The sequence below is a fragment of the Moschus berezovskii genome, chromosome 12 (assembly GCF_049115385.1).
Source record: "Moschus berezovskii isolate FMDL1 chromosome 12, NW_MosBer_1.0, whole genome shotgun sequence".
Lineage (NCBI taxonomy): Eukaryota > Metazoa > Chordata > Mammalia > Artiodactyla > Moschidae > Moschus > Moschus berezovskii.
Window position 1 is genome coordinate 61,683,625 of NC_142471.1, and position 68,674 is coordinate 61,752,298.

The 68,674-nt window shown below is 38.0% G+C and overlaps 1 protein-coding gene across 2 annotated transcripts; it reads left to right on the plus strand.

Moving 5' to 3' along the window:
* The first annotated feature begins 3,112 nt into the window (after positions 1-3,112).
* On the plus strand, positions 3,113-43,065 carry HELLS (helicase, lymphoid specific). 2 transcript variants are annotated; one of them, XM_055425040.2, is made up of 22 exons: positions 3,113-3,284; positions 3,723-3,844; positions 8,532-8,654; positions 11,716-11,772; positions 14,143-14,179; positions 14,269-14,333; positions 18,215-18,256; positions 20,499-20,723; positions 21,098-21,280; positions 21,864-22,007; positions 22,717-22,913; positions 25,075-25,171; positions 26,449-26,610; positions 27,666-27,805; positions 27,910-28,048; positions 29,340-29,423; positions 29,508-29,627; positions 30,194-30,310; positions 30,619-30,778; positions 33,452-33,548; positions 33,629-33,705; positions 40,314-43,065. In XM_055425040.2, the coding sequence occupies exons 1-22, from the start codon at positions 3,254-3,256 to the stop codon at positions 40,406-40,408; spliced, it is 2,514 nt and encodes an 837-aa protein (XP_055281015.1). In that variant the 5' UTR covers positions 3,113-3,253; the 3' UTR covers positions 40,409-43,065. The 2 variants fall into 2 exon arrangements, with proteins under 2 accessions (XP_055281015.1, XP_055281016.1); XM_055425041.2 differs by having other exon boundaries at positions 22,846-22,913.
* Positions 43,066-68,674: the final 25,609 nt, after the last annotated feature.

A 68,674-nucleotide genomic window follows, 5' to 3' on the forward strand; every position in this document is an offset into this window, starting at 1 on the left:
GGAATCTAAAAGATGATGCAAATGAACTTACCTAAAAACAAATAGAATCAGACATAGAAGGCAAACTTAAGGTTACCAGAGGGACAAGAGGAATTTGAGATTAACAGATAAACACTACTAATAATCTCAAATTCCTCTTGTCCCTCTGATAACCTTAAGTTTGCTTTCTATGTCTGATTCTATTTGTTTTTAGGTAAGTTCATTTGCATCATTTTAGATTCCACGTATAAGCGGTATCATGTATTTGTCTTCTGACCTACTTCACGTAGTACGATAATCTCTAGGTCCATCCATCTTGGTGCTGTCAACTACAAATTGGCACCTTCCATGGGTGCTTGCCATGTACCTCGTGGAAGGAAAGTTATGACCAGCCTAGATAGCATATTAAAAAGCAGAGACATTACTTTGCCAACCAAGGTCCGTCTAGTCAAGGCTATGGTTTTTCCCGTGGTCATGTATGGAGGTGAGAGTTGGACTGTGAAGAAAGCTGATCACCGAAGAATTGATGCTTTTGAACTGTGGTGCTGGAGAAGACTCTTGAGAGTCCCTTGGACTGCAAGGAGATCCAACCAGTCCATTCTAAAGGAGATCAGTCCTGGGTGTTCATTGGAAGGACCAATGCTAAAGCTGAAACTCCAATACTTTGGCCACCTCATGCGATGAGTTGACTCACTGGAAAAGACTCTGATGCTGGGAAAGGTTGGGGGCAGGAGGAGAAGGGGACGACAGAGAATGAGATGGCTGGATGGCTTCACCGACTTGATGGACATGAGTTTGAGTGAACTCCGGGAGTTGGTGATGGACAGGGAGGCCTGGCCTGCTGTGGTTCATGGGGTCGCTGAGTCGGACACGACTGAGCGACTGAACTGAACTGATGTATAAAATAGAAAACCCACACAATTTCATTGCTGCAGTCACCGTCTGCAGTGATTTTGGAGCCCAAGAAAAGAAAATCTGTCACTGCTTCCACTTTTTCCTCATCTATTTCCCATGAAATGATGGGACTGGATGTCATGATCTTAGTTTTTTGAATGCTGAGTTTTAAGCCAGAATGGGACTGGATGTCATGATCTTAGTTTTTTGAATGCTGAGTTTTAAGCCAGATTTTTCACTCTCCTCCTTCACCCTCATCAAGAGGCTCTTTAGTTCCTTTTCACTTTCTGCCATTAGAGTGGTTCCACCTGAGGTTGTTGATATTTCTCCCGACAATCTTGATTCCAGCTTGTGATTCATCCAGCTGGGCATTTCACAAGATATACTCTGCACAGAAGTTAAATAAGCAGTGTGCCAATATACAGCCTTGTACTCCTTTCCCAATTTTGAACCAGTCGATTGTTCCATGTAAGGTTCTAACTGTTGCTTCTTGACCTGCATACAAGTTTCGTAAGAGACAGGTAAGGTGGACTGGTATTTCCGTCTCTTTAAGAATTTTCCACAGTTTTTTGTGATCCACACAGTCAAAGGCTTTAGCACAGACAATGAAGTAGAAGATGTTTTTCTGGAATCCCCTTGCTTTCTCTATGATCCACTGAATGTTGGCAATTTGATCTCTGGTTCCTCTATGTTTTCTAAACCCAGCTTGTACATCTGGAAGTTCACAGCACAGTGGCAAACGTGTCAGGAGATATACCAGTGAAAATGGTGTCAGGTGTGGGACGGGATATTAGATGAGATTTCTGGCTTTTGAGAATCAGATGAAATTGTTTGAATTCCATCCTATTTGTGTTTGGATAAATCATCCCCATTTGATCTCTGAGGAATTAGAAGGGAAGTTATTTGCCTTGAACTGATCATTGAAGCTTGCAGAGCAGACACTACAAGGAACAAAGTAGAGAAGGGCAACAGATGGAGGAAAGTTTTGGGTAGGCTGGCCACAACTGAGTTCAAAAGAGAGAACAGAAAAGATTCTCAGTACATCAGGGGAAAACCCTGTAAAAAGTAGTGTTTCAAAAGTCAGGAAAAGAAATTTTGGAATTGATTTTAGGTTAAAAATCTTAGTAATGTGAGACTGACTGATAGCTATTGTCCTTGATTAGAAAGAGGTAGCATTTAAGAGTAATTATTAATGGAGGTTATAATTTATCTTAATGCAAACTGAATTAGCTTTCAAAAGACCTGGGTTTGGCTACTATTTTATCACAAAATGACTGTAGGCCTCTGGCTAAATTAATTTATTCTCTGAGCATCAGTTTTCTCACCTATAATGTAGGAATAAAAACAATCTTCTCTGCTAATCTCAGTGTTACAAAGGTTGCTGGAGATGGTTATGGTACATTGTAGACCCCTCAGTTTTGTACAATTAAAATTAGTAAAGCAGTTGGGAGTCAGAAATGGAGGAAACAGATGGTTACATGGCAGGTGTACCGTAAATTCTGGGGCTGGGGCGGGGGTGGCACAAGAACTTGTTAAAAGGGACTGCAGGCAAGAAAGTGTGGGACTGAAGACTGAAGTGAAAACCAGGGGCCAGAAGAGCCCAGCTCCTCCCTTCAGGCACTTTCTCTAATTACCGAACCTCTATTGAGTTCCTGAACCTTACGCCTTTTCTACTGGCCACTCCGCTAGGTTTATCACTGCATTAAATTCTCCCTTATCCTGAAACAACGTTTTAAAAAGAACCCTACCTTAATATTCTCTCTCCTATTCCAGCCACAAAAGAGCCCTCTTCTGGGTCACTTCGGGGAATTTTCACTCAAAATGTTAACTGCGGATGGTGGCCAAAGTTGGCAATATGTATTTCTCACATCTTCACCTGGATAGTCGGTACCTCTTTCCACCTAAAGGATCATCCGTGGTCGGGGTTTAAATAACATCAGCCAGTGTGTGAAGGTGCCTTTCAAACTGTTCAGAGTGTTGCTTAATCCTGCATAGTGAGGCATTGTCATCAGTTACAGAAGGAAACAGGGCCGTACGCTAGGCAAACTCGCCCAGCATCACAGAGCTAAAGGCTGACTTCTGCAGCAGAATCCACCTGCCTCAAGCCCGAGGTCCCCATAAAGCGCCTACCGTCGCCGAAGTGGATTCTGACGAAAACCAAACTCGGCCAAATCTCGCGCCTCTGGAACCCGGGGGGCGGGGTGGGGAGCACGAAGCATCGCGAGATGACGGAGTTTTCCCGCGAAGGAGAAGCGCGCGGTTTTTTCTGGCTGGACGCTTGGCGGGCAGACTGGGACCGGGGAGCGGCGAGTGAGGATTTCGGGTGCGGCATTGCAGGCACTCTGAGGAGGGCACCCGGTTCCGGAGTGTGTGTCCAGCCATGCCGGCGCAACGCCCCGCGAACAGCGGCGGTGAGTGAGGAGAACCTGCCTCCCAGCGCGGGCTGCGGCGTCCAGGGCGGGGGTGGGGGAGCAGCATGGAGACTGCTGCGGAGCTTTTGCCGGGAGAGCCGACCCCCGGCAGAGATTGAGGAGGAAAGGTTTCCCCTTTCTGTGGGGAGTGGGTAGGGGACACCCGAAATTGCGTGTATTTGTATAGTACAGGAGATTTTACACAGGAGACCTGCGTTTTCCTGAACATCCCCAGTTGTAAACTGGCGTCCGGGCTACTACTAGTTGACATAGTGAGGACTTAGGAGGTCTCTGAGAGGTGATGCTGGCGTCCCCCCTGGGTCTTCAACTTTTGCGTCAGATGCATCTGTAAGACGACAAGGGTTGTTTAATTCGGACGTCGAGTAATTGGTCATTTTTTAAAACTGCAATTTAAAAGCCCTGTCCCTTCCCCGCCAGGGCCCCTAGCTCCAGATGTGGTTGAACAGCCGGAGACTGCCGTGATTACCCCAGCCATGCTAGAGGAGGAAGAACAGCTTGAGGCTGCTGGGCTAGAGAGAGAGCGGAAGATGCTAGAAAAGGTAATTTAGGCATCAAGTTCATCGTCGTTAAGTAGTAATCTGATGCGTTCTCGGGGGTGTGATTTGTGTGCTTAAGTTTACTAGTCTGTTTTTTTTTTTTTTAATCAACTTTTAAATGGGCTGCCTTATTTTTCTATCTTTACCGCTGCTACTTTTGGGACAGCTTTGCACGAGCTTAGAATGATGATTCTATCAGTTATAGTCTTAGTCTGGAAAGTGGCCTCATCTCTCTTAAGGTAGCATTTCAGATTACTTGTTCAGCCATTATAATAATTCTGCCAAAGTCGGTAGTGAATTTTTTCAGTATTCTTTTTCCACCTAAGTAATCAACTTGCTTTTTGCTTTCTTTTCCATTGTACTTTTTCAATGACGTTGTCCTTGAGGTTTTCTTATTTCGAAGACTACTAAAAGTAGTTTTTAACCTCTTGAAAAGCTTCAGTTTTTAAATATATTTAACTACAGTACTGTCCCACCCCGTTGCTTACCTGCCAACTCTTAATATGCTCCCTACTAAGTGATTTCTTGTAATAATTTATTTAGCTCTCCCAGTAATTACGATTATATCGATACTTTTGATATCTCCAGTTACATATGATGAAACTGAGGCAACTGGGGGTCGTGTCACACACTAATGAACTCAAATTTGACTGCTTCCAGAGTTTTTTTTTAATATTATACCTCTCTAAGGTATATTATACCCACTGCAGTGTTCTTGCCTGGAGAACCCAGGGACGGGGGAGCCTGGTGGGCAGCCGTCTCTGGGGTCGCAGAGTCGGACACGACTGAAGCGACTTAGCAGCAGCAGCAGCAAGGACATTCATACTGAATTAACATCCTGTAATTATAAAACTACTTAAATTGGGGAGTAATGTACCCCAAAGTCAAGTAATACATTAGTTGGTTCCCTCCTGTTTTATATCAGTAATGATTCTTTTGTTAGCCTTGTTAACACCTCATTGTCATTTACTGTCAGTCACTGTTCTAAATGCTGTCCATGTGTTTTACTCACTGAATTCTCAACTATTCTATCATGTAGATACTACTATTAACTCATTATTACTATTATTAAACTTAATAGTTTAATAGTATAAATTATTTTATTGAAGTATTCTATAAAGTAGGTTCTGTTTTCCTTCTGTGTTACAGATAAGTAAACTGAGGCACCTAGGGGTTGCCTGGGGTCCCACAGCTAGTATATGGCAGAGCACAGATGGTAATGTAGGCCCTGTGGTTTCAGAATTCACAGTTTTTAACCACGTTGCTATACTTTCACTCCAGTAAATTCTAGTTCCGTTGTTACTGATCATCTGAAGTTGACCATAATTGGTTAAGGTAATAAGTTAATAAATTTTAATAGAACTGGGAGGTCAACCGTAAACCACTTTTACTCATTCTGTGAATTCCCATAGTACTCTGTTACACAGTATTATCATTACTTACTTTCTCACTTTGTTTCTTGAGGGCACATCATATTTTTTTTTTTTTTGTAGACTGTGCACTTGGCAGATAGTTGGCAGATAATAGGATAATAAATGTCTGTTGAATTTCTAACTAAAGTAAAAGAATATTTTATAATATATTACATAACATATATGACTATATAAATACAATATACTTTGTGGCCATTGTAACAAGGTGAATTGTAAAGGATGAATCCTGGAGCACAGTCCAGAGTAGAATCAAATTCAGAGATTGTAAGAACGATAAACCCTTAATTTTGAGTAGTGTAGTTCAGTTTTATAACCCATGAAGGTTGTTGGATAAGGAAATGCTATTCAAAGAAAGACAGATATAATAACAATACATTTCAAAAATGCTTTAATAGGGACTTCCCTGGTGGTCCAGTGATTAAGAGTCACACTTTCAATGTAGGGGGCGTAGGTTCAATCCCAAATTGAGAACTAAATTTCCACAGGCCCTGCAGTGTGGCCAAAATTTTTTAAAAAATAAACAATTTTAAAAAGATTTGTCAAAATTTATAGAACCATAAGTATTTGCTGATTAAACTGGGAGTAAATTTCTCCTTTTAGTGAAAAATTTAAGCTTTTGAACAAACACTTTGTCATTCTAAGATTTTTTTGGAATTGTTAGCACTTTGGGGATAAGTATGGTACAACTAGCTTTTCTTTAGCAGTTATTCGTCATAGAACTTAAAATAGCAATTTTTAATTCATTTTTCAGATTTTCCATGAATAAAGCTCTTTTCAATCCTGTTGGTACAAGGGTGAAATACTGGTTCATTGTTATTACATGTCTTTTTATTAACAGGTATTGAAAGAATTCTGTTACTTTTTGTCCTTGACATAAATTATTCTTATTTCAGTGACTATGGAGAAAATTCCAGTAAGCCTCTTATAGGTCTTTGGAGCTAAAAAAAATTCAGCATACAAAAGTAGTGATTCCTTTTAGGAGAATACAGTATTTATGGGCATATATTTAGGAGTACTTAAGAGAGGAAGAGCTAGCTTAAGCTCTTAATGAGAAGCATTTGCTTTGGTTTAGGAGATGGGAAGGTTTGTGAAGAGCCTGGAGAATGATTTTGACATTCATTTGCTACAGTTATTTTCTTTGACTTTTCACCTGCATTTCCTTGTGAAATTTCCTTGTGAAAGAAGTCATTGTTAGTCTCGAAATCTTTAGAGTAGCCTTAATGTCTGTGTAGTGGGGGGAAGGGAAAGGTAAGAGTTGTGAGGGTTCTTGGTAAGGTAAAAGGAAAACAGCTCATATTGTGTAGACTGAAATAGAACCCCCTCTACAAAAAGAAAAGGAAAAAAAAAATTCTGGGCTTGGAAGAGATGTTGGGATAGACAGTGAAGAATTTATGCTCATGGTATCCATTGGCATACTCTTACCCATCAAGAGAAACTTAACCATCAGGCACTCAGTACTTTCCACAGATGAAGTTATGATTTACTTTAGTATAACAAATAACAAAATTAAGAAAGAGGAATGATAGATGAGAAGATTTACTACAAAATTATTTTGAAATATGGAAGACTGGGTTTAAAGGTTAACCATTGGCATAGTCTATTATAAATTATTGTTCCATGATGGCATGTTAAAGGTTTAATTACTTTTAAAATGTATGCTGATTTATTCTGAACAAGACTTAAAGCAGCAGATAAATTAAGCACAAAGGATTTTAACTAAAATATAAAGTTAAATATAGTTATTTTTGTAAAAGTCAAGTAATTTCATTTCGTTTATAATATCCATTGCATTCAGTGACTGACTGTTGGAATCATAGTAGTATATTGGTAATAGTAAAAGAAAGGCCATCCTACAATAACTGAAAATAGTTTTATGAGATACTAACAGGTTATTAGCACGTAGAAGTTTATGGATGATTTTAAAAGAATTTTAATTTTCTTATAATCCACATACATTACTTTCATTAGATTTATTCTTTGATGTCTTATTGTCACTGCTTTTGTAATAGAAAATAAATAATTTGTTTTGAAAGAAAAGTTAGATGATGTAACATCTGAGAAATACAAGCCAGTGTATAATGGTGTCTGGTTTATAAGGTCAAGCCTTAACCACTGAATTAAATTTATTTAACACACACACACATGCAGGAGTGGGATTGCTGGTTAGTAAGATTTGCACATATTCAACTCTTTCTTGATTTCAGCCCACTTAATGCTTTTTTTTTGAGTTCAGATTACAGTATTTAGTTAGCCACTTATAAACTGGATTTGGCCTCTGCCTGTTTATATAAATAAGGTTTTATTGGAACACAACTTTGGTTTATATATTTATTGTCTAACTGTTCAAAGGCAGATTTAAGTATTCGCAGTACAAACCATATCATGCTCAAATATTTAAATATTTTCCTTTTTACAAAAAAAAGTTTGTGGACCATTGAACTATGCTATTTATTTGTTGCTTTTGTTTCTCTCTTGTGCCTTCTGTGTACTTTTATTGTGACTTGAGAGATCCTCTTTAGCCACTAGAATGTTGCATCCTTTTATAAATGAACAAATAGATAGTGTGTGACAGTAATATGAAACGCAGAGGTTTATAGATAGAAGCTGTACAGGGGTCAAAGATAAAGCTAAGAGTATGAGAGTAAAAGGAACCTAAAAGGTAAGGGCAAATCTTGGGTAACACAATACTGAGGAGAAAAGAAGCTTATAAGAAATTAGCAGTAGATTTAGCTTGTTGAAGTATTTTAACACTATCGTATTTAAATTCTAAAACTAGATGTTCTAGTCCCTAGCCAATGAGGTTATCTTACTTCCAGTGCTCTTTCAAATAAAACTGGTATATAAAAATTTTCTTTTTCTGAAATCATTTAGTGTTTTTAAAAACTTAATTTCAACTTGAATTAAATATTTACTTTGTAATTTCAGATATTTTGAAAATGGGCGTTCAGTTTTGTAGATGCCAACAACCATATTTTCAGTGTCTGAAATTTCAATATTTTGGTAGCCAAGCTATTAATATATTTTACCAGATTGCCTGTTGAACCCCAGAATCATATTTTGTTTAGCTATTCTAGTTTTTGTTTGAGGATAGGCATTTTTACTAAGTGAATTTAATATTATAAAAGTATTTTTTATTAATTATAAGAAATGTATTAAACCTAAAGTGCAGTTGTTTAGTCATCTTTGTTACACATTATGCAGAAAGATCAATGTATGTCAGCAAACTTAATAATTATGGAAACTTTCTCTTTGGATAGGCTCGCATGTCTTGGGATAGAGAGTCCACGGACATTCGATATCGTAGACTTCAACATTTGCTTGAAAAAAGCAATATTTACTCCAAATTTTTATTGACTAAAATGGAACAGCAGCAGTTAGAGGTATGTCCATGTGATTGATTATAGTTAACAGCTTAATTTTTTTAAATAAAGCTTTATTGAGATATAAATTTATAAAATATAATGCACACATTTTAAAATTTAGAGTTAGGTGAGTTTTGACCTGTGTAACCATCAGTACAGTCAAGATAAAGAACATTTCCATTACCCACAAAAGTTCTCTTCTCTCAGTGATCTCTGCTTCTGGCCCTGGACAACCACTGATTTCTGTTTGCTGTAATTATAAATTGGTATTGATTTTTCTAGAATATTATATAAATGGAATCATAGGAAAAGCATTCTTTTGGTGTCTCGCTTCTTTAGCTCAGCATATTTTTAATGTTCCCTTATATGTATTTATTTAATAGATCATTTTTATTCCTAAGAAGCATTCCATTGTATGAATATACTAACATTTTTTAAATTCGCCTTTTTGACTGATTTTTATTCTGTCCAGTGATATTTTTTTGGATGCTAGAAATTTTGTGTTTTATTTTGCTCAGTCCTTTTTTTTAATGCTTTATTGAAATGTAATTGATACACACAAAACTGTACATATTTAAAATATATACCCATGAAGCCACCACAACTGTGATAATGAACATAACCATTAATTCCCCAAAATTCTTTGTCTCCTTTTTAATGAGACATAATTTTAATGAGATATAATTGACATAGAGCATTATTTTAGTTTCGGGTGTACAGTGTAATGATTCAATATTGCTGTATATTTCAAAATGACCACCACAGTAAGTCTAGTTGATGTCACCATACCTAGTTTAAAAAGATTTTTTTCCTTACGATGCACACTTAAGATTGACTCTCTTAGCGACTTCCAAATATGCAGTAAGTGTGGTGGCACACTGGTGAAGAACCTGCCTGCCAGGGCAGAGATGCAGTAGATGCAGGCTTATGACTGGGTTGGGAAGATCCCCTGGTAGGAAATGGCAGCCCACTCCAGTATTCTTGCCTGGAAAATTCCATGAACAGAGGAGTCTGTCTGGTGGGCTATATTCCATGGAATCGCAGAGAGTCGAACACGACCGAGCATGCAGCACACACATTATTCACTGTGGTCACCATGCTGTATAGTACTTATTTTATAACTGGAAATTTCTACCTTTTGACTCGCCCGACCCTCCGACATTAATGTGTTCTCTGTATCTGAGCTTTTTTTTTTTTTAAAGATTCCACATGTGAGATTGTATAATATTTATCTTTCTCTTTTATTTTACTTAGTATAAGGCCCTCAGATCCATCCATATTGTCACAAATAGCAAGATTAGATTCTTTCTTAATGGCTGAATTCTGCCCCCTTTTTAATTCTCTGCCATCCCTCACTTCTTATCTTTCCTCATTTCCTATCTTCTGATCTGCTTTCTGTAATTATAGGTTTGTCTGCATTTTCTGTTGCTGACAGGTTCTTTTAGCTTTTATGTTGGAAAAAGTCTTCATTTACCTTCAGTTTTTAAAGATTCTCTATGGGATGAAGAGTGTGTTTTTCTTTAGTGCTTCCCCCACCCTCCTCATGCAGTATTTTAATTATATTTCACTGCTTTCCAGAAGACCATAAGCAGTCTGGTTGCCTCTCAACACCATTACCTTTCAGACCTTGTTCCAGTGTGTTTCCTGCTTGGAACTCTCTTCTCAATAGATTCCTGCCTGGCTTACTTCATTATCAGCTTCAAGCTTTGGCTTAAATATTTTTCCAATGAGACCTGCCCTGACAACCTTAAATAAAGTTACCTGGCACCTCTTCCCTCATCTCATTTACCTTGTTTTGTTCTTCCCATTGCATTTATCATCTAAGACACTGTATAATTAATTTCTAAGTCTACTGTAATATATGAAGATTTTAAAACTTGGACTAATGTTAACACTACAATAAATTCTTTTGTCCCCATCATTCACAGTTAATGATTATCAATGAAGATTTTGCTACCTTTGCTAAATTTTCTTTTTTCCTTGTTGAAGCCCTTTTCAAAACTCTTTGATAAAATGGAACAGAAAAACAAATACAAAGCTTAATGACTCCTAAGGCAAATACCCTTAACCACCTCTTGGAAATAATTTGAGTCGTTTTATGTCCTGCTTTTAAAACTTTGTTAGGGGGCTTTGGAACAGCTTCTAGTCTAAGAATAACTTGGTCCCTCTTCAGAAAGTTTTTCTTGATGCCCTCCCTGTGTGTTAAGAGGTCTTTCAGCTTTGGCTGACAGGAATATGAACTGTTCCTGATCCCTTATGAGCACAGAGATCATTCTGCCTGCTTTCTAGTTGCTCTTTTCCTGGCCCTCATTTTCTATACTCACACACTGATCAGTACTCAGCCTGAGTGTGCCACTACAGATCTTCAGAGCTTCTTTTGTATGTTGCTTTTTCCCCTCTGGTACTTTGACTCTGGGTTTGCCAGCTCCTCTGAGGTTTGCACTCTGTCTGCTCAACTCAGACTGCTGAGCTCTACTTGGATTGCTAAGCTTCTAAGTCACTTCAGTCGTGTCCGACTCTGTGTGACCCCGTAGACAGCAGCCCACCAGGCTCCGCCTTCCCTGGGATTCTCCAGGCAAGAACACTGGAGTGGGTTGCCATTTCCTTCTCCAATGCGTGAAAGTGAGAAGTGAAAGTGAAGTCGCTCAGTTGTGTCTGACTCTTCGCGACCCCATGGACTTCAGCCTACCAGGCTCCTCTGTCCATGGGATTTTCCAGGCAAGAGTACTGGGGTGGGGTGCCATTGCCTTCTCCCTCCATTATTTGCACTTGGATGTTGCCTCTAGGCAGTAAGCTTAGTAGTCAGAAGATTCACCTTGTTTGTTTCCCTTTTGTCAGTGTTCACTGTCCTTTGCTGTGTGATGAAAAGTTGCTGAAAACCATTGGTATGTTTTATCTGGATTTTAGTTGCTTGAGGCAGGAGGGTAAATCCCTATTACTTCGTAAAGGCTTGAAGCTCAAGATTTTGTTTTTTTAATTTTTGTATACAGTTTCTTCATGATGAGCTCAAGTTATTTGAGAGATGTATTTCATACTTTGCATTTTCCACTTTTGACACTAAGAAAAAATTATCTTGTAGGAGCAGAAGAAGAAAGAGAAATTGGAGAGAAAAAAGGAATCTTTGAAAGTTATGAAGGTAATAAATAATAAGCTAGAATATTTTATGTACATTACCTTAGATATTGAAGACATCCTCTTGTATTCTTTTGACTCTTGATCATCTTTTCAATTTTAACCTTCTTTATCTGATAGCCTTTCTTTGATGGTTGCATAGAAACATGTAAAATCTGTTTCTCAGTATCTTAGATATGGAAGGAGAGCTAAACTGTGACCTTTAGTTTCTTATCCTGTGGACTGTATTTCATAGTAGCAAAATTTCACTTTATAATTTCAGGAAAAGTCTACAAATATTTTATACCTCACAACGTTTTATAAGCGGCCAACTCTTGGAGCCTGTAATGATTGCTCTTCTTCATGCCTTTAACCTCATTATGTCAACTTGGAACCGTACCAGTAATCTAAATTTGTATCTTGTACATAACTGTAGCAGTGGAACCAAAACTGGAGTAGATAGCATGTGTGGTAATAGTGTTTCAGATAGAGCATCCATTTAGGGTTAGCCTGAGTTTTAGATGTGATCTTTTGGAGGAATGTTTTAATTTTTTTTAACATGAGGCTTTTTATGCCATATTGATAGGAATTGTACAAACAACACTTGTGGTAGTCAAAAGAGAAATAATATGGGTAACAATTATTGAGTACTTACTATGTGCCAGGTGTTGTTCTAAACTTGACATATCTTTACTTAATTCTCAAAGTTGCTCTTTTAGGTAGAGATACCGTTACCCACATTTTATGTATAAAGAAGCTGATGCAAGGAGATGGAGTACAGTCCATCCTCATTATTCACAGATTCCATATTTTCCAGTTAGCCTACTTGCTATAATTTGTTACCCTAGAATCAGTACCCATGTTTTTGTGGCCATTCACAGACATGTGCATGTGTGAAATGGCAAAAAATTTGAGTCTTTCGATAAGTAACGTTCCCAGCTGAAGTCAAAGCTATCTGCCTTATTTAAGCTGTCACAGTGTGAACAAGTGTCCTTTTTGTGTCTATATAACGCCATGATTTTTGTATTTTTGTGGGTTTGGTGATTTTGCTGTTTAAAAGACTGTCAGTTACATTGTGCTGAAGTGCTGTGTAGTGTTTGTTATGCAAGAAGACTGTGATGTGCCTTATGGAGAAAATAATATCTGTTAGATAAGCTTCCTTCATGTGTGAGTTTAATTGCTCTTGGCTTATGAGCTGTTTTTAAACAGTACTGTATATTTATATACATAAACAGGGTTATGTATTGATCAGTTAATAAAGATGTGCTTGCAGGAACCTAAACTTGTGTTTCTTCTAGATGCACTGATTCGGTGTTCACTAATTCAGTATTCATGATGACTTTATAGAACTTAGCTATTGTGAATGAGAACTGACTAAGTTTGAAGATCACATAGCTAATAAATAGTAAGCTAGGATTTGATCCTAGGATTAATTTCAGACTCCACACTTAGTTTCTACCCCAAACTGCCTTTGGTAGAAAATATCAAAATGCCAATAGGAAAAATAGGGAGAGTATCTAAGTCCAGTTACTTGATTGTTAGTGTAGTTAGTGATGATGTTAAATAAGCAGGTAACTGTACAACAAAAGCAATTGTGGAAAACTGATACTTGACTCAGTTGCTAATTCCACAGACTTATTTTGGGTTTTTGAGGAATGTACGTATAATTTTACTGGCTTAACCAGCCATTTACTCTGTACTTTTCAATCTGTTGCTTTAAAACAGTCTTTACTTTCACCCACCTAACTTTTTATACCAGGTTTTGGGGTTTTTTCCTTTTATTCTAAAGGTGTCAGCCATCAGTCTGTCTATTCCATTTCACTATTCTCTTGGTATTTTCTTTTTTAATCCTTTAAAGTTTTTACTTCATTTTTACATTTACCTTCTTTGTCAGTTTTACTTTTCATGCATGTTGTCTACCTATGCTTTTCCAGCTCTCATTTTGAGACTGTTTTTGAATGTCTCCTCCTTTCTTTTACCTTCTTTCAGTAGTGCTTTTTCCATTGATTTTCTCTTTGATAATCTACTCTCAGTTGTATTTAGCTTACAAATTATACTGAAATGAGTACTCCTTCCATACCATACCCATTGAGTATCTTCGTCATAAACAGAAGAGATGTACATGGTAATTACAAAATAAAAATGCCTCTGTTTAATTTTGAAATTTGTCTTACATGGAAGAAAATGGGGGAAAGTAGAGTCTTTGGGGAAAAGTAGAGAGTTACAAACAAGTTATAGTAGGGAAATATAGAAAAAGGTTACTTTTTAGTAAGCATACTAGTGAAGAGTTCTGGATTTAGTTCAAATGCAAGTAAAGTTTACATAATCAGTGCCTTAAAACTTGTAATACCATAGAAGTTTTGGGAAAATAATAGTCTAAATCCTTGTTTTGTAGGATAAAAATTCCATTGATGCAAGTGAGGAGAATGCAGGTAAATTTCTTTGTTATATTTTTGAAGAATACATGTTCATATTTTTTGCTTAAATTACCATAAAAACTAAAATGGTGTTGTTTTTATAGTCATGAAAAAGAAGAGGGGAAGAGAAGATGAATCATACAATATTTCAGAGGTCATGTCAAAAGAGGTAAAAATAAAGGGGGAAGGACATAAATAAGGTTTTATGTTGTGTATAACCTATGTGATATTGATAACTATTACTTAAAGGTGTACTTATTACTGATATTTACCTGTCTTTTCAGCCAGTTAAGTGTTTTAGGGAAGAATATGGTACCATCTTCCTGTCTGTTAAAGGAGCATAAGCTTGACCTAGTGAGAAATTATTATAACTTCTTGTAACCTCAAAACTGAATCTTAAGAAAAATTGTTAGGGAGCTAAAATCATAAACTAATTTCTAAAGCCATTTCTGTTTTCACCTTCTCACTTAGTACCTCATTAAATAAAAATCAAAGAGTATCTTTAATTACAACAAACCCTAAATATTCCTTAAGCATTGTTTATCACAATCTTAAAAAAAATTCTAACTTTATTATCTGCTCTACTTTTCTTTTATCTGAAATTATAACTTCACATCTTCATTAAATATAAAGTTTAACATACTACTTACCTTTTTAAAAAGTTAATTATTTTCTTTATTTTGGCTGTGTTGGGTGTTTGTTGTTGTGTAGGCTTTTCTCTAGTTTCTGTGTGTGGGCTTCTCATTGCAGTGGCTTCTCTTGTGGGACACCGGCTCTAAAGTGTGCAAGCTTCAGTAGTTGCAGTTCCCAAGCTCTAGAGCACAGGCTCAGTAGTTGTGGTGTTTGCTCTGCAGCATGTGGCATCTTCCTGGACCAGGGATTGAACCTGTGTCTCCTGCATTGGCAGGCAGATTATTTACTGCTGAGCCACAGGGAAGCGCCATAATACTTGTCTTTACTCTCGGGATATACTCTTTATTTTCCCTTCTTTCCCCATTTAAAAATAATATTCAGGACCCACTTGATTTGTTGTGGAACACACTGAGACTGCAGTGAAAAACACTTATTAATAATAGTGAAAATACTATTAATGAGATTTATTCAAGTTTAGCTAATCACACAGCTGTTATTTTAATTCATCAAATGTTGGTGGCATATTTGCTATGAGCAAGCTTTGTGCTAAGTGGATAAGATCAATTAGTGAAGAAAGGTAGTTGTAATAGGGAGGAGCCTTTGGTATTCTATTATAGGTTAATCATTAAAGGGATGTTGCTTATAAGTTTAAATTATATATAATGGCCCATCTCTGGGAACTCTGCTTCCCAAGTAATGAGCATTAAGCTGCTACTGCTAAGTCACTTCAGTCGTGTCCGACTCTGTGCGACCCCATAGACGGCAGCCCACCAGGCTCCCCCGTCCCTGGGATTCTCCAGGCAAGAACACTGGAGTGGGTTGCCATTTCCTTCTCCAGTGTGTGAAAGTGAAAAGTGAAAGTGAAGTCTCTCAGTTGTGTCCGACCCTTAGCGACCCCACGGACTGCAGCCTACCAGGCTCCTCCATCCATGGGATTTTCTAGGCAAGAGTACTGGAGTGGCTTGCCATTGCCTTCTCCGGAGCATTAAGCTAGAATATCTTTATTTAGCTCACAGGAAACATCCTGACCAGACCCACCTGTGAATGACCGCAGGGAGGAAGAAATTCACACATCCCTTGATGTGAACTGGGCTTCCCTTGTGGCTCAGTGGTGAGGAATCCGCCTGCCAGTGCAGAAGATGCGGGTTCGATCTCTGGGTCAGGAAGATCCCCCTGGAAAAGGAAATGGCAACGCGTTCCAGTATTCTTGTCAGAAAAAATCCCACGGACAGAGGAGCCTGGCGGGCTATAGTCCATGGGGTTGCCAAAGAGTTAGACACAACTTAATTACTAAATGACCACATTGATGTGAACCAGGAAATGTTTGACTTTACTCCCTCCTCTTTAAGTATAAAAGGAGCCTGAATTCTAACTCAGGCAAGCTGGTTCTTTTGGGGCAGGAGCCCACCATTGTCCTGGTTTGCTGGCTTTATGAATAAAGTTGTTATTCCTTGCCCCAACAGCTCTTCTCTCAATTATTGGCCTGTTGTACAGCAAGCAGTATGAACTTAGACTCAGTAACATAATCACTCTCTTTGCCGTAGCATTTATCCAGTGAGAAATATTTGGAAGAAAGTAATAGAAGACTCTTGAGAGTCCCTTGTACTGCAAGGAGATCCAACCAGTCCATTCTAAAGGAGATCAATCCTGGGTGTTCATTGGAAGGACTGATGCTAAAGCTGAAACTGCAATACTTTGGCCACCTCATGCGACAGGTTGACTCACTGGAAGAGACTCTGATGCTGGGAAGGATTGGGGGCGGGAGGAGAAGGTGATGACCGAGAATGAGATGGCTGGATGGCATCACTGACTGTATAGACATGAGTTTGAGTGAACTCCGGGAGTTGTTGATGGACAGGGAGGCCTGGCGTGCTGTGATTCATGGAGTCGCAAAGAGTCGGACACGACTGAGCGACTGAACTGAACTGAACTGAATCAAATATAATTGGATAATTGGAAAATGCTATTGAGCATATAGAGGGGTGCTTAACTCAAGCCTGAGTTTCATAAGGGTTTCATTTGGGAAGTTGAGACTTAGGGATAAAAATTAAATCATGTAAAGGTGGTGGGGGCAGGTTAATAGAAATAATAAGATATAGGGAAGATGCTGGGGATGTGTTATAGGAAGAGATGATAATCTTTGACAAATGTCCAGAGGCAGAAGAGTTCCTGGAAAGTTCAAAAAATTTAAAAAGAAATTATATTTGGCTCCAGTTTATAAACAGAAGAGTGGTATAGGATGAAGCTGTAGAGGTAAATGGCGTCAGGAGTTTAGGAAGTTTAATTTCTAACAAGAATACTTCATAGTTGCTATTGTTTTGATTCATTCACAAATTGTTCTCCAAAAAGGTTCATCTCAGCTAGCCATTTTAAAAGACAGCTCTTCTATCTATTCTCCCTGTAAAATCTCTTTAGCCTCAGAATATGAATATCTATATTTACATGATACTTTACATACACATGAAACTATGTATGTATGTATGTGCTATCAGCCACTTACATGTCCTTTCATTCTCCTGTGTATCTCAAATTTGAGATATGCTTAAAATTTCTTGAATGTATCATACTGTTTTATCCACTTTAGCCTCTGCACATGCTATCCTAGACTTTAATTCTGTCTTTAATTATTATGCCCTGATGACAACTTTTTCAGAAAATTTGATATAATTTTCTTCTACGTCACTTGGGTCATTGTCTTCATACCCTTAGCATCTAGTAGGTAGTTCAAAATCAGAACAATTTTATTCTTTATTTTTAATGTATTTGTCTTTGCCTCTTGCTCAGGATTGCATATTCAGGTCTCTAATCCAGAGAGAGGCCTAAAGTGGCCTGGAGTTGGGATTTTAATACATTTGGAAGCGAGTCCTTGAATAATGGTGGTAACCACAGCTTGACTCTAGAGCAGGGTTTTGAAAACTTTCTGTCAAGGGCTAGATAATAAACATTTTATGACTTTGAATAGTTCTGTGGGTAACTCACCCTGAACTTTGCTGTAGTATCCAGAAAATAGTCACAGACAAATTGTAAACCAAAGAATCTGACTTTTTTTCTATTTAAACTTTAGACATTTATAAAAACAGGTTGCTGATTAGAGTTGGTCCATGGTTTGTAGTTTGCCTTTTTACTATGGGACTGTGAATTTGGACTTAAGATAAACTTCAACTAAGAAAAGAAAACAAACTGGAAAATTTGGGAGTAAATATTCCAATTTTTAAATGCTGCTCACGAATTCAGGATTTTAGAAGATGCGATGGGCCTAATTTTGTCTCATGTTTGATTCCTCTGTATTTTAGTTACTTTTCGAGCCTTGTCCCCATTTCCTGGCATAAAATCAGAACAAGAATAGATGTTTGTTGAATAAATAAATGAATGGACCACAATCATTGTTATTTTGTTTCTGTTTTCTCAATGTTTTAGGAAATTTTGTCTGTGGCCAAGAAAAGTAAAAAGGGAAATGAGGTAAGAGATTTATAAGAGAGATTTATTAAATTTAGAAGTCATATTTGTGTCCCTGATCATTAGTTTTTTTTCTCTTAATCACCAGTGTATATTTTTTCTCACTAGTTATCCTATAACATGCTTCTTTCTTATCTATCAACTTTAAGTACAGTCTATTATATGTTCCTTAATGTGCAATGGTTTTTCCCGTGGTCATGTATGGATGTGAGAGTTGGACTGTGAAGAAAGCTGATCGCCGAAGAATCGATGCTTTTGAACTGTGGTGTTGGAGAAGACTCTTGAGAGTCCCTTATACTGCAAGGAGATCCAACCAGTCCATTCTAGAGGAGATCAATCCTGGATGTTCATTGGAGGGACTGATGCTAAAGCTGAAACTGCAATACTTTGGCCACCTCATGCGACGAGTTGACTCACTGGAAAAGACTCTGATGCTGGGAAAGGTTGGGGGCGGGAGGAGAAGGGGACGACAGAGAATGAGATGGCTGGATGGCATCACCGACTCTGTGGACATGAGTTTGAGTGAACTCCGGGAGTTGGTGATGGACAGGGAGGCCTGGCGTGCTGTGATTCATGGGGTCGTGGAGAGTCGGACACGACTGAGCGATTGAACTGAACTGAACTGAATGTGTAAATATTAATTTTTGAGTCTTTGAGAGTCTGGCAAAGATGCAGGTAACTGTAACTATATGCATATATATATTCTACATCTATATATTCCACAGCTTTTGGAAGTCCCTCGGGATACTTCAGTCTTGTTTCTGGCCTTCCAAGATTTTCTTTGGTTTTGTTTGAGAAGGCTTGTTTCTATCCCCACCCTCAACCCCTCATTTTATATAGAGAGATGCCTTGTGACCTGGGTATTTACAAAATATCCAAGGCTCTATAATTACAGGATTTTTTTCTTTCTTCAGTATAAGGTTTGGTTTATGATGCAGTTACAACCCAATTATGTTAAATGTAAATAAAATTAAGCATATTTTTTTATACATCTTCAGTTCAGTTCAGTCGCTCAGTCGTGTCCGACTCTCCGTGATCCCATGAATCACAGCACGCCAGGCCTCCCTGTCCATCACCAACTCCCGGAGTTCACTCAAACTCATGTCCACAGTTTGGACATCCAGCTATCCAGCCATCTCATTCTCTGTCATCCCCTTCTCCTCCGCCCCCAACCTTTCCCAGCATCAGAGTCTTCCAGTGAGTCAACTCGTCGCATGAGGTGGCCAAAGTATTACAGTTTCAGCTTTATACATCTTAGATGTACTTTAAAAGATAAAGTCCAATCTAATCCTCTATCACAATTTACTGTGGAATTGACCACACTTGGTAATATATAATAAATAACATACTGATCATGTGTTCATTCTGTTAAGTTTTGTTAAGTGTATATATCTGTGTAGCCATCATCGAAATCAAGATTTTAGCACCTTTTCATTATGGTAGAAGGATCTCTGGTATCCTTGCCAGTCATTTGCCCACCCCTATTTTCTGTTCCTTTTCATTCACCGTGGCTGATAATCATTGATGTTGTTTTGTTACTAGTAGGTTTTTTTATTGCTGAGTAGTATTCTATCAAATATTATAATATCTTTATCCATTCTCTTTATGAGCATTTGGATTGTTTCTACTTTGTAACTATTCTGAATGAGGCTGCTATGATAACTTTTTTTTGATATATACCTAGGAATGGAATTGCTGGATCATATGGTAAATGAGGTTCAACTTTATAAGAAAGTAGAGCTCTTTTCTGAAAGTGAACCCACCGTTTTATTCTCACTCAGTTCAGTTCAGTCGCTCAGTCTTGCCCAACTCTTTGCAACCCCCTGAATCACAGCATTCCAGGCCTCCCTGTCCATCACCAACTCCCAGAGTTCACCCAAACCCGCATCCATTGCGTCGGTGATGCCATCCAACCATCTCATCCTCTGTCAACCCTTCTCCTCCTGCCCTCAATCTTTCACAGCATCAGGGTCTTTTCCAAAGAGTCAACTCTTCGCATGAGGTGGTCAAAGTATTGGAGTTTCAGCTTCAACATCAGTCCTTCTAGTGAACACCAGGACTGATCTCCTTTAGGATGGACTGGTTGGATCTCCTTGCAGTCCAAGAGAAACTCTCAAGAGTCTTCTCCAACAGCACAGTTCATTATGTGACCTCAAATTTTGATTAGTAGTTAACATTTTCTGATTAATGGAGGGTAACAGCATAATTATGTATTAAACTTTTATCTGAAATTTTTTCTTTACAGGATGAGAGCTCCTCTTCTAATATGTGTGTAGAAGATCTTCAGAAAAATAAAGATTCAAATAGTAAAATTAAAGATAGATTATCTCAAACGGTTAGGCAAAATACAAAATTCTTTTTTGACCCAGTTCGGAAATGTAATGGACAGCCAGTACCTTTTCAGCAACCAAAACACTTCACGGGAGGAGTGATGCGGTGGTACCAAGTGGAAGGCATGGAATGGCTTAGGGTAATACATCCTCAATTTTGATACAAGATATTATTTCATTTCTGTATAATAACCTATTAATATGATATAACACAACTTGAGCTGTTCCTTCGGTGTTTCACTATTATATATAAGACATATATTTCTGTGTAAATACTTATTTTCTCATTTATTTACCCAAAGTAAGTTTTTGAAAGTGAAAATTTATCTTATTCAAGGCTACCAACATTTTTATGGCTTTGGAAACTGAGTTCACACAGTGTTTTTATAACTTAAAGTGTGACTATGTCAGCCTTATCATAATTATCCTCTTTCGATTAAAGGAAGAAATAAACTGCTCATTCAATAGATGTTTATATCAGCATTCAAATAGGGTGTATATTATTTTTGTCCAGATGCTTTGGGAAAATGGAATTAACGGTATTTTAGCAGATGAAATGGGATTGGGGAAGACAGTTCAGTGCATTGCTACAATTGCATTGATGATTCAGAGAGGTGTACCTGGACCTTTTCTCGTCTGTGGCCCTTTGTCTACACTTCCTAACTGGATGGCTGAATTCAAAAGATTTACACCAGAAGTAAGACATGCTTCCTTTTGTTAAATATATTATCATTACAAATATTGTTTTGTTGCCTGAATTAGGTTATAGATCTCTTATTATGTTGATTTCTGTGTAGCACTACATCTTATTAACTTATCTTTCAATATCAGCAATACCGTCTGTAAGTGTATATAGAATACATATTAGTAATCTCAGAAATCTTGCCTGAAACATCCCTGGGTGATTTTTAGTGCATTGACTACTTTGACCCACCTGAGACAGACCTCGGTAGAGTTTATTTTTTAATTCTGTTCATCGTTATGATGTTTTCCTTCCATATGTGATTTAGCCACATCCTTGCCTTATGAGAAGTACACATTCCAGAAATAACTTTGCTATCTCTCTCACCTTATACTTGATTTGTTTTTGTGGCTCTTTTTATCCTCCCACTGTAGCCCAGCAATTAAAATTGATTGGCTCATTTTATTATAGAAAGATAGAACTAAAGTTAAATTTATGTTTTTTCTCTCAGAAATGTTTGACTTCATATTTTCCAAATTGTTGTTATTTATATTTTGTTCTAAAGTTCGTTACCAATCAATCTAATAAAATCTTTTAGATTCCTACTATGTTATATCATGGGGCCCAGCAAGAGCGTCGAGTATTGGTAAAGCATATTCATGAACGGAAAGGGACACTACAGATTCATCCTGTGGTGATCACTTCGTTTGAGATAGCCATGAGAGACCGAAGTACATTACAGGTACGAATGGTCTTATTGGAGTCTTTGTAATCCATAAATCACATTTCTGAAAATTTATATCACCTTCCAGTAGCATTTGTTTAATTTTTTGTTTTTTTCTGATGGAACAGATTACATTGGGTATATTCCTTTAGAACCTGGAGGTTTATATTAACCAAAAGATTGAGATGAAGACTGTATTCTTTAACAGGAAAATTAAAGCCTTTGGCACTTAAATCTTGGTAGCCACAACACCATTTAAATAATTTTTTTCTCTTTTCCTTGCTTTATTTTATTTTTTTGGCTATGATGAAAATTCTGGTGCTATTTAATGTTTCAGAGCATATAGAACTAACAGAGTCTTTCAGTTCCTTTTTTAGGACTCCAGGATAACACTAATTAAAACTTGACAAAGCGTTAGAAAGGAAAACTACAGACTACTTTGCCTAAAGAATGTGAATGGAGAATTCTTAAATACATAACAGCAGGTGAACTTTATTAGTTCAAGACCAAGTTAGGACTGTTTTAGGAATACAAGTATATATCAGTTTCAGAAAATCTAACTTACTGTCTTAGTAGATCAGAGGAAAACATGATTATCTCAATAGATAAATACCATTCAATAAAATTGGACACTCATTCCTAATAAAGTCGTTTTATTTTTAGAATTGCTTTGAGGAGAAATTGTGAGACCATCATATAAAATGTTTCCCCTGAATTCCTTTTCTAGAATTGTTATTGGAAATACTTAATAGTAGATGAAGGACACAGAATTAAGAACATGAAGTGCCGCCTAATTAGGGAGTTAAAACGATTCAATGCGGATAACAAACTTCTTTTGACTGGTACTCCTTTGCAGAACAATTTATCAGAGCTTTGGTCATTACTAAACTTTTTGCTGCCAGATGTATTTGATGACTTGAAAAGGTAGGTAAGCCAGTTATTTAATTATTGCCTGTGTTTTTCTAAACATCTCAAAATCTGTGTTCATAGATTAATTTCTTCTAGGTAGCTAGCTAGATTTTAATAATAGCTTTGGGCTGGTTCTTTGTAGTATATATGTTCTCTATTTTTTTCTAGTTTTATTGAAAAATAAATTATATACATTACTCTATAAGTTTAAGATGTACAGTATGGTGGTTTGATTTACATATGTTGTGAAGTGAATACCACAGTAGGTTTAATTAACATCTATCATCTCAAAAAGATACAATAAAAAGAAAAAGTTTTCCTCCTTGTGATGAGAACTCTTAAGATCTATTCTTTTAATGACTTTACTATGTGTTCTTGCCTGGAGAATCCCAGGGACGGGGGAGCCTGGTGGGCTGCCGTCTATGGGGTCGCACAGACTCGGACATGACTGAAGCGACTTAGCAGCAGCAGCATGTATCATAAAGCCTTGTTAGCTATGGTTGTCATGTTGTACATCGTATCCCTAGTGTTTATTTTATAACTGGAAGTTTGTACTTTTTAACCATCTTCCTCCAAATCCCCTTCCCCTAGTGAGTTCCCTTTTGACACAAATTATGAGGAGATAAATGAAACAGTTATTTTGAAGTTTTTATTGTATAGATTAAAGGAAAACTTTTATACTGCTTAGTAGTTTTTATTTTTATTTTTTTTGACTATGGCGCATGATTTGTGGGATCTTAATACCCCAACCAGGGATTGAACCTGCATCCATGGCAGTGAAGGCTCCCAGCATCTTAACCACTGGACTTCCTGGGAATTCTCTGCCTTAAAATATTTTAATAAAGTTCCTTATTGTCTTAACTTTCACTTTCATATGGATTTTTCTCATTATATTCTTATAAACAAGGGATAGAGAGGTTGAATACATCCCCTCACACATAAGAAAACCCAAGTGTCACATTATTAAAAGTATAACTAGTTAATGCCAGACTCAAAAATATAATCAAGTTCTCTCAGTTTCATCCTCATGTTTTTTATTCTAGAAGCTGTATTTGAAGCATATATCATAAAACAATATAAACATAGTTTTCAGAAAATCAGTATGCTCAGGATGAAAAAGTAAATAATCATACCAGACATTAAAAATAGGCAAAATAGTTGATTAATACTTTGGCATTAGTGAAGTAAGAAAGTTAATTTAAATGGGAAAGTAACTTTTTTAATGTTTTTGAGAATGTGTTCCTCCTTGGGTAACAGGATGTTAACCCAAGGCCAGGCTGTCTTAGGGAACATTTATTGAAAGAGATTTACAGGTCCTGTGTATTCCTGCTGAGTTAGAACACTGAGGTAGGAGCTGGGAATCTGAATTCATAAAATGTGTTTCAGGTGATGAAATTTTGGGAATATCTGGTCTAACTACTGTTATTACCATTTTCCCTAATTGTATTTACTGACAGTATTAGTGCAGACATGCTTATATTTAATAGTTCATGTTAATAGGGTTTTGTTTTTTTTTAATAGGGTTTTGTTTTATTTTACATTGTGAAGAACTTAAGGAATAGAAATAGATAATAAAATAGATAATAGAAATCATTATCGCTGTACATATATGTTGAATCCTAAAACATTGTAGTGGGTCACATTTTTACCAAAAGAAAGAGAGTCATATGCCCTTGATTTTCAGACAGTTTTTATTTCTATAACTTTATTAAAATGTTTCATAAAATGTGTATCTTAGGATGTGAGGGTGATGTGGCTGTGACATCTGTCATCCCACTGATAGCTAGGGTTGATTTGACTGTCAAGGCCAGTGTCCCTTTCCTCCCATGAGATAACGTGCATTCTTCCTGAAGCTGCATATTTGGTGGAAGAGGACGTTTCCCAATAGAGGTGGACCTGTCTCAAGGTTCATTTGTAGGAGAACATGGGGTAGGCTTCCAGGACTCCAGACATATCCAAACGAAGTCTGCCTTTAAAGAAAGAAGGGGGAAAATGTACCTTAATGTTTATTTGGTGTTTATACTATTGTAAGATAATATATTTATAAATCAGAAAAAATTTTCCCTTTGGAAAAATGCTGCTTCATAATATACAGATTAATATAAAGTTTATGATGTAAAAGTTATTAATGTAATTGATTTATATTGATAGGTTAACATAATTTTTTCTTTTACAGCTTTGAATCTTGGTTTGATATCACTAGTCTTTCTGAAACTGCTGAAGATATTATTGCCAAAGAGAGAGAACAGAATGTATTGCATATGCTGCATCAGGTTTTTTGATTTTCTTATTCTGCTTACTGTAGACTCACAGAATAAAAAAGACACCTTAGAAATTACCTATACAACCTGTTGTACATTTTGAAAAATAAGCTTCCTACACCCCAGTTTAACTTACTCTCCTGTCCTTTCCCCTGCCCCAGAGGTCTCATGGTATGACAGCAGAATTAAAGTGCTTTTTCAAACTTTTGTCGTTTCCACATATACTCATTTTATCCCTAATGGTTATATACATGTTTGTCAGCCAAAAATAAAAATAAGTGATTTTTATTCAATGTTTGCCAGTAATAGTTGCATAATTTACTTACAAACTGTGTGATCCATTCTGCCATTTCATACAGATTCTATCTATCCCATCTGTCTTTAAACAAATACAGTCTTTCAAAAGTCTCCTAGTTTCTTATGTGGGCCTGAATTTCTTCTCAATTGTTCTTTGACAATTTTATTCAAAATCTTTCTGAAAAAGTTTTTTTGACTTTAAAGTTTTTTGACTTTGAAGTGAGATAGTACAGAAATAAAAGTACAAATAATATCCCAAATCACATGAATTTTTTTTCTGATAATTGCATGTAGGTGTATTTGTTTCTGGACTGCTGCCTACAGATAATAACCTACTGATAATGTTCTCTCTGTCTCTGGCTAAATTAAAGTCTTTCCGAGCTTGGCTCTATACCTGTGAAGTACTTAAGTACAGAGCCCTAAAAATGAACTTTCTATATGTAAATGTTAAGATAAGGCTGTAAAGGATATGTAAAGTTTTTGTTTTAAACACCTAAACTGTTTAATAATGATATAATTATTGTTTCTCTTGTTTTTAAAATGTGAAAATCTCTTGTCATCACAGCTGATGAAAGAGTAATTTTAAGTCTGAAGTTTTAAAACTTATAGAAGGAAACTTTTCATGCCTATTTTTCTGGGTCAGTTGTTTTTGGTTTTTTACTAATTCAAAACCTCATTTTAAAAAATATGGGCTATAACTTTATCCTTAAGAAGTATAGATAACATCTTATTTTTGCTTTTTAAAATATTCAAGTTATACTAGAATTTTTGTAAAATTAATAAGTTGTGAACTGTAGCACATAAACACTGAGTTTATCATGTGGTGGTCTGGTCCAGAAAATGTCATGGAGATATTTTATATCACTTTTTGGGATGTGATAGTTTCACAAAGGAAGAAAGGAAAAAGGGATAAAATGGTATTTGGGAGAATATTCCTTGAACATACAGAAATGTTTAATATTTACATATATTTATTCATGTTTAAATTTTAGATTTTAACACCTTTCTTACTGAGAAGACTAAAATCTGATGTTGCCCTTGAAGTTCCTCCTAAACGAGAAGTAGTTGTTTATGCACCACTTTCAAAGAAACAAGAGATCTTTTACACAGCCATTGTGAACCGTACAATTGCAAACATGTTTGGATCCAGTGAGGTAGAGTGTGGACTTGAAATAACCTGTAAATGACAGTTGGCATAGAAAATTTTCATGGTTCATTTCAGTCTTAATATAAGGCTCATCGCCTGTTTTCATGACTTTTTACAATAAGGCTCATTACCTGTTTTCACGACTTGTTGAGGGTGAATTTCTAATTGGAGTATAAGGCATCAGGCCAATAGCAAAAACTGTCTAAAGTTCAAGTGATGGTTTCTGCAATAACTGCTTTATAGTCATCTGACATACTGTGTGGGGATGAACTTGAAAATAAATTTGAACAAGCACACAGTATACTAAGGCTTGCCAACTAGACCAGTCATCTCAAATATATAATCCCTTTGCAGGAGGTTGTTGGTAGCCAAAAACTTAAATAAAATCCTCTATCTGAAAGAAACATCTCTTTTAGTCACCCATCGTATTATAAGAAATTGAATTGGAATGTGATTATCTTACAATTGGAGATCAGGAGACCCTTAAATTTTAAGACATCCGGATTTTTGACTGCCATGGACTTATGTGTTTCTTTTCAAAGTACTTATGGTTATGCATCTTTGTTTTGTATAATCATTAGACCATTTTTATTTTAATTAAAGGAATCTCTGGCTTTTTAGCTGTTAGAAAATTAAACTAGTTGTCTATTGGGAGGAATTTTATTGCTGTATTATACCAATCCAAAGAAATACCCTCTGTAATGATACACAGGGTCTTATTTCAGCCCAAAGCTATTAAATTCCTTTATATAAATTCAGAAGTTTTGTCTATCATTTTTTTCCATTGTGATATGAATGTATTAACTCTGAAACTAGATATGGGCATCAGTGTTAATATAATGAAATTTCACAGGAAAACATTTGCATTTGGCTATAGTTTATGGATCCTTGGTTTTGCACCTTTGAAAATTATGAAATTCAATAATGAAAGACAAGTTTTTTAAAAGAAATATCTTAAAATACTTTGTACAAAAAAATATTATGCCCCACGTTGTATATATGTATATATAGAATTTAAGGGTATGCTTTTTAAACATATTTCTTTAATTTGTTCTATTACAGAAAGAAACAGTTGAGCTGAGTCCCACTGGACGACCAAAACGCCGAACTAGAAAGTCAGTAGATTACAGCAAAATAGATGATTTCCCTAATGAATTAGAAAAACTAATTAGCCAAATACAGCCAGAGGTAGACCGAGAAAGGTGTGAGTTTAAAAATAGATTTTTTAAAAGTATTCTTTAAACTGTGTTTTTGGTTTTTTTTTTTTTTTAATTTCTTGTATTCATGGATTATATATTTTGGGCAGAACTATTGTGGAAACAAATGTCCCTATAGAATCTGAAGTTAATCTGAAATTGCAGAATATAATGATGCTACTTCGGAAATGCTGTAACCATCCATATTTGATTGAGTACCCTATAGATCCAGTTACACAAGAGTTTAAGGTAAATACTATTTAATAATATACTATTTTGATTTCTGTGACTTTTTTATGTCGTGTGAAAGTGTCATTTTGTTATTATTTGCAGTAAATACTTTGCTGTTTGTCATGAAGATTGTAATCCTTTTAGTAAGTAGAGATGATAGTCTTCTCCCCCCAGATAAAGGTTGTTTTCTATATGTAAGCTAACTAATATTTTATTTATATGTTTTATATAAATAGCTAAGAATCCTCCTAAATTTAGAGTTACATTAGAAATTATGTTTTTTTAGTAACCAGCTGGCTTCTACTCCATGTTTTACTTACTGTCTTAGAGGCTGTCACCTTTTCAGTATTCCTTTAGTTAGTGTTCAGCTTGTCAAAGTCAATCTGACTGCTCATTGCTTAAATTTCAACAAATAGCCACAGAACAGAACAAAAAATTGATGTTGAGTTGCAGGCTCCCAGATTAAATGAATGAAATTGGTCTCTTGGGTGGTTGATGGGAAGACAACATATATTAAGTGACATCCGTTCTCGGTAACTCTAAATAACCCTATTTTAGAGTAGGTTCCTCATCCTTGTCATACTGACATTTGGGTCCAGATAATTCTTTGTTAAGGAGATACTGTCTTGTGGGCTATAGGCCAGTTGTCCAGCATCCGTAGCCTCTAGCCACGAGATGCTACAGTAATTCCCCTCCCCCAGCTGTGTCAACCTGAAGTATATTTCAGGCACTGCCCAGTATACCCTGGGGGTGGAGGGCAAATTTGCCCCAATTAAGAATGACTGCTTTAAAGCTTTTCATTGAACAAGGGAGAAGATAATCTCTGGAGGGGGTTGATATTTCATCAGAAGATTAATTTCATCTTTGATACTTAGGTTACTTACAAGCTTTTACACTTTCTTTCATTTCTACTAAGAATTTTGGCAGTAATTTTCATACACATCTGGTTGAAAATGTACTCATATAAAGAATAAACCTCAACATTAAGTTGAACTTAATGTTTTATTATATAGAGTTTTGGGATGAGGGGTGAGTAGGATAGATTAAGTATACACTTAAACTATAGTTTGTATTTTGTGAGATCATTGATTTTAAATTCTAGAGTATATCTTTGCTTGAGAACTATCTCCTGATAAAAAAGGTCAAATACAAAGTTAGTTTAAAAGGTGGGACTTATTTGTCATTGAAAACTTAAACCTGTAAACATGGTTTTTATTTTGACAAAAACAGATTATTATTTGTTGTGACTATTTTTTCTGTTTCTGTTTTTTTTTTTTTTTTTTTTTAATTTTTCCTTTCTTTGCTCAAGGTTGATGAAGAGCTGGTAACAAATTCTGGGAAATTCTTAATTTTGGATCGAATGCTGCCAGAACTAAAAACCAGAGGTCACAAGGTGTGGTACTTTTGATTGGGTTTTTGGCTATTATAATTATTTTTTGTTAGTAAGTATAGATACTAAGGTATATTTAAATTTCAGGTGCTGGTTTTTTCACAAATGACAAGAATGTTGGACATTTTGATGGATTACTGTCACTTTAGAAATTTCAACTTTAGCAGGCTTGATGGATCCATGTCATATTCAGAGAGAGAAAAAAATGTAAGACTGCTTATGTCATACATACTTAATTCTTTGTAACTCCTTTCTTGATTTCTGAAGTAATGTTCAATAGACCTAGGGACTCCCTGGTTGGCCAGTGGTTAAGACTGTGTGCTTCCACTGCTGAGGGCACAAGGTTGGGTCTCTGGCTGAGCAACTGGGATCCCACATGCCCTGTGGCACAGCCAAAAAATAAAAATAAAGATTTACATCCTAGGGCCTCTGGCTTATTGCCACAACCTGGGCCATAGGCATGATTATTTTGTTTCATGGGAGATGAATCTGATGGTTTTATCTCTTTTCCACCAAATTGGTCTTTGCAACTTTATGGCTTCTGGGGCTGTCAGTATTTATTTATCCCATACAGAAGTCCTATAGATGCTTGAGAACTATACCCAGCTTGAAGAATGCTGGCTTATTATATCCCATGGCACACCACTGCCTTCCCCCTCCTTTGCTGATAAACAGATGGTGATAAGATAGCTACTTACTAGTTTTTTATCCATATTCCAGGAAGGAACAGTTTCTTTCCTAATTGCTTATGTTTACATCCCTTTTGCTTTTAGATACACAGCTTCAACACAGATCCAGATGTGTTTATCTTTTTAGTGAGTACCCGAGCTGGTGGCCTGGGCATTAATTTGACTGCAGCAGATACTGTTATCATTTATGATAGTGACTGGGTAAGTTGGAAGTGTAGCAATAGACAGATTATATTTCCATTCTAATCTTTCATTGTATATTTTGCAATTTTATTTACCTATTTTGAAAACATATCCACTGTAAGATGAGAATCATTTCTTTGTCAAGTGTTCTGTGTATAAAGACTTAAACATATTTTATCACTGAAGTAACGCTTAGAAGCCTAAATTGAGTTAAGGCATTGTTTAAAAGATTCTGGTTGGATCATCCTTATTGACTCTACCACGTAGTATGAGTTTAACTAATTTTAACTTTAAACTGTTAAATGTTTTTCTTTTTAACTTTTAAGAACCCCCAGTCTGATCTTCAGGCCCAGGATAGATGTCATAGAATTGGTCAGACAAGGCCAGTTGTTGTATATCGTCTTGTTACAGCAAATACTATTGATCAGAAAATTGTGGAAAGAGCAGCAGCTAAAAGAAAATTGGAAAAGTTGATCATCCACAAAAGTAAATAATATTTTGTAGTACTTTTTTGCTTCAGTTGTCTATTGTGTGTTGTGAGTTTTGTTATTGTTGTTACTTTATAAAAGAAATCAATGCAGGATTTAAATAGGCAGTGGGGAATTTGAAGCTATGTGTACTTTTAAAGTATCTTAAAGTCTGAAGTCTGTCATGATGTTACTGATTATTCTCTTTTTTCATTAAAAAGTTTTATTGAAGTATAGTTGATTTCTAATATGTTAGTTTCAGGTATACAGCATAGTAATTCACAATTTTTATGTATTTTACTCCATTTAAAGTTATTGAAAAATAATGACTTTACTGCCCCTTCCCTTCTCCCCACTAACCACTGGTTCTCTGTATCTGTGAGTCTGTTTTCTTGTTTGATTTTTTGGATTCCACATAAAAGTTTTAGCATACAGTATTTGTCTTTCTGTCCTTTTTCACTAATCATAATACCCTCTAGGTTCATCCATGTTTCGAATGGCAGAATTTCTTTTTCTTTATGATAACTATTACTCCATTTTGTACTCTTCCTTGTCCATTCATCAGTTGAACACTTCGGTTACTTCCATATCTTGGCTGTCATAAATAATGCTCCTATGAACATTGGGAGGCATGCATCTTTTCAAATTAGTACTTTTGTTTTCTTCAGATATATACCCAGGAATAGAATTGCTGGATCATATGGTATTGTGTTGGCCAAAGAGTTCATTCCAGTTTTTCTGTAACTATCTTACAGGGTGGGATGGATTAAGAGATTGGGACTGACATATGTACACTATTATGTATATTGGTAACTAATGAGAACTGACTGTCTAACTCAGGGAACTCTACTTAGTGCTATGTGGTGCCCTAAATGGGAAGGAAATCCAAAAAAGAGGGGATATATGTATACATACAGCTGATTTACCTTGCTGTACAGCAAAAGCTAACACAACATTGTAAAGCAACTATACTCCAATTTAAAAAAAAGAAGATTAAAGGTATATTGAAGTAGTGCTACAGTAAAATTACTTACTTTGCTGAGCCCCCACTATTTAAAAAATATTTGATTCCAGTATACCCTTTTCATAATTTCAATAATAGAATATTAAAAACACAGCATTTTTTATCTAGAAAAGATTCTGAGAAAGAGGGAAAGTGATGTGGGTGAGACATTGGCATTTTATGTTTTGTTCCCTGAGAGTCCTTGGAGTTCTGCTTTTGTTTATTCAATATAAAATTATGGGCAAGTTACTTGATGGCTGCCTTACAAAAAATTGAAAATCCTCTTATGTACATTTTAAAGCATAGAGAAATCATAATGTTGAAAATCACTAACAATTTATGCTGCTTTTCTACTCACAAAAGCTTTCTCCACTGTATTTGATTTTGAGAGAAATAATGGATTAGGTTTTAGACATCTTTAATTTGACTTGATGGAGCATTCAGATTGTAATTAGAATTTCCACTGAAGGAAAAAGGTGTTTGGTCCAAGTAAGATTTTGTGCAGATTAAAGTTTTTTCACCTGTGCTGCTTTTAGGTATTTGAATGATGAAATAAATTGTATTTTGTTTATTGAATTTGGTTTAAATTGTGTGTGCTTAGTTGCTCAGTTGTATCCGATTTTTTGTGACCCCGTGGACTGTAGCCCACTAGGTTCCTCTGTTCATGGGGGTTCTCCGGGCAAGAATACTGGATTGGGTTCCCACACTCTTCTCAAGGGGACCTTCCCAACTGAGGGATCGAACCCAGGTCTCCCTCATTGCAGGTGAATTCTTTACCAACTGAGCCACCAGGGAAGCCCAAGAATACTGGAGTGGGTAGCCTATCCCTTCTCGAAGGGAACTTCCCAACCCAGGAATCAAACTGGGGTCTCCTGCATTGCAGGTGGATTCTTTACCAGCTGAGCTACCAGGTGATTTTAAATTAGGTACAGTTTATAGTTTTATTTTTAGTAATTTTAGAGATTAATTTCAGAGAACAAGTTGAAAATAATTTTTTAAATGCTGGCAATATTTTATTGAGGTGTAATACACATACAGTAAAATTCCAAGCTAAGTGTATGGCTTGATTTATACTCAAATAATTGTCATCCATATCAAGGTAACATTTGTGTTTTCCAGGAAAGTTTCCCTTTCCAGTATTTCCCAGACTCTCTTGCTCCTTACTAGAAGGCAGTCACTATTCCAGTTTTTGTCACATGGGTTGGTTTTTCCTTTAACTTCACACCTGGATTCATTTGTACATACATATTCTTCTTTTGCCTAGCTACTTATATTTGACGTATTTGGAGATTCATCTCTGTTGTTGTGTTAGAAGTTTGATTTTTTTTTTTTAATTGCGAAATAATTCATCCATTTTTTTGTTGATTGATGTTTGGTTTACAGATTTTGGTTCTTACGAATAAGGTCCTCTTGTTACACGTATTAATGAACATATGTATTTATTTGTCCTTTGTCTTAGGGTGAGTATATATTTACCTATAGAAAACTACCAAACTTTTCCCAAGTGGACACACCATTTTACTCCCACCTGCTAAGTATGAGAATTGCAGTTGTTTTTCGTTTTCACCAATACTGGGTTTGACCGTTCTTTTTATTTAATGTTGGATATTCTGATTGGTTTGTAATGTGTTATATTTTGGTTTTAAAAGCAATTTTGAGTGTTTTTAATTTTTTGTAAATTTTTTCCAGATCATTTCAAAGGTGGTCAATCTGGATTAAATCAATCTAAGAACTTTTTAGACCCTAAGGAATTAATGGAATTATTAAAATCAAGAGATTATGAAAGGTAAGATTGTTTTACTTTAGAAAAATATAATTCATAGTTTTGATTTATCCTATAAACCTGAATATTTTGTTTTCTTATAGGGAAGTAAAAGGATCAAGAGAGAAAGTCATTAGTGATAAAGATCTGGAGTTGCTGTTAGATCGGAGTGATCTTCTTGGTAAGGATCTCTTACGGTTTTACTTACTATTTTTATGGAAACTTTGAAACATATACATAAGTAGAGAGAAGTATAATAAACCCCTGTGTATAACTCATTCTGCCCTAATAGTTTACAACATTTAGCCAATTTTGTTTCATTGCTATTTTCTTCAATCAGAATGTTAAATTCATGCCATAGCCACTTACTTTTAGGCATCTTTTATTGAGAAGAACATTTCTTAAATATCATCAGTATGTCATTATTACATTTGAGAGAGTTGACCCTAAAACTTTAATAGCAGCTAATACCAAGTTCATATCCAAATTTTTCCGCTTGCCCCAATCTTTTTACAGTTTGAATCAGGATCCAAATTCCATTGTTCTTGCTATCTTTTTCCTTCTCTATCACTTTCCTCCTCATTTTTATTCCATGCTGTCAATTTGTTGGAGAAACTGGGTTATTTGTCTACTGAAACCACCTGCATTCCAGAATTGGCCAACTTCTCCCTACCATTGTTCTTTAACTTGTTCCTCAATCTACTTATTTTCTGTGAAGTGGTAAATAGCTGTGAAACTATCTTTACTGGCTTAATAAGATCCAAGTTCTGTATTTTAGGAAAATCAGTGCTTTGTTCTCATTTTAAATCATATAAAGAGATGCATCATGTCTGGGTTTCTTATATTTAGTTAAAATTAAGATTAATCAGTTGGTTCAGCTGATGTTCGTTTAGTTTTCTGTTCTTCTATTTAACCTGATTTTTTTAGCGTTTATTTATTATGGTTTAGAACCATTATTTTTTTTTGAGCATTACAAAATGTGATTTTCTTACTCTGTCATTCCTTTATTAGCTGGAATTAGTCTATTATAACTTTCCCATATAAATTATTTGATTACTCTGATATATGATCTGTATAAGCAAGATAGGGCTTCCCTGGTAAGTCAGTTGGTAACGAATTTGCCTGTAGTGCAGGAGACCTCGGTTTGATCCCTGGGTCAGGAAGATCTCCTAGTGAAGGAAATGGCAACCCACTCTAGTAATCTTACCTGGAAAATCCTATGGAGGAGCCTGGTGGGCTGCAGTCCATGGGGCTGCAAGATAAATTGCTTCTTTTATGTATAAATTGTAAAAATAATGAGTCGATGCCTACAAATGGTGATCGTAAGTTATTTTGAATACAAATAAATATGTAAAACTCATCCTTTCCTGCTCATTCTGTAACATGGGTATCTATGCTCTTGATTATTTATGTGTATTGTATCTCCAAAGTAGAAATAAATAATGGTATCTTTTCTTAATTGTGTTCAGCAGTGTTACATTAGTAGCTTGCTATTGGTGATGGCAGGCATAGAAACAGGAAAAAGATAAACTACAGCCCTTTTTGGGGAATAGGGAGTCTGTTGTTAAAACACCAGCACACCACTGGGTATCGCGTCATGATATCTTCAACTTAGTTTCAAATAGCTCTTCTAAAATTTGTCATCTTACTGAGTTGAGAGAATTCTTTATATATTCTGGACACAAATCCTTTATCAGATATATATTTTGCAAATATTTTCTCCCAGTCTTAGTATTTCCTTTGTGTCTCTTAAAGAGCAGAAGGAAAAATTTTGAAGTTACATTTATCTTTTGTTGTTATTACTCACAATTTTGGTGTTGTATCTAATCGTTGCCTAGCAAAATTGTGATTTTTTTTTTCTTCTTCTTCTTTTTAACTAAAAACAATTTTTTTGGCCACACTGCATGGCATGTGGGATCTAGTTTCCTGACCAGGGTCTAAACCACACCCCTTGCACTGGTAGCGTGGAGTCTTAACCACTGGACCACTAGGGAAGTCTGATGTTTTGAGAGTTTTATAGTCTCATATTTGAGTTAATTTTTGTGTAGGGTATAACGTAAGGGTCTTAATTCATTTTTTTGCACGTTGTCCAATTGTCTCAGTACAATTTATTGAAGATTATTCTTTCCCTTTTGAATTGCCTTGGCACCTTTGTTGGAAATCTGTTGATCGTAAATGTGAGGGTTTTTTCTATACTCTCAGTTCTCTCCTATTCCTGTTAATCTGTTTGTTAATCCTGTGCCAGTACCGCACTGTCTTGATTATTGTTTTATGGTGAGTTTTGAAATTGTGAAGAGTGAATCCTCCAGTATTGTTCTTTTTCAAGTTGGTTTTAGCTGTTCTGAGTTCTTTGCATGTTTATGTGAATTTTAATTTTTATATAATACAGGAAAAATATGAGATAAAGATAAACCATTATGGCCAAATCTTAAATGTATTATCAAATAAGCAGTAGCAGCATAGAAGGCATACAGGATAGGGTAACATCTTAAAATAATAATTGACATTCAGTTCAGTTCATTTCAGTCGCTCAGTCGTGTCCGACTCTCTGCCACCCCATGAATCGCAGCACGCCAGGCCTCCCTATCCATCACCAACTCCCGGAGTTCACTCAAACTCATGACTGAATAAAAAAGAACTAGATTCTGAAAACCCACTTGACATACCATCATAATCAACCTCATAATTCTTAAATATGACAAAGAAAATGTTCTTAATCTGAAAAAATGCATTCATTTAGTAAATTAGTATGAAAATCAAGAACAATTGAGTGTAACAACTGTCACTCCAACTGTACATTGTAAAACAATGCCATGTACAAGAAAGTCTTAACTAATGCTATAAGATAGTAAAAATAGGAATAATTAGTTTCATTATACTGCTTTTGCAGGTGGTATAATTATCACCATAGAAAATCTGAGGGAATCTAAAAGTTAGAATTCAAAAAATTTGCTGTAGATTAATAGTATGTGTATTCAGTTCAGTTCAGTCGCTCAGTCGTGTCCGACTCTCCGTGACCCCATGAATCATAGCACGCCAGGCCTCCCTGTCCATCACCAACTCCCGGAGTTCACTCAAACTCATGTCCACAGAGTCGGTGATGCCATCCAGCCATCTCATTCTCGGTCGTCCCCTTCTCCTCCCGACCCCAACCTTTCCCAGCATCAGAGTCTTTTCCAGTGAGTCAACTCGTTGCATGAGGTGGCCAAAGTATTGCAGTTTCAGCTTTAGCATCAGTCCTTCCAATGAACACCCAGGATCGATCTCCCTTAGAATGGACTGGTTGGATCTCCTTGCAGTACAAGGGACTCTCAAGAGTCTTCTCCAGCACCACAGTTCAAAAGCATCAATTCTTCGGCGATCAGCTTTCTTCACAGTCCAACTCTCACATCCATACATGACCATGGGAAAAACCGTAACCTTGACTAGACAGACCTTTGTTGGCAAAGTAACGTCTCTGCTTTTTAATATATTATCAAGGTTGGTCATAACTTTCCTTCCAAGGAGTAAGCATCTTTTAATTTCATGGCTGCAATCAGCATCCGCAGTGATTTTGAAGCCCCAAAAATAAAGTCTGACACTGTTTCCACTGTTTTTCCATCTATTTCCCATGAAGTGATGGGACCAGATGTGTATTAGCAGTAATTATTTAGAAAACTAGATGTTTACAACAGCTACTAAACTATGACATACCTATAATTAAATATAATAATTTCTTTAAGACCTTTTAGAGAAGCTATGAAACATCCAAGGACAATAAGAGAAGGACTGAATACATGACAAATTTAACTGTATTCATGGATACAATTAATTTGTATTCCTTACATTAATCTTCTAGTTAAAATCCATAATATTAGGGCTTTTTTAAGAGCTTTGACAGGCTGTTTTTAAAATTAATATGGAATGGTAAAGGACCAAGCGCCAAGACAGTTTTGAAGAACAACAAAATACTTTATATTACGTACTAATTTTCAATTGAAAAGACTGAGGCTGGGAGGGATTGGGGGCAGGAGGAAAAGAGGACGACAGAGAATGAGATGGCTGGATGGCATCACTGACTCGATGCACATGAGTTTGGGTGAACTCTGGGAGTTGGTGATGGTCAGGGAGGCCCTGCGTGCTGGGATTCATGGGGTCGCAAAGAGTCAGACATGACTGAGCAACTGAACTGAACTGAAGATTCAATTTAAAAATCATAATAATTAAGACTGTTGAAATAACATAAGATAAATTGACTGCTGATGTGGCAAATCCAGAAAGTCATCCAAACTTTCATGGAAAAATCAATAAATGGTAAATGTCATTTCAAACCAGAGAGGGGAAATTACTAAAGGGAATGCCAAAGAATTCTCAAACTACCGCACAGTTGCACTCATCTCACACGCTAGTAAAGTCATGCTCAAAATTCTCCAAGCCAGGCTTCAGCAATATGTGAACCGTGAACTCCCAGATGTTCAAGCAGGTTTTAGAAAAGGCAAAGGCACCAGAGATCAAATTGCCAACATCCGCTGGATCATGGAAAAAGCAAGAGAGTTCCAGAAGAGCATCTATTTCTGCTTCATTGACTATGCCAAAGTCTTTGACTGTGTGGATCACAATAAACTGTGGAACATTCTTCAAGAGATGGGAATACCAGACCACCTGACCTGCCTCTTGAGAAACCTGTATGCAGGTCAGGAAGCTACAGTCAGAACTGTACATGGAACAACAGACTGATTCCGAATAGGAAAAGGAGTGCCTCAAGGCTGTATATTGTCACCTTGCTTATTTAACTTCTGTGCAGAGTACATCATGAGGAACGCTGGGCTGGAAGAAGCACAAGCTGGAATCAAGATTGCTGGGAGAAATATCAATAATCTCAGATATGCAGATGACACTACCCTTATGACAGAAAGTGAAGAGGAACTCAAAAGCCTCTTGATGAAAGTGAAAGAGGAGAGTGAAAAGGTTGGCTTGAAGCTCAACATTCAGAAAACCAAGATGATGGCATCTGGTCCCATCACTTCATGGGAAATAGATGGGGAAACAGTGGAAACAGTGTCAGACTTTATTTTTTTGGGCTCCAAAATCACTGCAGATGCTGTTTGTAGCCATGAAATTAAAAGACGCTTACTCCTTGGAAGGAAAGTTATGAACAACCTTGATAATATATTGAAAAGCAGAGACATTACTTTGCCAACCAAGGTCCGTCTAGTCAAGGCTATGGTTTTTCCCGTGGTCATGTATGGATGTGAGAGTTGATCTGTGAAGAAAGCTGATCGCCGAAGAATCGATGCTTTTGAACTGTGGTGTTGGAGAAGACTCTTGAGAGTCCCTTGGACTGCAAGGAGATCCAACCAGTCCATTCTAAGGGAGATCAATCCTGGGTGTTCATTGGAGGGACTGATGCTGAAGCTGAAACTGCAATACTTTGGCCACCTTATGCGACAAGTTGACTCACTGGAAAAGACTGATGCTGGGAAATATTGGGGGTGGGAGGAGAAGGGGACGACAGAGAATGAGATGGCTGGATGGCATCACCGACTCTGTGGACATGAGTTTGAGTGAGCTTCAGGAGCTGGTGATGGACAGGGAGACCTGGCGTTCTGTGATTCATGGGGTTGGGGAGAGTCAGACACGACTGAGCAACTGAACTGAACTGAACTGAACTTGCAGATACTGCAGGCCTGGGTTCCAGAGCACTGAAATAAGCAAATCACAAAAATTATTTTCAGTGCTTATAAAAGTTATATTTATACTATAAAGTAGTCTGTATGAAATAACTGTGAAATAACATTGCCTAAAAAAACAGTATACATACTTTAAAAATACTTCATTGCTAAAAAATGCTAACCAGTATCTGAACCTTCAGCAAGTCATAATCTTTTTGGTGGAGGGTTTAAAATATTGTGAGAATCAACCAAAATTCAAGACAGACATGAAGTGAGCAAAAAATGGTTCCGATATGCTTGCTTAACATAGGGTTGCAACACACCTTCAATTTGTGAAAAATGTGTATCTGCAAAGCACAGTAAAACATGGTTTGCTGGTTTGTATCAACAATGGTAAATCTCATCATATTCAAGAATAAATTCTATATAAATTAAGTCATCAAAACTTTAAAAGCAAAACATTTAATTTAAAAAATAGGGAAATAAACCCCCTACAGGGGTTTTAGGATAGGAAAAGAATTCTTAAATAGGATGCAGAACTCTCAAACTAAATGAACAGATTAATAGGTTTTATTAAAGACTTCTGTAAAAACAATACCATAAACAGGTAAATGACAAACCACAAATATCTGCAGTACATAGTACAGGAAATTATTATCATACATAAGTAAATATCATTAAGAAAACTGAACAACTTAATAGCAAACAGTTACCAGGAATGAAGGAAACAACCATTGAACATAAAAAGATGCTTCAGTCTCCCTAGAAATCTGAGAATGCAGATTAAAACCAGAAGTAATTTCATTTCAATAGCTATCATATTGACAAAAATATAAAAGATTTCAAATTAGCTATGGGAGTATAAAGATATATTTTCATGGTGTTTTGTGTTCCTCCTTTTAAACTAACCATAATTGGGCTTTAAAAAAATACATGTATATATATATCTGAGAATATAATTCACATTGGTGTTTATTGCTAGGTATAGCTTAAATTCAGCAGAAGTGATTTTGATTAGCAAACTGGTGTTTCAGTTTGTTCCCTGGTGGCCAGTTCTTGTTTTAATAAGAGGAGAGTTCTTTTTAATTTTGTACACCTTTTTTTTTTTTTAATACCTGTTTATATATTTTTCTCTTAGATCAAATGAATGCCTCAGGACCAGTTAAAGAGAAGATGGGGATTTTCAAGATACTAGAAAATTCTGAAGATTCTAGTTCTGAATGTTTGTTTTAAATTGGAGCTAAAAGAATGTCTTCAAAAAGTTATTGTTCACATCTAGTGATCTGTATTGGTGTTAAAATCCACATTTTTCACTCTACTTTGATTATATCAGTTTACATAATATAACTGTACCATTGCATAATTTTTGAAACTTATTAAGAGCAAATACATATATTAAGAGTAAATTTAGATTTTCAGTTAATTTTTCAGGTTCGGTAGTACTCTTGGGTACAGGCTGATGTGTACTTAACCACTACCAGATGTATACAGTCTTCCTGTGGAAGTTTAATGTTTTTCCCTCACCCTCCTTTTTAGCAGTACACTTCATGGGTTTTTGGTACTTCAGTTATGGAGTAGACTTTGGATGGGGGAAAGACTGGGATGATACTGTCCATTGTTTAAATAAGAAACAGTTTTATTTTTAGGGTCTATTACTATAAAATGCTTTGCCAAATAAATATTTGTTATAAGATGATCTCAGATTATTTTTTCAGATAAATAATGGCTCAGGTGAAATAACGTCAAAAGTCTTGACTACCATTTTGATTTATCAGTACTTTACACATATGTCATATATATAAAGATTTCAACTGGACACTGGGTCAATGCAGAGAAGGCTTTGGAAGAAATTACAGGTTCTTGACAAAAGAAATTGGTTCTAGAAATTGGAAGTGGCAGGGTACCATGCAAAACAGGAACAGAAAAAGAGAGAAGAGACCCTGAAAATTATAGCAGGGAGGGGTTAAACTAAGACTTAGGAATATAAGTAACACAGGATGCCTAACAGAGGAGCATAGAGGCCAAGGTGGGAATCATTTCGGCCCTATATGTGTGTGAAACTGAGGAAGAGAAATGCTGAATGCTGCCAGAAGCACACATTTCTGTGTAGGTTGTTACTCTTAGTGCCATGTATATTCCAACGTAGATCAGATTCTCTCTGCTTTAGGGCAGTGGAAGCTAGGTAGGACTTAGAAGAAAAACTATTTTGAGAGAATATTCAGCCAAAGTAAAGAACGGACAACAGAGTGGATTTTCTTTAAAGTAGAAATATTTACCAGTCTCTGACGAACTATCATCATAACCTTAGTTGGTTGCTTCCATTCTGTTACATTCATCTCAGATGATTATTTCATTTGAGTTTATCTCTGTCCTCATATTTCTGATCCTTCCTCTGGTCTTGCTCCCTTGTCCTCAGAGAAAAACAATCAGAAAAGAACTTCTAAAAGTTGCCACCATTGCATCTGTAAACCTACCAGTACCTGTGCCCGTGTATCCTTTCCTTTTATGGATTTAGTCTATCCTACCTAAAGCCAACAGAAACACCCCATTTCTTGTTGTACAGCAAACTCCTTGAAAAGTATATATTCACTGTTAACTTGTTTGACTTGCATTTTTTGTCCTGAATCCATTCCGTTCAAATTTTTTAAGTCTCCAGTGACCTCTGAGTCATTTTGAGTCCAACCTCAAAGATCATTTACTTGATCTTTCAGAAGCATTTCATATAGATGTTTAATTTCCACTAACCAGTTTCTGTAGTTTCCAAGTTTTTAGCAGACACATTTGTCTGGTTCTTCCTACTTTGGCTCTTTCTCAGTCTCCTTTGCTATTTATTTGACTCATTAGAATCTCCCAAGAGAACTTGGGACTCCCTTGATGGCTTGTTGCTTTAAATACCAACTGTGTATTAAATGGGTTTCCCTGGTGGGCCTGCAATGTGGGAGACCTGGTTTCAATCCCTGGGTTGAGAATATCCCCTGGAGGAGGGCATGGCAACCCACTCCAGTATTCTTGCCTGGAGCGTCACCGTATACAGGAGCCTGGTGGGCTACAGGCCATGAGGTCATAAAGAGTTGAACACGCCTGATTGACTAAGCACAGCACATGTGTTAAATGCCAACTTTGTAGTGGTGACTCAGATTTATATCTCCAGCCAGAATCTTTCTCCTGAACTCGCTTCCAACTGCCTACTTCACATTTTTACTTGGTTGCCTGATAAACTATCCCAATCTGAACTTCATGAACTTATTATCCATTCATGTGGTTATTTTTCAGCTTCTGAAACCCTGTATTATCTCTTGTGTTCTCTATTTTGAGATTTTAATGACTTCAATCATTTTACTGTTACTTTAGTTTCCAGATTTTAGTTTACAGGGCAAGGGGAACAGATGTATTCGTTCCATGATATTGAAACATGTTCCCTGCTTCATCTGTATGAAAAGGTTTTCTCAAACCAGGACTTGTCTTCCATCACTTGGTCAAACTGCCATGAAAAATAGTTCATTAGCTTTATTATTCAGTGGGCCATTCTGTATTATGAGGCAGATCCTGAATGTATTGGGAAGTATAGTGAAAGTGGTACTTGACCATTTCCAGGCAAACATGTTTGATGGAATTTTTCAGTAATAGCAATTTGATTTGTTTAGTCTTAGAACTTGAAGTAATAATTATGAAAAGCCTGAAATGCAATAATATTTATATTCAAAACATTAAATAAGTGCTTCTAGTTTTAAATTCTATACTCTTTATTTCAAAACTTGGTTTTGGTTTTGAGCTTTTTAACTTAATGCTACTTAAGTTTTTATGATTCTATTTACTGTATTAGTATATCTTCACAAATAACATACTATGTATTAATACTTTACCATCAATTGTGGTTATAAAAATCAAGCCCAGGGAATCCTATTTATGAGTAAAATTAAAGATATCTTTTTGGTCTTTATTTCTTTGGAATCACTGTTATCACTGGTTTATAACTGCTACATTCAGAGAAGAGGTAACTTAAAATCTAGGGAAACTTGTCTGTTACATACATTTTACATCCCTAATTTAGGTAATGATTTTAATTCTAAATTGATTTTATTAAAAGATAAATTTTTAAAGTGAATTATAAAAACAAATTTTTACTTTTTCTCAATTTTATTTTTGACTTAGAAGTGGCAAACTATGCTTAAAATACCACATGTTGTAATTAGTCCTGTGGTACATAGCTGAGACATGAGTTTGACAACAATACCAAGTAAATGACAGCCAGATACAAGAGAAATGCTGACTTTCTAGGTGTTCTTTGGTACCAATATAAAGTGTTAATACTTACAGGTACCTGTACTTGATGGTATGGTAGTTGGTCATTCATATGATCTGGAATGTGCTTGTTAGACACTTTGTTTAGATCTGATTGAAATGAATACACATTGAAAAACTCAAATTCCTGAGCTGTGTCCACAGGTTCTAGTGCGGAAATGCAGCCACAGAGACTAAATCAATTTGTCCATAATTTTTCCTGAGCTCCCTTTGAATCTTATCTCCTTCAGTAAGGTCAATGTACAGATCTGCCCCCAAGACACATCTCTGGGTCTTTTTTTTAATCTCTTCCTGTGTCAACTATTTTAGATTCCTCTGTCATTGCAATATTTGCTTAAAAGTCACCATCTTAAGGTCTTTGATAGTGGGGGGGATCATATCAGCTGTTACTCTGCAGTATTTCAGGATGTTTATAAAACACTAATGTATGCCTGCTTTGTTTTCAGTACTCGGCATCCACACCTACACAATTAACATGCTCAGATGAAGATTTCATTTCTTAGTTTTAAAAAGTTACTAAAATATAAAATAGCAGTTATTACAGAAGCATACCAAATTTCATTTTTACTTTTTGTTGAGATATAACATCTCAATAAAGAAATCTTATGTTCAGTTTGGTATATCACTGTGTAGGTACCATCCAGATTAAGATGGGGTGTTTCTTTTCAGAAGGCTGTCTGCCCTCTTCTACCCCAAGGTAATCACTCTTCTAATTTTCATCACCATAGACTATTTCTACATAGCAAAATCTATGACAGGTATGCAAATTAACCAGGTTTGGGAAATGTTAACATTTCTCAGTACCCATGAAAACCTTTGGTGAGAAGAGCAATTACACAGATTTCTTGTCCTTCTTTCCTCTTATTCTGTAACTATTTGCTACTGCATTTTTGAGTAAGGATTTTAGTTACTGCTGTCACTACCAATACTAAGTATTTCTCTGGATTCCTGAAAGATATGAATCTCATCTTAATGTTTAATCAAAATGAGATTGCTGACCTGACTACCTGTACTGGGGAACCAGGCACAGACTCATTTGGGAGCGTGGGGTCCAGGAGTCTTTTTTTAACTTTACCCTATTTATCTCATCATCAAGATTCTATCGGCTATGTTCCTATTTTTTCCCTCCATCTTCCAACGAATTAACTTTGTACAGTACTAGGGTGCATGACGAGAGATACTAGAATATGATACTCTTTGGTACAAGACAGGTTTAATCTTTTCATGGGAGAGAATGGAAGCTCAAGTTCTGAGTGGACCTGAAGATGTACCAGCAGTGACAGAGGGGATCAATAATTGGTCAACTTGTTACTGTTTGGACATGATCAGTCACATTCCTCACTCAGATGTGTGAGTGGTTGGCTCCTTGGCATTCAGCTGTCATGCTTACCATTCAGCTGTCAGGCTTACATTTCACTTAAGAATGTTCCTAATCACCTCTGTTTTCCAGCTCCCAAAGAACCACACTCTTGCCAATCTTCAGCCTCTCATCAAGATTGGTTGCTAAATCTGTTTTCTTGATTGTATAAGAGAGCGTGTTGGAAACATGCAGCAGGAATAAAGTTAGAAGAATCCAGTGAACACAATGGATAAAGAAATGTTTATATTTAATTCTAGCTTCCTATAATTAAAAATGAAAAACCTCATATTGGTTTATTTAGTGCTAAACAGAAGAGAGGGCTTCCCTGGTAGCTCGGCTGGTAAAGAATCTGCAATGTGGGAGACCTGGGTTCAATCCCTGGGTAGGGAAGATTCCCTGGAGGAGGGCATGGCAAGCCACTCCATTATCCTTGCCTGGAGAATCCCCATGGACAGAGGAGCCTGGTGGGCTATATAGTCCATGGGGGTTGCAAAGAGTTGGACATGACTGAAAACTAAGTACAGTAACACAGCAAACAGAACAGATTAGAAAAACTACTCACAGATTCGTTAACAACAAAGGCAAAGAGACTCTTCCAAAACCAGATCACCCACAAAGAAAGATTAGGTAGACAGCAGATGTGTTATTTTAACAGACTAAAAATTTCAATGTGCTGAAGAAAAAAAACCCCAACCAAGAATCACATCTATTTAAATATGAGGGAACAGTGATGAAGATACTTCAAGTTATACAAGTTTTGCTATGCAAAAAGATACAAGGTGATTGGCCCAACCCTGTGCAACAGCCTAATGGAGAATCCACATTTCTGACATGGCTCTTTTTTTTTTTTTATCATGCTGTGTAGCATCTGGGATCTTGGTTCCCAGACCAGGGATGGAACCCATGCCCATTGCAGTGTAAGCATGGAATCTTAACCACTGGACCACCAGGGAAGTCCCTGACATGGCTGTTTAGTACCTCACTGAAGTGAAGTGAAGTGAAGTGAAAGTTGCTCAGTTGTGTCTGACTCTTTGTGACCCCATGGACTATAAAATCCATGGAATTCTCCAGACCAGAATACTGGAGTGGGTAGCCTTTCCCTTCTCCAGGGGATCTTCCCAACCCAAGGATTGAACCCAGATCTCCCGCAATGCAGGTAGATTCTTTACCAGCTGAGCCACAAGGGAAGCTATACCTCACTGAGGATCACCCTAATTCAGTAGTTCAAAATGTAGGCCATTAAAAATTTTTTAATTGAGGTACAGTTGACTTATCAAAAACATGAACAACCCAATCAAAAAAGTGGGCAGATGATCTAAATAGACCATTTCTCCAAAGAAGATATATAGGTGGCCAAAAGGCACATGAAAAAATACTAAATGTCATCAATTAAATAAATGCAAATCAAAACTTCAATGAGGTATCACCTTCAGTCAGAATCATCAAATGTCTACAAATAATAAATGCTGAAGAGAGTATGGATATAAAGGAACCCTCCTACAGACTGTTGGTGGGAATATCAATTGGTACAGGATAGAGGATAGTAGGGAGGTTCCCCAAAACATTAACAATAGAGCTACGATATGATCCTGCCATCCCACTCCTGGGCACTTCTCCAGAAAAAACTATAACTTGAAAAGATACATGCACTCTCTTATGTTCAGGACTATTTACTATAGCCAAGACCTAAATAAATGTCCATCAACAGATGAATGGATAAAGAAGATGTTATGGGCAAAGATACTGTGTACACAATGCATTTCATGCAGTGTCTGTTAATGTTCAATAAATGACAGGTTCCATTATCACCATCAGTACTACATTTTATTTTTATTAATAACAATTTCAGTAATGATACCAAAGTTCAGTCGCTCAGTCGTGTCCGACTCTTTGCGACCCCATGAACCTCAGCATGCCAGGCCTCCTTGTCCATCACCGACTCCCGGAGTCCACCCAAACCCATGTCCATCGAGTCGACGATGCCATCCAACCACCTCATCCTGTCATCCCCTTCTCGTCCTGCCCTCAATCTTTCCCAGCATCTGAGTCTTTTCCAATGACATGGTGCTTAAGTAGAAGAGTCAAAATCCAAACCATAGTCAGAATCTTTCAGACATACTATTATGTCTTGCAAAATACTAAAACAAAATCTCCATTCCTTGGAGAAAGACACTAACTGATTGTTTCTCTGAAGGAGAAAATGATTCTCTTTCCACCCAAGTTACACTCCTTTCATTTCAACTATGAATATGTAGCTGCAATTCTGAAGCATGTTCTGCATTTCTGAACTGCAGAACCCACAGAGAATTTTTAGGAGAGCAATTCTCTTTGTCCACAACAAGTAGATCTTGTTAAAGACTTTTGACAATTGATATGGAAATTTGGAGGAGGGGAAGATAAAACAGTCTTTTGGGTTTACTATATCAGCAAATAACAGATTTGAAATGAGAAGACCTGGATATCAGTTACTGCTCTGTCCAAGTACACCCTGGATAAGGCAACCTGTCTAAATCTATTAAGAGGAAACATTTTCTCTGCAAGTCTGAATAGGGCATTGACAAAAGCGTAAAAGGCCAAAAGGAAAGCCTTGATAAATTACAAAGGATCAGTTGCATAAAGACTGTTTTCTGGCCATAATGAAATAAAATTAGAAGCTAATAAAAGATTTAATGAAATTAAAAAAAAACATGCTTTGCTAGTATGCAGATCATTGAAAAATGAATAAATATAATTTTTAAGGCATACTATGTCAGAATATGTATTGCAGAGTTCAACCTTAATTTTGAGGGAAATTTATTGTGGTAGAAATAGATGGGGGAAAAGAAACTGACAGATTTGATTTTCTTTGGCTCGATAATTACTGTGGATGGTAACTGTAGCCATGAAATTGAAAGACTCTTCCTCCTTGGAAGAAAAGCTATGACAGACCTAGACAGAGAAAAAAGCAGAGACATCACTTTCCTGACAAAGGCCGACATAGTCAAAACTCTGGTTTTTCCAGTAATCGTGTATGGATGTGAGAGTTGGACCATAAAGAAGACTGAGCACTGAAGAATTGATGCTTTCAAATTGTTGTGCTGGATAAAACTCTTGAGAGTCCCTTGGACAGCAAAAAGATCAAACCAGTCAATCATAAAGGAAATTAACCCTGAATATTCATTGAAAGGATGGATGCTGAAGCTCCAGTACTTTGGCCACCTGATGTGAAGAGCCAACTCATTGGAAAAGACTGTGCTAGGAAAGACTGAGGGCAGGAGGAAAAGTGGGCAACAGAGGATGAGATGGTTGAAGGACATCATCGTCTCAATGGACATGAGTTTAAGCAAACTCCAGGAAATAGTGAAGGACAGAGAAGCCTGGCATGCTGCGGCCCCCGGGGGCACAAAGCGTGGGACATAACTTAGCAACCGAACAACAACAACAACAACTGTGTGTGTTTGCTGCAGACCTCCTGTTTCAGAGGGACCTTGCTTTCTAAACACAAATGAGGCTTGGAAATTTCAGTCTACCTTTTACAGGCCACTAGCCTCCCCCTCGGAGAAGGCAATGGCACCCCACTCCAGTACTCTTGCCTGTAAAATCCCATGGACGGAGGAGCCTGGTGGGCTGCAGACCATGGGGTCGCTAAGAGTCGGATACGACTGAGTGACTTCACTTTCACGCATTGGAGAAGGAAATAGCAGCCCACTCCACTGTTCTTGCCTGGAGAATCCCAGGGACGGGGGAGCCTGGTGGGCTGCCATCTATGGGGTCACACAGAGTCGGACACGACAGAAGTGACTTACCAGCAGCAGCAGCCTCCCCTCTAACCTTTGCATTTGCATCTTTGGGGTTTGTCAAGCTTCCAATCTGTCATCCCCATCTTAGCAACTCCTGAAAGCCTTCCTGGTTTCTTCTTTCCCTTTGTAGGGTCTCTCTGTGTAGGCCAAGCTTGATCTTCAGTCCAAACCCCAAATTAGCAAATGTTCCCGGTCTGAATCACTTTGCTGTATTGCAGAAATTAAAACAACAGTGGCCAATGCTGTTCAACTAACCTCCAAAGGACTTCTCTGGAGTTAAAATTCATGTAGTTCTCATTTACCCACTGTTTTCTGGTGTCTTAAAACAAACAAACAAAAAACAAACAACAGGTTCTGTATCTGGCTTTTTCTAGTTACTGCAGCAGGAACACTGGGCTGTTGCAACTTATTATATCTTACTCGAAAAGGGAAATCCCATCAGTTTTTAACTTCTCAATGCAGAGTATATTTTCACTATAATAAACCTTAGCTTTTGGATATGCTGAATCCTTTCTATTTTTTCTAGTGAATCATGGAAGCTGGGGGAGTCTTCCCAAAACTCGTGATACAAAAACATAGCCTTTCAAATGAAAAGATGCCAATTATTGGAGAAATGCAAATCAAAAGTACAATGAGGTACCACATCACACCAATTAAAATGACCATCATTAAAAAGTCTACAAATAACAAATGCTGGAGAGGATATGGAGAAAAGGGAACCCTCTTACACTACTGGTAGGAATGTAATTTGGGGCAGCCACTTTGGAAAACAGTATGGAGGTTCCTCAGAAAACTAAAAATAAAATTACCATATGATCCAGTAAACTTGGACATGATATACCCAGACGAGACTCTCATACCCCCAAAAGATACATACACCTCTGCATTCATAGCAGCACTATTCACAATAGCCAAGAAATGGAAACAACCTAAAAGACCATCAACAGATGAATGGATAAAGAAGATGTGGTATATACATACAATGGACTACCACTCAGCCATGAAAAAGAACAAAATAATGCCATTTGTAGCAACGTGGATGGACCTACAGATTATCATATTAAGTGAAATAAATCAGAAAGAGAAACAAATATCATATAATATCATTTATATGTAGAATCTAAAATATGACACAGGGAATTCACTGGCAGTCCAGTAGTGAGAACTCTGCACTTCCACTGCAGGGGACATGGGTTCAATCCCTGATTGAGGAACAAAGATCCTGCAAGCTGTGTGGTGCAGCTAAAAAAAAACAAAAGAGACAAATGAATCTATCTATGAAACAGACTCGAGGGCATAGAGGACAGACTTGTGGTTGCCAAGGGGGAAGGGATTGGAAGAGGGACAGACTGGGAGGTTGGGGTTAGCAGATGTAAGTTAATATACAATGAATGGATAAAGCAGCAAGGTCCTACTGTATAGCACAGAGAACTATATTCAGTATCCTATGATTAAACCATAATGGAAAAGTATATAAAAAGAACAGTATGTATATATATATATATATATATATATATGTATGCACACACACATACACACACACACACATATATATATAACTGAATCACTTTGCTTTATTGAAGAAATTAACAACACTGTAAATCAACTATATGTCAATAAAAAATTAAAAAATAGCTGTACACACTGCTATATTTAAAATAAATAACCAACAAAGAAAAGAAAATATAGCCTTCACCCCTTGTGTGATGTAGATCTGTGGTCCTGATTTCTCCCAGGTGACCTTTTTCTCCCTGCCCAAGGCCCTGGACTGACAGTGAACTTCACTTCGCTACATTGGTGGATGGAGCTCTTTTAATCCTTTATTAATAGAGAGAAGCAGTCTTGTAGACACCTAAGTTTTATGTAGTTGTTTCAAAACTTAATGCCCCATTTTAAGGCTATAATTCTGTCCTGTCCTTGGGCTAATGGGCTAATTCTGTATTCTACTCTTTATCTTTTGGATTCTGGAACCTGCATATTTGTCTATCTTTCCTTCGAGTTTGTATAAAAGTATTTTTGTAATATTTTATGCAGCATGTATATGTGTTTATGTTACAGTTGATGGGTAGGTATTCACATCAGCTCTGTCTACGATATTTCTTTGGGTTTATCTTGACATTCTTATATTCTGATTGTTGAAGTTGGTTGTCAGTCACTTAGTTGTGTCTGATTCTTTGCAACCCCATGGATTGTACCTGCTAGGTTCCTCTGTTCATGGAATTCTCCAGGCAAGAATACTGGAGTGGGTTGCCATTCCTGTCTCCAGGGGATCTTCCCAACCCAGGGATTGAAACTGGTCTCCTACAACACAGGCAGATTCTTTACCATCTGAGCTACCAAGGAAGCCCTGAAGTTGGTTAGTGAGTTTATTTCTTTTCTTGCTTATAATCCAGTGATTACATGCAAAATTAAACAATTTATATACTGATAAATATCAGGCATTTATTGAGATTCATTTGCAAATAGTTGGGATTTTAGTTTTAGAATCTTTTCACACATATAATCATTTAGAAAGTGTTCAAATACTTTGAACAGTACTGTCAACTGGTGGGTGGATTTAAAAAATTTTTTTTGGTTAGATCAAAAAAATGAATTCTGACTTCATTGCATTGTTATCAGTGGATGTTGCCTGCATAACAGTTTGCTTTTGATGGTCAATTAACATATTCTTTTTGGCCTAGTAAGTGGTTAATTTTTGAGAGTTTTACTCTCAGCTTTGTCCTGGAGCTGATGAGAGGTCAACTACATCAAATGCTTTCAAGTTTGGCTTTGTCCATTCTGTAATGAGGAGGTTGACTCTGCCCTATAAATTCTGCCTAACTACCTCCATTCTACTTGCACCACATCTAATTTCTCATCAGCCAAAGAAAACCACTGGGGCAAGCCCAGAATCTCTGGGTGGTGGGGAGGGCACTGTAAAGTTACATGGCAAAGGAGTGGGAACAGGGACAGCTGAGGCATTTATGAAAACTACCATTGAGAATTATTTCTTACTCTCAAATGCAAGACCAGTTGGAGATAGTTGAAATTGTTTTTGGAAGCCTTGTGATATTTAGTTGGCTCTGCCCAGTCTTCAAAGCTTAGTTCAAATATCAACTTTTCCATAAATTTTTCTTGATTCCCACAACAGGGTATTTTTATCCCTTTCGGATTTCTACAGAGCCTTCTATCTTTTATAGGACACTCATTATTCAGTCTCTTACAAGTCTCTGAGAATATGCATTTTATTCTTGACTAGAGAATAATGTCCTGATGACCTTTTTTTTTTTTTTTTCTGAAAATTTTCCTTAATTCCTAGTTCAGACCCAGGTATATGCAGTAATTGTCCAATAAATATTTACTGAATAAACAGAAGAATGAGCAAATGGAAGGAAGTTTAAGTAAACCTTCAGAGAGGGTTTTTGGACCTAAGAAAATCCCTTAAATCCTGTAAGACATCCTTGTATGTTCTATTTATTATTTTTTATTCTTACAAGGAAAATGCTCAATTTTCAGTAATATTAATTTAAAATTGATCTTATTTGAAGTGCTTCCTTAAAGAGAAACAGATGCAAGTCACACCCAGACTTCCCAGTGACAATTAATTTCTCCTAAAGAGATATAATATCATATGGTATATAAACGTGTATGATATTTGAATTATGAAACTAATCTCACAGTAAACTAGGTAGATTTCTGAAAATGAAGGGTTTTCAATTGTCTGTAAAGATAATCTTAAAGTCTTTTAAAGTCTATTGTTTGCAAAAAGTCAATTTCATCATTCAAAAATGTCTACTTCTATGAAGTTCTAGAAGAGCTAAAACTAATGGATAGAGCTAGAAACCAGAGCAGTGGTTTCTTCCGAGGATGGGCATTACCTGGAAAGGGGGTGAGGGAAATTTTCAGGGGAATAGAATTATCCTGTATCTTGATAGTGTGTGGTTGCTTAGGTGCTGGTGTTTTATCAAAACTGACTACACTCAGCTCTTTATCAGAAGGGCCCCAGTGTCCCCAAATGAGCAAGATATTAAAGGGAACATTTTCAAAAGGATAGGCATTTCAAGAACCTGAAAATCAACCTTTTCTTAGACCCACTCTGTTTTATGCCAGCCATGTCTTTATATGTGCCCTTTCAACACATAGCTGGGCTTTCTGCTTTGCATTCAGCTCAGTTCAGTTCAGTCACTCAGTCGTGTCCACCTCTTTGCGACCCCATGAATCTCAGCACGCCTCCCTGTCCATCTGCCGGAGTTCACTCAAACTCACGTCCATCAAGTCGGTGATGCCATCCATCCATCTCATCCTCTGTCATCCCCTTCTCCTCCTGCCCCCAATCTTTCCCAGCATTAGGGTCTTTTCCAATGTGTCAGCTCTTCGCATGAGGTTGCCAAAGTATTGGAATTTCAGCTTCAACATCAATCCTTCCAATGAACACCCAGGACTGATCTCCTTTAGGATGGACTGGTTGGATCTTCTTGCAGTCCAAGGGACTCTCAAATGACTACAATATTTAATCTTGATAAAGATGATTTCTGATGACAAATAATAAAATAAGATTGGTAAGTACATGTGCAGAAACTCTTCAGTCTTTAAAAAATCAAACCATTCTTTCCAAATAACTTTTCTCCTGCTTCTTTCTAAACTAATACGTGCTCTGTGTTGACAGTGTCAAAATATCAGATCCTTTAAAAAAAGAAAGAAAAGGAAAAGAAAAATCATTTATAATTTCACCACCCGGTTAAAAATTGGGAGAGATAATTGAGTCCCACATTTTTTTGTGTGAACAGATACATGTTTGCATGTTTTCTTTAAAATGGAAGTTCTCTGTATTTTTTTTCAACGTGACTTTTATACAAACTGAACATTTTGCAGCCAAGATGGTTCCCGACTGAGCAGGAAAAGGAGTGAAGCCAGACTGAGGACTGCTGGGAAGGGACAAGAGACACAGGACACCCTTAGGCATGTCTCCATCACTCTGCCTCGCCTTGTCACGTCTGCCTCTGCAGAGGGATCTGTGCCTCCAGGGATGGGCACCCATGGTTCTGATTGTCGGAGGAGGAAAAAGTGGACTTTCTTTCATGGAATCCTGGCTGCACAGACCACCAGAAGCAAAAAGGAGCACATGCATAGGGGGGATCCACTTGCCCACAGTGAGTTTGTAACCAGCTCTGAAATACTTATACCCTTTGTCAGGGAGATATGAGTCATGTGCTGTTACGGTCATCCGAAGGGTGATTTTTTTTGTTTTAATCAGCAAATTGCTATCCTACTTCAGAAAAATTTTTTGTCACAAGCCAGTTTGTAGACCAAAACAAAAAGTTCTATAGTGACATCTAATGATAATGCTGGGCTTCCCTGGTGGCTCAGATGGTAAAGCATCCACCTGCAATGCAATGATAACGTTAGCTACCATGTGTCTATAGTGCTACCCTGTACCACGCACTGTTTCAAGAACTTTACCTACACTAAACCTTTCAGTATAAATTGTTCAAGGCCATCTGTTAGGGATAACTCCCTGGCAATCCAGTATATCCTTTTGCCTTTAAAAATGAAAGCTTATCCAAAAAAAAAAAAAAAAAAGAAAGCTTATCAAATAACAGCAGAGCTATTCTCTAACAGCTGCTTTTATTCTTATGTATTTTAGGGAAAGATAATACAGGTTGGTGCCATCTTCTGCCAGATGTCTATTGTTATCAACTACTTCCTGGGTTTTTTCTACTTTGTTCTCTGTAAATCTGTCCTTATCCCTTCTTGCTTTAAAATAGATTGCCTATAGAGGGAGAAGGAGAGGGTGGGACAAATCGGGAGAAGAGCACTGACATATATACACTACCATTGTTAAAACAGATAGCTAGTGGTAAGCTGCTGTACAGCACAGGGAGCTAAGTTCAGTGCTCTGTGATGAACTAAAGGGGTGGGGTTGGGGGAGGGAGGTTGAAAGGGAGGGAGGGGATACATGTGTATATGGCGATTCATATTGTTGTACAGCAGAAATTAACAACACTATAAAGCAATTATTTTCCAATAAAAAATAAAAATAAACTGCCTTGAAACTTGCATAACCTGTTAACTCTGTGTTCAGACCTCCAGCTCAGGTGGCTCTCTGCACCCACTGTCCTCTCCCAGCCCTATAACCCTGCCTGGGATTACTGTACTTGCAAGGATCTCATTTGACCTGGGCTGGGCTTGGACAAGACTTCCTTAATGGACAAGGGCCCCTGAATAGCTCCACTGGTCAGTGTGGCTTCTAAAGTGTCCCTCAGCCCTTTTGTTTTTCGCTTGACAATGAATGGGAAAATGTTTTCTTAGCGACTCCTTTCTCTCCAAAGAATATAAACGTTCTGCCACAGACTTAGTATTATCATGTTTCAATTGAGAAGGAACTTCAATTCAGTTCAGTTCAGTTCAGTCGCTCAGTCGTGTCCGACTCTCCGCGACCCCATGAATCACAGCACGCCAGGCCTCCCTATCCATCACCAACTCCCGGAGTACACACAAACTCATGTCCACAGAGTCGGTGATGCCATCCAGCCATCTCATTCTTGGTCGTCCCCTTCTCCTCCCGCCCCCAACCCTTCCCAGCATCAGAGGCTTTTCCAGTGAGTCAACTCGTCGCATGAGGTGGCCAAAGTATTGCAGTTTCAGCTTTAGCATCAGTCCCTCCAATGAACATCCAGGATTGATCTCCTCTAGAATGGACTGGTTGGATCTCCTTGCAGTATAAGGGACTCTCAAGAGTCTTCTCCAGCACCACAGTTCAAAAGCATCTATTCTTCGGCGGTCAGCCTTCTTCACAGTCCAGGAGTCAGCTAACTCAAGGATTTCCTGTTATTGATAGTAGTGCTGAGTTAATACAAACTTGTTTTTTTATTTTATAACCATATTATTTACTAAACAAACTCTTCTTTGCTGCAAGTAAGTACCATTAAATAGAAAGAGAACCCCTCAAAGTGCAAGTTGGAGGACAATCTCAGAATTTAACCCTGAAATTTGTATGAATACGAAAAATTATTATACATTGCAATATACAAAAGACCACAAGGTGGCATCATTTCCCAGATTAAAACTGATCTTCCCGGTTCTAAATACTTCAGTTTTTCTACTTTACCAGGTGAGATTTCAATTTTATTTATTTTGCCAGTTGAAAAATGGAAAGAGCAACAATTCAGTAACTCCTGTATCTGTAACATCAAGGGAAATTTCCAAGTTATTTCATCATATTTTAAAGCAAAATCTACTCTTTTTTTAATTAAAAAATAACAATTTCAGAAAATTTGGAAAACATAGAAGCACACATATTTATGTCTCAGGATAATATAGTACATAAAACCTAGTAAATTGCTTTTTCCGGTAAGAATATGATACACAATTTATATTTGTAAATATTTCCCAAGAATATTGAGTACATACTAAATTATTTTACAGTATACATGGATCATTATTATTCTAAAGAAATTGTTTCTTATTTGATAAATGTTGGATATATAAGGATGTTTCCTGTATGCTGCTGCTACTAAGTCACTTCAGTCGTGTCCGACTCTGTGCAACCCCATAGACGGCAGCCCACTGGGCTCCCCCATCCCTGGGATTCTCCAGGCAAGAACACTGGAGTGGGTTGCCATTTCCTTCTCCAATGCATAGGTGTTTGTAAATCTCTGATTTGTTTCTTAGGATACATGTCTATAAGTCTGAAAGTGTGAACATTTTCTAGGCTTTTGATAAATATTGTCTAGGAATGATTTGCTTTTTTTTTACCCATTTACCTTTTACCATTACCATTTACCAGTTATGCACAATTGCACTCATCTCACACGCTAGTAAAGTCATGCTCAAAATTCTCCAAACCAGGCTTCAGCAATATGTGAACCATGAACTCCCAGATGTTCAAGCAGGTTTTAGAAAAGGCAGAGGCACCAGAGATCAAATTGCCAACATCTGCTGGATCATGGAGAAAGCAAGAGAGTTCCAGAAAAACATCTATTTCTGCTTCATTGACTATGCCAAAGCCTTTGACTGTGTGGATCACAATAAACTGTGGAACATTCTGAAAGAGATGGGAATACCAGATCACCTGACCTGCCTCTTGAGAAACCTGTATGCAGGTGAGGAAGCAAGAGTTAGAATTGGACATGGAACAACAGACTGGTTCCAAATAGGAAAAGGAGTGCATCAAGGCTGTATATTGTCACCTTGCTTATTTAACTTCTATGCAGAGTACATCATAAGGAACGCTGGGCTGGAAGAAGCACAAGCTGGAATCAAGATTGCTGGGAGAAATATCAATAACCCCAGATATGCAGATGACACTACCCTTATGGCAGAAAGTGAAGAGGAACTCAAAAGCCTCATGATGAAAGTGAAAGAGGAGAGTGAAAAGGTTGGCTTGAATCTGGTCCCATCACTTCATGGGAAATAGAGGGAAAAACAGTGGAAATAGTGTCAGACTTTATTTTTTTGGGCTCCAAAATCACTGCAGATGCTGACTGCAGCCATGAAATTAAAGGACGCTTACTCCTTGGAAGGAAAGTTATGACCAACCTTGATAATGTATTGAAAAGCAGAGACATTACTTTGCCAACAAAGGTCCGTCTAGTCAAGGTTATGGTTTTTCCCGTGGTCATGTATGGATGTGAGAGTTGGACTGTGAAGAGAGCTGATCGCCAAAGAATTGATGCTTTTGAACTGTGGTGTTGGAGAAGACTCTTGAGAGTCCCTTGGACTGCAAGGAGATCCAACCAGTCCATTTTAAGGGAGATCAATCCTGGGTGTTCATTGGAAGGACTGATGCTGAAGCTGAAACTGCAATACTTTGGCCACCTTATGCGACGAGTTGACTCACTGGAAAAGACTCTGATGCTGGGAAAGGTTGGGGGCGGGAGGAGAAGGGGACGACCAAGAATGAGATGGCTGGATGGCATCACCGACTCTGTGGACATGAGTTTGAGTGAACTCCGGGAGTTGGTGATGGACAGGGAGGCCTGGCGTGCTGTGATTCATGGGGTCGCGGAGAGTCGGACACGACTGAGCGACTGAACTGAACTGAACTGAACCCATTTACCTGGTCTTTTCCAACGGTGCAGTGGTAAAGAATCCGCCTATAAAGAATCCGCCTACCAATGCAAAAGATGCCAGAGATGTGGGTTTAATCTCTGGGTTGGGAAGATGCCCTAGGGAAGGAAATATCAATCCACTCCAGTATTCTTGCCTGGAAAATCCCATGGACAGAGAGGAGCCTGGTGGGCTACAGTCCTTAGTTCTTAGGGCTGCAAAAGAGTCAGACAGGACTTAATTAAACAGCAATCCATTATCTAGCACCGTGTGTGTGTGTACGTGCACACGCGTGTATTAATTCAATTAACTTTGTTAAATCTGCAGTTGTAAATATTTGTAAGTCTTTTAATGCATATAGTCTAGGAATGATTTGTGTATACATCTATATATCTATATCTATACCACCACAAAATTAAAATAACACCTACTTTTATTAAATAGGGTGCATATATGATTCATGGGGTCGCAGAGTCGGACATGACTGAGCGACTGAACTGAACTGAACTGAATGTATTCATTTTTCATTCATTTTTATCTATTAATTTAATTCATATGTGGTTGAGAGTGTGTGTGTGTGTGTGTTAGTCACTCAGTCATGTGACTCTTTCAATCCCATGGATTGAGGTCTGCAGGTTCCTTTGTCCACGGAATTCTCCAGGCAATAATACTGTAGTGTGTGTGTGTGTGTGTGCATTTTCTTGTCATTTCAATATGTTCCTTACTGAAAGTGATAGGAAAAAAAGTGTTTTAAATCCCAAACATGTGGATACTGAGCACCAAAATTGCTACCAGAGCTCTGTTATACATTGTTCCTCTGTTCAGGGACCCTAGAGAACAAGAAGTCTCCCAGTTTTGTTTTATTGATAAGGAAACTAGGGCCCACAGAGGAAAGCAATTTTCTCAAAGATGAGGGCAGAAGCCAGACTCAACAAAACAAAAAGGCAGCCTACTAAGTGGGAGAAAATAGCTGCAAATTATGTATCTGGTAAGTGGTTAATATTAAAAATATATAAATATTAAATTTAGATTATATAAATATTATATATATTAGTATTTACTTTAATATATAAATAGCAAACATGTATGTTGCTATCATACAACTCGACAGCAAAACCCCAAACAATGCAATTAAAAGTGGGCAGAGGATAGGAAGAAACATTTTGCCAAAGAAGTCACACAGATGACCAACAGACTCATGGAAAGGTGTTCTGTATCACTAACGATCAAGGAAATGCAAATCAAAACCATGAGGCATCACTTCACACACCTGTGAGGATGGCTATGATCAGAAAGGCAGCAGTGACAGGCTCTGATGAGGATGTGGTGAAAGGGAACCCGGGTGCGTTACTGGCGGGAATGTAAATCGGTGCGGCCATTAAGGAACACAGTCCTCAAAAATTCAAAACCAGAACTACCTCACAATCCAGCAGTTACACTTCCGGCTATTTGTCTTCAGAAAATGAATTCACCAACTTGCAAAAATAGATGCATGACCATGTTTGCTGCAGCATGAATTATAATGGCCAAGATTCAGAAAAAACCTAAGTGTCTGTTGAAGGATGATTGGATAAAGAAAATGTAGTCTATGCATGCGATGGATTACTATTTGGCCATAATAAAGACTGAAATCTTGGCATTAGCAACAACATGGATGAAACTTGAGGGTATGATGCTAAGTGAAATAAGTCAGAGAAAGACAAATAATATATAATGTCATTTACATGTGGAACTAAAAAAAATCCAACAACCCCCCAAAAAACTCAGATCCTAGATACAGAGAAGAGACTGGTGGTTATCAGAGGTAGGGGTTTAGAGAGAGCAAAATGTGAGGAGTCAAATGGTATAAACTTCAAGTTAAAAAAGAAATAAGTCATGGAGATGTACTTATTGTACAGCATGTTGACTATACTTAGTGATACTGTACTGCGTATCTGAAAGCTGCTGAGAGTAAGTCTTAAAAGTTTTCATCATGAGGAAAGATGAAAGGATGGATATCAACTAGACTTGTTGTGGTGAGCATTCTGCAATATATACAAATATCAAATCATTATATTGTACATAGGAAACTAATATGTTGAATGTCAGTTATGCTTAAAAATATAGAAACATCATTTCTTTTTTTTTACTGAGGTGAAATTTAGCAACAGGAAACTGTACATATATTAAAACTGTACAATGTGATGAGTTTTGATCAGTGCTAACACCGGGTCGCAAAGAGTCGGACACGACTGAGCAACGGAAAGGAACGGAACGGAACGGAACACCTATGTATCAACCATCTGATCAAAATACAGAACATTATCATTACCCCATAAGTCCCATTACATCCAATCCAGTCAATCAAGGTCCATAATTGTACTAAGAAAATACTTTTCTGATTTCTGTAACTACAATTTTTCCCTTCCCTGAAATTTATATAGGTGAAATAACATAATTTGCCAGTTTCACAACAGCAGTTCCCATAATTTCTGCTATGGAGAAGAATGACACCAGAATTCTGTCTGCTCTGCATCAGGCTCTTACTCACCAGGAGGCAATGTTCCTCTGCCCTGATTATCTCAGGGTCAAGTACCAGGTGACCAGAGACAGTATACCTATACCCTGGAGCCTGCTGAAGTTATTCAAACAGTTAATCTTAAACTTACTAATCCTACCTATCCTGCCTCACCCATTCCTTCCCACGAAAACCAGGATAAAGGCTTCTGCCCATGCTTTCCCATGCTTTGTTTCAGCTGTGAGCAACAATTTCTTCCTTTACGACAAACAGTTCTGTGTCTGTGTGTATTACCATACCTGATTAAAACAAATTCCAGATGTATTTTAATATAAGTAGTTTTTACAAAAAATTTCAGATTTTCTACATATAAATTCATCCCTTTGGTGAACATGGAAATTTTTATCTCTTCATTTTCAGTATTCTTGTCTGTTTTCTCTATTTTTTTTCCTTCCATATCTCACTCACTAAGACCACTGCTGCTACTGCTGCTAAGTCACTTTAGTCGTGTCCGACTCTGTGCGACCCAATAGACGGCAGCCCACCAGGCTTCGCCGTCCCTGGGATTCTCCAGGCAGGAACACTGGAGTGGGTTGCCATTTCCTTCTCCAATGCATGAAAGTGAAAAGTGAAAATAAAGTCCAACTCTTAGAGACCCCATGGACTGCAGCCTACCAGGCTTCTCCGTCCATGGGATTCTCCAGGCAAGAATACTGGAGTGAGTTACCATTTCTTTCTCCAGGGGATCTTCCCAACCCAGGGATCGAACCCGGGTCTCCCGCATTAGGGGCAGATACTTTAACCTCTGAGCCACCAGGGAAGCCCAACTACTTGATGTTAAATAGAAGTAATGAGAGCTTGCCTTGTTGTTCATAGAGTGGGGAAATGTTTCCGTGTTTCACCCACAGAGGTAGTGCTAACTCAGAGACTCTATTGAGGTGCTTTATCAACAGAGGGACTTTCCCTCTATTCCGGTTTTTCTGCAGGGTTTTTCCATGATGAATGGGAAATTATTTTCTTCCAAATTTCCCCAAACCTATTGAGATGAATTTTTTGTTTTGTCTTTTTTACTTATAGGTCACCTGGTACCTGACCCTAAGATAATCAAAAGTGGACTTAAATTTTGTATTTTTTAAGGTGAAATTGCATTCCTGTTGATAAACGCCACTTGGTCATGACATTATGCTTGTTGCTGGATCAATATATTTTAAGACAACATGAGCACGACAGTGACTGGTGTGTGATTATATTTCTGAGTGATATCTTTGCTGGGTTTGGTGCCGGGATAATAATCAGTTTCCACAAGACATCAGGACATTTTCTTCCTTCATCTTCAATTTGATAGAATTCATGAAGAAGCCATCTGAACTCAAAACTAACTTCATGGGGTTAGTTTTGATTATAAAATCAATTTCTCTGACCAACGTGACTTTTTGATTTTTCTATTTGATTCCATGTCATTTGTGTGAAGTTTGATACTCTGGGCATACTGGGGCCTGTCCTCAGATGAAGAGTTCCATCTTCTCAAGCACTCCCTTCTAGGATCTCTTGGATCTGGGTGTCTCTCTAAATGCATTCTGAAATTGTTTTCTTATGAAAAAACTGCCCAGCCTGAATCATTGTTATCCATGAGAAGGTGAGATAGATTAGCTAGTCCACCTTTACAAAAGAGTGCAGTTCTCCCATCGCATCACTGAATGGACATAAAAGGGCCTCTCTTGCTCAACAGCACCACCACTGTTGTTCCCATGAGTAATGGGAACAAGTTTGGGCAGCAGACTGATCCCTATTCAAAGGCTCTACTCATGCTGGAAGCTGCCCAGGATCACATAGGCAGTTTCCAGTGTTGGACTCGGATACCGATGGGAACTTGAGACTTGGTGGTGGTCGGACAGTGTGAGATTCTCCAGCCCCATGACCTGGCTGACACCAAGGATCTGTGACACAGCTCCCCTGAAGACACCGACAGCTGCTCTGCCCTGAGTGTCTGCAGTTCTGGACCAGACTGAGGATCAGTACAGCCTGCTCTATTGTTTGTAGTGCAGGACTAGCCTGAGCATGAGACTCAAGACACTCTGCCTAAATACTTGAGCCTGTGGTTGTGCTCTCTGCTTCCACACCCTTCCACATGCCAGCCCTGAGGACATACCTGACCCTGCGTCAGCCCCACTGCTGGGCAGGGCTGCCTCCACACCTCATCCTCTAGAACCAAGGTCCCCCAGACCAGCTCTGGGGGCAATATCCCACTGAAGACATCAGGACATCATTGTGAGAGTGTGTGTGTGTGAGAGTGTGTGTGTGTGAGAGTGTGTGTGTGTGAGAGTGTGTGTGTGTGAGAGTGTGTGTGTGAGAGAGAGTGTATGCGTGTGTGTGCGCGCATGCACTAAGTCGCTTTAGTCGTGTCTGACTCTGTGCAACCCTATAGACAGTAGCCTGCCAGGCTCCTCTGTCCATGGGATTCTCTAGGTCGGAATACTGGAGTGAGTTGTCATGTGCTCTTCCAGGGGATCTTCCCAACCCAGGGATCAAACCCATGCCTCTTATGTCTCCTGCATTAGCAGGCAGGTTCTTTACCACTAACGTCATCTAGAAAGCTGTAAGTGAAGTCTAAAGACACTGTTTTGAAGGGGGAGTTATACTGGGATAAGTCCATCTTTCCCGTGAAGAGCCTGAGGGTCCCAGTGGCCACCAGGACTCACCAGGATTAGGGCAGAGGCCAGTAGTGACTGCTTGAGGCTACCTCCCTCTTCACTGAACATCTACAATCAGTGCAGCATCTTCCAGAGTGCCACACAGCCAGAGGGCACTGGACACAGACGGGTCCAGCCCTGTTGGACTCCCACTCCACAGGGAGCCCTGTTGCCCTCCCTACCTGATCACCACACACTAGCCATTTAAAGATTCAACCATAATCTATTGAGATCACAAAATAATTTTTAGCTCTTTCTTGTAACACTGGTAGATAGAAACATTAACAGAGAAGAGCATTATTTTAAAATTTCAAATGTCTTTGTGGATTAAACTGTAGTGTTTAAACAAAAGTCAACTGACTCATCAAAGAAACATCTACTGCTTGTTGTCTCTAGATGTATGAAGTAATGTATAATGCAATGTAATATCTTATATTGAATCAATCCTGAAACATTAATATCAAGATGAAAGAAAGCAAAACCACTTGCCAAAAATGATTTACATATTTAAAAAATAAATACACACATAGTTCCACAATAGTTTGAGGAAGATAGGAAACTCAGCGACATAGAAGTCTTACTGGTACATTAGGATTTTTACAAGTGTCATGATGGAAGCCACAGGTAATACACTTCAAATTTCAGAATGGAGTTGTCCAGGGAAAAATTCCAGGACTTGATGGACAAAATGGTGGCCAAAGCCCCCTTGATGGGGTCAGATTCACGGGGGTATATGTAGGCTTCCTGAACTGGTCATGAACATCCTCTTGCCAGAAGCTCCCTGCTAGACTCACAGGAGACATGGGTTGGGGAACGGAGCTGCAGGGGAAGGTCAGCCTGGCACATGGCGAGGCGGGGGTCTGAGGAGAAGGACGCAGTACCCTTGCACGGGGGTTGGGGAGCAAGTAGTCCTTTCCAATTTCCTTAGGGCTCCACAGATGTCTGAGGAACCACTTCTAGAAGTTCAGGTTTAATCACAGGGCTTTTCTTTGTCTCAGATCTTTAATCTCTTCTCTGTAGACAATGAAGTTTCATTCAGTTCTCTCTCAAACTCTCATGAGGTTTTGGTTCTGCAGACAGAGTTCTGTGTGAAGAAGAAATGGTTCCTGCCAGCTATTTTTTTTTTTTTTTTTTTGAGACCTTTGTTTTCTGTAGGTCTTAAAAAATGTTATTTATTTATGTTTGTCTGTGCTGGGTCTTTGTTGCTACACGGGCTTTTCTTTAGTTGTGGCGAGCAGGGGCCACTCTCGAGTTGCGGTGCTCAGGCTTCTCGTTAGAGGGGCTTCTCTTGTGGAGCACAGGCTCTAGGGCATGTGGTCTCAGTAGTGGTTGCTCCCGGGCTCTAGGGAACAGGCTCAACTGCGGTGCATGGGTTTAGTTGCTCCTCTGCACGTGGGATCTTCCTGAATCAAGGATCAAACTACTGTCTCCTGCATTGGCAGGTGGATTCTTTACCGCTGAGCCACCAGGGAAGCCCTTCTGTAGGCCCTCAGCTCATCATGCTCACCCTTTATCGGGTCATCTCCTTCAGAACTTCCCACTTGTTGCTGCTAAGGACCATCTTCTACAGTAGGTCTTTCTGAGATGCTCTTCTTGTTTCTGTTGACAAGGCTCAGTCACTTCATTTCTTCCTTCCTTAGGATATTGGTCAGCCCATTTGACTGAGGATATTTCAGTCTGGACAGCTTCGTGATGATCTTTCAGGTGGGCATTTTCTTCTCTTTTTCGGCCGTGTGGGTGTAGGATGAATTATTCCTACTATCTTGAATGTCTGAATATACATGTGACTTTGGAGCATCCTGCTGCGTCAACCTGGACCTTCCAGGTGGGCCACATCCTCTCCTTCCTCTGACACCAGGTTGTCACCTACGTCCACTTCCTCCAGGAAAGTGGTCAGGACTTAGATCCTGAGTCAGCATCCTGCAGGGACATGCCTGGACTCTACACTCAGGCCCAAGAGCTCACAATGGTGACCCTGACCCAGTCGCCAACAATAGTTTAATTGCGGTTTAGCCTCTTCCACTTTGTATGATGTTATTGGTTCCATCTCCCAGAGGCTGGATCTTTTGTTGTTGCAGGAACAGAATCAACTGTTCTCAGTCTGAATATTGAGGATTTTCCCCCTCTCCCCGTGTTTTACTACAATGCATATGATGTTCCTCATTGTAGAGTTAAAGGTATCAAGCTCATAAGGTACTTCTGCATTTGCATCCTCTTCCCTCACAGAAGGAAACATCAAACATTTTGCTATAACTGCTCATGCTGAAGGGCTACTGGCAGATTCCTTGTTTCTCTGTAGAGAAAGTCATTCTTTGACTGCCTGGAAAATTCTGCCTAAAATGAAGTGAGCTGTGAACACCTGAACTGTCACAGCGCACTCCTCCATCTCCCAGTGACGTCCAGGGACAGCGAGACTGTATGTCTCACTGTTGGTGGGTTCTGCCAGAAAACTCTTTAGCATTTGCCACAATCACTACAATTACATCCCCCTGCCAGGATGTGGTTCCTCCCTGGTGGCTCCTGAAGCAGAGGCCCCTATAGCTGCTCCCATGGCCTTCTGGACCACTCCACACTGTGGGGATAACTGAGCTGGTTTCTGTCCAGTGTCACTCCTGAGACATGTAACTGGCTCGGACCATGCCTGCAGAGGGCTGATGAGCAGCATCACAGCAATAAAAAAATGCACACGCCTTCCACCCCACCTCTGGCATTTCCTTTCCTTGACTTAAACTCTTCCCTCTGCAGCCCCAGCAGGTCCATTCAACCCTCTGGGCCTGCTGTACTCTCATCCTGGGAAGAGCCTCCTCCCATTGCCAGTGTGGGGTCACAACCTTCCTTTAACAACCTTCCTTTAACCTTCCTTTGTGTTCACTTGCCCCTGAGTTCAGTGCCCAGGGCAGGGCCTGACCAAGATGAAGAGCCCAGAGCTCCGGACATGTTTGTGAGAGATACATGAATAATCATTTGGATGAATGGAGGGAGGAGAAAGCCATCCTGTGCCAACTCTGGAGATTCACACATCATGTTCTGCTGACTCCTCAGGCAGTTAAAACTGGCCGACGTAGAATGGAGAGTGATGTAATGAAAAATCTCGAACAAATGCTAATAACAGATGACCATGTAACACAGGGGCATCTGAGGTGGCACTAGTGGTAAAGTATCCACCTGCCAAAGCAGAAGATGCAAGGGTTTGATCAAGGGTCGGGAAGATCCTCTGGAGTAAGAAATGGTACCACACTCCAGTATTCTTGCCTGGAGAATCCCATGGGCAGAGGAGTCTGGTGGGCTACAGTCCGTGGGGCAGGAAAGAGTTAGACATGACTTAGCACATATAACATTGATAAAAATTCACCATGTTGGACTTTAAAAGATCCTCAACTTGAAAAAAGTTAAACAGCATATTGAAGGTCATTTCCTAGAATTCCACTTCAGGATAATTAAAAACAAAGTGTTAAGCAGAGAAAACACTGCTTGGAAATTTCAGAACTCTCCTAAATAATCCTTTAGAATCTTTAAAATAAACAATATTGCACACTACTTTAAAAATAATAACAACAGATACACTAACAATATGTAGAATAGAGATTATTCAGTGGAGAAAATTCAAGGGCTCCCCTCGTGGTTAAAAATTTGCCTTCCAATGCAGGCAGCACAGGTTCCATTTGTCGTTGGGGAACTAAGATCCCACAGGCAGCCGGGAAACTAAGCTGGGGCACCACAAGTAGAAAAGCCCGCCTGCTACAATGAAGACCCAGCACAGCCAATTAACTAAAGGGCTTCCCTGGTGGCTCAGATGGTAAAGAATCTGCCTGCAATGCAGGAGACCTGAGCACCACAAAGACGCTCACCTGCCACAACAAAGACCCAGCCTAACCAAAATAAAAGCAAAACAGAATAAATGAAAAAAGAAAATCTATACCATTTATTACTTAACACTTAGTACAAGCATGTCACAAAGAAACAAACAATAATGTAGCTTAAAAAAGTTAGAAAATGTAAAGGAAATACAAAGAAAGCACAGCAGTAAAGAAGTTTTAGCATAATGGGTTTTAGAGCTCTGAAAATCGGAACACTTGATACAAAAATATAAGAGCTGCTTACAGAGTGCCTATTTTCCTTTTCTCTGAGGATGTCCAATGAACTCCATAGACTCCTGTAGAAGCTTCCCTCAAAAACAGCTTAAAATCCTATTGGAAAGTACATCCTCCTATACTAGTGGACATAACAAAAGAAACAGACTCACAGACTAGTGGTTACCAGTGAGGAGAGGGAAGGGAGGGAGCGGTAATATGAGGGTGTGGGGTTAAGAGGCACAAACTACGATGTATCAAATAATCTACAAGGACGTGTTGTACAACCCAGGGGATATAGACAATTTTTATAACTATAAATGAAGTATAACCTTGAAAAGCTGCACATCACTATACTGTACATCAGTTCAGTTCAGTCGCTCAGCAACTATACTTCAATAAAAAAACAAATATGATGATCTTATGAATGTCTTTGTACAACCATTACTGTTAGTGAGGAAGTAGCGCACAGGATTCCAGTCACATATAGAACTTCATGACCACTAAATGTTATTTCCTGTTCAGTTGTGTGTGTTGAGATGGTTCTGGGCTGTGAGCAGTTCAATGAAGTATTTGTCTTCCATCTTCCACTGAATCCACACCTTTTGTTCTATCTAAAATTTCCCTTTCTTGTAGTGTGTACTTCATTCCATCATGTCTGACAATGACAGAACAAAGAAAGCAACCGAAGCCCCTGTACCTGGAGGTGACTGAGAGGTAGGGGAAGTCAAGTTTTCTCAAGGTTTGAGCCCTCGATTTTCTGATACTGCCTTTCCTTAGTACCCAAGGAAGTTTCACCTTGGTAGTGATGGAGAGGGGCAAATTCCTATCTTTTATGTCTTCTCTTGAGACACCACAATCCTTTGATCTTTGCGTCAAATAAGGAGCATCTATTTAGTGTGAGCTTGTTATTCTGTGAACACCCACTGGGGTATGCGTTCGGAGAAACTAATGTTTAGGGACTTTGGTTTTTCATCTTCCTAAAATTGTTCTTGAGGCAGCTGTGGTGTAAACTACCATGTACCACAATGGGCATTAGAGGACTATTAGTTCAAATACCAGTTCAGTTCAGTTCAGTCACTCAGTCGTGTCTGACTCTTTGCAACCCCATGGACTGCAGCATGCCAGGCTTCCCTATCCATCACCAACTCCGGGAGCTTACTCAAACTCATGTGCATTGAGTCGGTGATGCCATCCAACATCTCATCCTCTGTCACCCCTTCTCCAGATTTCAATCTTTCCCAGCATCAGGATCTTTTCTAATGAGTCAGTTCTTCATATCAGGTGGCCAAAGTATTGGAACTTCAACTTCAGCATCAGTCCTTCTAATGAATATTCAGGACTAATTTCCTTTAGGGTGGACTGGTTGGTTCTCCTTGCAGTCCAAGGGACTCTCAAGAGTCTTCTCCAACACCACAGTTCAAAAGCATCCATTCTTCAGTGCTCAGCTTTCTTTATAGTCCAACTCTCACACCCATACATGACTATTGGAAAAACCATAGCTTTGACTAGATGGACCTTTGTTGGCAAAGTAAGGTCTCTGCTTTTTAATATGCTGTCTAGGTTGGTCATAGCTTTTCTTCCAAGGAGTAACTGTCTTTTAATTTCATGACCTCAGTCACCATCTGTAGTGATTTTGGAGTTCAAGAAAATAAAGATTAAAAGATTAAAACTGGTTCAAATAACAGCTTTGTCATTTATTAGCTGTGGGACACTGGACACATCTCCTGTTCTCTATGAATTATTTCCCTTTCCCCATTTGAAAAAAAGAAAT

Bases quoted from the DNA above. Each gene is read 5' to 3' on its own strand.
- HELLS (XM_055425040.2), top strand. From the start codon at position 3,254: ATGCCGGCGCAACGCCCCGCGAACAGCGGCG. The intron at 8,655-11,715 runs GTATGTCCATGT...ATTATCTTGTAG, and splicing joins TGGAACAGCAGCAGTTAGAG to GAGCAGAAGAAGAAAGAGAA. The intron at 29,628-30,193 runs GTAAGACTGCTT...TTTTGCTTTTAG, and splicing joins ATTCAGAGAGAGAAAAAAAT to ATACACAGCTTCAACACAGA.